The 72,089-nt window shown below is 34.5% G+C and overlaps 5 protein-coding genes and 1 long non-coding RNA gene across 6 annotated transcripts; 1 reads left to right on the top strand and 5 right to left on the bottom strand.

Annotated features, from left to right (window-relative positions):
* Window positions 1-9,897: 9,897 nt before the first annotated feature.
* On the bottom strand, window positions 9,898-10,287 carry LOC141700905 (uncharacterized). Its single transcript, XM_074504565.1, has one exon. The coding sequence runs from the start codon at window positions 10,285-10,287 to the stop codon at window positions 9,898-9,900; it is 390 nt and encodes a 129-aa protein (XP_074360666.1).
* Window positions 10,288-40,089: 29,802 nt separating this feature from the next.
* Window positions 40,090-41,600, top strand: LOC141700900 (uncharacterized). Its single transcript, XM_074504561.1, has 2 exons — window positions 40,090-40,245; window positions 40,516-41,600. Exons 1-2 carry the CDS (start codon window positions 40,130-40,132, stop codon window positions 41,486-41,488), a joined length of 1,089 nt encoding a protein of 362 aa, XP_074360662.1. The 5' UTR covers window positions 40,090-40,129; the 3' UTR covers window positions 41,489-41,600.
* Window positions 41,601-45,087: 3,487 nt separating this feature from the next.
* LOC141700906 (uncharacterized) lies at window positions 45,088-47,830 on the bottom strand. Its single transcript, XM_074504566.1, has 2 exons — window positions 45,956-47,830; window positions 45,088-45,638 (listed from the first exon to the last, which is right to left on the bottom strand). Exons 1-2 carry the CDS (start codon window positions 46,386-46,388, stop codon window positions 45,604-45,606), a joined length of 468 nt encoding a protein of 155 aa, XP_074360667.1. The 5' UTR covers window positions 46,389-47,830; the 3' UTR covers window positions 45,088-45,603.
* Window positions 46,408-46,852, bottom strand: LOC141700904 (uncharacterized). Its single transcript, XM_074504564.1, has 2 exons — window positions 46,742-46,852; window positions 46,408-46,647 (listed from the first exon to the last, which is right to left on the bottom strand). The coding sequence occupies exons 1-2, from the start codon at window positions 46,850-46,852 to the stop codon at window positions 46,408-46,410; spliced, it is 351 nt and encodes a 116-aa protein (XP_074360665.1).
* Window positions 47,831-52,744: 4,914 nt separating the features above from the next.
* Window positions 52,745-54,699, bottom strand: LOC141700901 (uncharacterized). Its single transcript, XR_012566585.1, has 2 exons — window positions 54,046-54,699; window positions 52,745-53,742 (listed from the first exon to the last, which is right to left on the bottom strand). It is a non-coding gene; the product is annotated as an uncharacterized LOC141700901 (long non-coding RNA).
* A 2,739-nt stretch (window positions 54,700-57,438) lies between these two features.
* On the bottom strand, window positions 57,439-59,592 carry LOC141700903 (uncharacterized). Its single transcript, XM_074504562.1, has 4 exons — window positions 59,162-59,592; window positions 58,708-58,891; window positions 58,098-58,316; window positions 57,439-57,738 (listed from the first exon to the last, which is right to left on the bottom strand). Exons 1-4 carry the CDS (start codon window positions 59,590-59,592, stop codon window positions 57,439-57,441), a joined length of 1,134 nt encoding a protein of 377 aa, XP_074360663.1.
* Between the last annotated feature and the right edge of the window lie 12,497 nt (window positions 59,593-72,089).

The following is a 72,089-nucleotide window of genomic DNA, read 5'->3' as shown; positions in this document are numbered from 1 at the left end:
AAGTTTCTGGAGGTGTTCAAGAAACTTTACATCAATATACCTTTCGCTGAGGCTCTGGGACAAATGCCTAGTTATGCGAAGTTTATGAAGACTATTCTTTCAAGGAAGGTGAAACTGGATGACCTTGAAACCGTTGCTCTCACGGAAGAATGCAGCGCTGTTCTGCAACAAAAGTTACCACCAAAACTGAAAGATCCAGGGAGCTTCACCATTCCTTGCACAATTGGCAATCTGACGTTTGACAAGTGCCTTTGTGATTTGGGAGCAAGCATTAATCTGATGCCGTTGTCGATCTTTAAAAAACTGGATCTGCCTGATCCAAAACCCACGTACATGTCACTACAATTGGCTGACCGTTCCATTACTTACCCAAGGGGCATAGTTGAGGATGTGCTCGTCAAAGTGGATAAGCTCTTCTTTCCAGCAGATTTTGTTATTCTGGATTTTGAGGAAGATAAGAAGATTCCCATAATTTTGGGGAGGCCTTTCTTGGCTACTGGCCGTACCTTGATAGATGTGCAAAAAGGGGAACTTACTATGCGGGTCCAAGATCAGGATGTGACCTTCAACGTATTCAAGGCAATGAAATTCCCTACAGAAGATGAGGAGTGCTTAAAAGTGGATGTGATTGATTCTGCGGTTACTTCGGAACTCGATCACATGCTAATGTCTGATGCATTGGAAAAGGCCTTAGTGGGGGATTTTGACAGCGATGATGAAGATAGCAACGAGCAATTACAATATCTGAACGCTTCTCCCTGGAAGCGAAAGCTGGACATACCATTTGAATTTCTTGGTACTTCTGACCTCAAGAACGCTGAAGGGAAGCTCAAACCATCAATAGAGGAAGCACCTACCTTGGAGCTCAAGCCATTACCTGAACACTTGACGTATGCTTTTTTAGGTGATTCATCTACGTTACCTGTTATTATTTCATCTGACCTTTCAGGTAGTGAGGAAGACAAGCTCTTAAGGATTTTGAGAGAATTCAAATCGGCTATTGGATGGACCATAACAGACATCAAGGGGATAAGTCCTTCATATTGTATGCATAAAATTCTGCTAGAGGAAGGTAGTAAGCCAACTGTGGAACAGCAGCGAAGACTGAATCCCATCATGAAGGAGGTGGTGAAGAAAGAAATTCTGAAATGGCTAGATGCATGCATCATTTATCCTATTTCTGACAGCTCGTGGGTGAGCCCCGTACAATGTGTACCTAAGAAGGGAGGTATCACTGTGGTCGCAAATGAAAAGAATGAGCTCATCCCTACTCGAACAGTTACAGGATGGAGAGTATGCATGGATTATAGAAAATTGAACAAAGCCACAAGGAAGGATCACTTCCCCCTTCCATTTATTGATCAGATGCTTGACAGATTGGCGGGTCATGAGTATTTTTGTCTTCTGGATGGTTATTCCGGGTATAATCAGATTTGTATTGCACCAGAGGATCAGAAAAAGACTACCTTCACTTGTCCATTTGGCACATTTGCTTTTCGCAGAGTTTCGTTTGGGTTATGTGGCGCACCGGCCACCTTTCAGAGATGTATGATGGCTATATTCTCTGACATGATTGGAAATAACGTCGAAGTGTTCATGGATGACTTCTCCGTCTTTGGACATTCATATGATGAATGTTTGAATAATCTGCGCGCCGTACTCAAAAGATGCGTGGAAACTAATTTGGAGCTTAATTGGGAGAAATGTCATTTTATGGTGCGTGAAGGCATTATCCTTGGGCATAAGGTCTCTAGCAAGGGTCTGGAGGTGGACAAGGCCAAGGTGGGAGTCATTGAAAATCTTCCCCCACCTAATTCTGTGAAAGGAATCCGTAGTTTTCTTGGTCATGCGGGTTTTTATCGGCGATTCATCAAGGACTTTTCAAAGATATCTAAGCCGTTGTGCAATTTGCTTGAGAAAGATGTGCCTTTCAAATTTGATGATGAATGTTTGGCAGCATTCGAGACTCTCAAGGAGAGTTTGATCACGGCACCAGTCATTACAGCACCAGATTGGACAGAACCATTTGAGATGATGTGTGATGCGAGTGATTATGCGGTAGGTGCAGTTCTGGGACAGCGCAAGAAAAATCTCTTCCATGTGGTCTACTATGCGAGTAAGACTTTAAATGGTGCCCAATTGAACTACACCACTACTGAGAAGGAGCTTTTGGCTATAGTCTTTGGCTTTAAGAAATTTCGATCTTATCTGCTTGGTACGAAAGTAACAGTATTCACTGATCATGCAGCTATTCGCTATCTGGTTTCTAAGAAGGATTCGAAGCCGAGACTCATTCGTTGGGTGCTTTTACTTCAGGAATTTGAGTTAGAGATCAAAGATAGAAAAGGTACTGAGAATCAAGTAGCTGACCATCTCTCTAGGTTGGAGAATCCCGATTCTACTTCACAAGATAGGACGTTAATCAATGAATCTTTTCCGGATGAGCAGTTGTTTGCAATTCAGGAGGAAGAACCATGGTTTGCAGATATTGTAAACTATCTCGTCAGCAATATAATGCCTCCTAATTTGACATCCGCTCAAAAGAAGAAGTTCCTGCATGAGGTGAAGTGGTATATGTGGGATGAACCATATTTGTTTAGACAGGGAGCTGACCAGATCATCAGTAGATGTATCCCGTTCTGTGAGACGGAGGGGATATTACGAGACTGCCATTCCACGGTTTATGGGGGACACTATGGAGGTGAGAAGACGGCAGCTCGTATTCTGCAAGCAGGTTTTTTCTGGCCTACTTTGTTCAAGGATGCTCATCAGTTTGTTTTAAGGTGTGATCGTTGCCAAAGAGTGGGAAATTTGTCAAGGAAGGATGAAATGCCATTAAATGTGATGCTTGAAGTCGAGGTCTTTGATGTATGGGGAATCGATTTCATGGGGCCTTTTATCTCGTCTTGCAATAATCAGTACATCTTGCTGGCAGTCGATTATGTCTCAAAATGGGTCGAAGTTAAAGCTTTACCGACAAATGATGCAAAGGCAGTACTAAATTTTCTTTATAAGCAAATTTTCATAAGGTTTGGAACACCTCGGGTAATCATAAGTGATGAAGGATCGTATTTTTGCAACCGTAAGTTCACTTCTATGATGCAGCGTTATAATGTGAATCATCGAGTAGCTACTGCCTATCATCCGCAAACAAATGGTCAAGCGGAAGTGTCTAACAGAGAGATAAAGCGCATTCTAGAGAAGGTTGTTTGTCCGTCAAGGAAGGATTGGTCTTTAAAGCTCGATGAAGCTGTTTGGCCTTACAGAACAGCATACAAAACTCCACTTGGGATGTCACCGTTCCAGTTGGTGTACGGTAAGGGATGTCATCTACCTGCGGAGCTTGAGCATTAGGCCTACTGGGCATTGAAGAAGTTGAACCTGGATTTAGATGCATCTGGTAAGAAAAGAATGCTTCAGCTTAATGAACTGGATGAATTTCGACTTCAAGCGTACGAAAATAACAAAATGTATAAGGAAAAGGTGAAGAGGTGGCACGATAGGAAGCTACATCCAAAGTTATTTGTACCAGGGCAACAAGTTCTCTTATTCAACTCTCGGCTCCGACTTTTTCCTGGGAAGTTGAAATCAAGGTGGTCTGGACCTTTTATTGTCAAAACTGTGTTTCCACATGGAGCGGTGGAAATTTTTGAGAATGATCTGGACCAAGCATTCAAGGTTAACGGTCAGCGGTTGAAGCACTACTATGGGGACATGGCAAACCGAGAAGTGGTTAGTGCCATTTTGTTGACTACTTGAGCAGGGTACGAAACGTCAAGCTAATGACGAAAAAGAAGCGCTGCGTGGGAGGAAACCCATAAATTATTGTTACAGGAACCCTTAGAAGTTAATAACCTATCCAAAAACACAAAAAAATCAGAAAACAGGGGCTGAAAAAAAAATTCCAGTGACCCCCTGCGCGCCCGCGCAGCTAAGCTGAGCGGCCGCGCAGCAAGCTGAGCGCCCGCGCAGCTATGCTGAGCGGCCGCGCAGGGGTCGAGGACCAGAAATTTTTTTACAGTTCAGAAAAAAAAAACAAACAAAAACAAACACAAAAACAGTTTTAGCCCATAAACCCACGATTTGTTCCCACTACCCCATCATTTTATCCCTTAATTCCCAAACCCTAATCTAATCCACACCCTATATATACATACACCTATCCTACATATCGCCCACAAAACTTCCTACACTTAAACCCTCTCAAAAACATCAAATATCAGTTCTTACACGCTTTTATTCACGAATCAATGGCACCCAAGAGAGCACGCACTATTGACAGCAGCAGCACAGTTCCTACTGCTGATTCATCGAGGGGTACTGCTGCAAGGCCTCGGTTAACTGACAGAGCCGCGGAGGAGGAGTACACTAGGCTGTTGGGTAAGCCGATTCTGAAGGAGAGGGGGTTTTTACCATCGGGGAGGGATGGTGAGTTGTTGCCCATGATTGCAGAGAAGGGGTGGATAGCTTTTTGTGAGTCACCCGAAGCAGTACCGATGAGCGTTGTTCGCGAGTTCTACGCGAACGCGAAGGCTGAAAAGAATGGGTTTTCTGTGGTCCGTGGGCTGACGGTTGATTATCATCCTGCGGCGATTCGCCGTGTGATTGGACAGCGAGAGAGGAAGCCCGAGGAGGAGAACTGGAATGAAAAGACTGCTGAGGATTTTGACTTGGATTTGATTTGTGCGACTCTCTGTCGACCGGGCACAGTTTGGACCCGCAGTACAGGCAATAATGAGTATCGTCACTTTCCGGCGATCGCCATGAACAGGTATGCCCGTGCATGGAATGCATTTATTTGTGCTAATATTTTGCCTTCTTCGCATGCACACGAGGTCACAGTTGAGAGAGCACAGCTGTTGTGGGGAATTCTGAATGAGGAGTACTATGTGGACCTTGGTGAGTTTATCTACCAAGGAATTCTGAAGTTTTTGAGGGGAGCAAAGCATATGAACATCCCTTATGCATCTAAGGTTACGAAGCTATGCCGAGCAGTGGGAGTGAACTGGCCGGCTCATGAGCAGTTGCAGTTGCCAGCCGCTCCGATTGATTCTGGCACTCTGAATGGGATGCAGGAGTGGACCGGTGGTGAGCCTGAGGAGCATGGGCTGGGTTATCGTCTTCCAGGAGGGCGTCCAGCACGAGGTGCTACTATGGCTAGGCCAGGGCGTGATGAGGCTGGTTCTTCGAGAGCTCAGGAGGGTGCTGGGATGGTTGATGCCCAGTATAGGAGGCTTTCACGGCGGATGGATGCCATGTATGAGACACAGAGCAGGTTTGCTCAGGAACTCACCCTTGCGTTAGGGACTGCTTTTCGAGGCCTTGGAGCTGATATCCAGTGGCCAGTTTTTGGTGAGGACTCTGCATACCCGCCGCCTGATACTCCACCCACTGAGGGTGATGATGATGATGACTCCGAGTAGGTATACCCTGTGTTCCTTTCTACTACTTTCACTGAGGACAGTGAAGATTTTTAGTTTGGGGTGGTAGTTAAGGAATATTGTGTGTGTGTCATTTAGTTGCATATTCATGATAGTTTAGTTCATATAGTTGCATAATTTATGCCATATAGTTTTTTTTTATGAATGTCATGTAGCTCATGCATTTACCATGATCCCTTTTGCAATGATTTATCGACTGAATTGTGATATTGATGTGAGTGTAGTGATAGCATTAAAGTGATATTAAGTTGTGTAGGTTGATATGCATGTTAGAAACACTTGTAAGTCCACTAAGTCTTAGAGAATGCGAAAGGGCTAGATTGTGTTATGATTTGGTTGTTTTCAAGGTCAATCTACTTATTATGCTTAGAATTCGATTATAGGTTCTTAGTGATAAAGACATGAAAAAGAAAAATTTTGGAGAAAAAAATATGGAAGTTGTTGCTAGTTGTGGCTAGGCGTCAAATGGCTAGTAGCCGGCTCGCGTATGTTGCGAGTAGTCTAGGGTTGAGCAAGATGGAGCGAAACGCACTTGCTCAGAAATTAGAAAAAAAAAATAAATAAAATAAAAATTTGGCATAATTGATCAAGAGTGGGCTCTTTGGTATTCGAGTTATTAAGTTCTTAGGGGACTTTGTGCCTAGCGACCTAAGGCTTTTAGAGTCTGGGATCCGCTAACCTAACGCTCGTTACATGGATACCATTGTATAAGTCTTTTGTGGACCTCACTCATTGCACGGTCAAATAAGCATTTGAGTTGTAAATAAAAAGCACGATTCCGTAGTAAGCTCCAGAGTTCTTGTAGTGTTGTATATCACTTTGTGCCTGGAATTTTTATTCTTTGTATAATCGTAGGATTGCCTTGAGGATAGTCTAGTCATAGTAATTGGTCTAGTTCCGAAGCATATCTGTTAAGTATTTGCACACACCACGTTTCTGACTGTATGTCCGTTTGCATGAGTTTATTGATCTTTAGTTGTCTAACTACATTCGTTGAGATGTGGCAATTTGGTTAATTAATTGTAGTAAGGGGGATCGCTGCATTTTCATATAGATTGCATTCATGCATATTTTTATTTGTTTTTGAGTCTGTGACGCTTGAGGGCAAGCATCGATTTAAGTTTGGGGGTGTGATAAGTGGCATTTTATACCACTTAAAACGTCTTAAAATGGCTTAAATTGGTGTCTTGAAATCAAGTATTTTGTGTATTTGATGTGTTTTTCTAGTGTTTATGCATTTCAGGATATTAGTTGCATTTCGGGGGAGGAATCATCAAGAATAAGCCTTGGCATGTGTTCACCATTGCGAGAGGAAAGGAACGGACAGATTACGGCGAAGAAACGGAGCAAACTTGGATTTTTTCCAGTAGAGGCCTGCGCGCCCGCGCAGCTGTGCTGAGCGGCCGCGCAGGGTCGGGAATTTTGCTGAATTATTTTAGACTTCTACTTCTGTTTGGCTTCCAACTTCTATGTAATCTGAGTTTTATGGGACTATTATATAAGTAGATTTGAGACGTTTTCACAGGGGGGATTAAGAAGGGGATTAAGAAGAAGAAGATTGTGTTTTACGCAAGAAGCGAAGGAGATAAGGAAGAAGACCGATTTAGCACACCGCAACGAAGGGGAAGCATATTTTATTGTGATTCTTGTTTCGTTGTAACGTTGGATGCTAGTTTTCTTGCTTTGACTTATTTACTCTTGTGACGTACTCTGTTTTAATATAATTAGTTTAGTTATTATTTTCTTGTGTTTGTTTATCATGATTTCATATGAACCCATGATGGCGATAAGTTCTATTATGGGCTAATCGTGATCATGGGGTTGCATCAGATTTATTATGGAATTCTTTAGTTAATTGTTTAATACTTTAGTGTGTGATGATTGCATGATATCTAGTATTGGTTGTGCGTATTCGTCTTATGTGTGTCGCGAACATATAAGATAGGGTGTTAATCTCTTGTGAAGCGACGGTGGATCTTGAGATTTAGAACTTGCCATGCTAGCATGGGTTCATGTACGTTGTGCATGATTAGTGGGTAACTCTAACAGTTTTATTTTCCCTATGTAATCAAAAAGGAATAACTTGTGCTTAAATCGTTGTGTTGTCAATTTCTGTAGACATATAGGAACTCAACATAATTGATGACTATTCAACTTCTATCTTAATTGTGGATGCTTGGTGGAATGGTATTAGTACAATGAAAGTTGGCTTTTATCAGTTTCGTGTTATTCGATTAATATCATCACTATCACATGCTAAAGGTAATAACAATGGCTATAGAAGGAAGTAATAATGAAGTTGTGATCTCATGAGTGTTTTATTATTGATAAATTGAAGTGTTAGTTAAGTGGTTAATTAAGTAGTTAATTATAGTTAATATTTAATCAACAATTTTAAGTGTTATTATCTTAACATTGAGAAGTAATCATACATTGGTGAGTGAGTTTAATTAGACAATAATTTAGTCTGAGTCTCTGAGGGAACGAACTAGAAAGTATTCTATATTACTTGCGAACGCGTATACTTGCGTGAATATTAGCGCGTGTTTTCGCCCTAACAGAACTACAATTCACAAATCACCTCATTGGTTGATGGAATTCAGAGATGATAAAGGAGTCAGAAGATTTTTCAGACTTGAAGACCAACTCAAGATTGCCAGCAATGAAACTCTCAAAGAAATGCAATCTAAGTTGGATATCAGTGATGAAGATGAAGCTGAATTCTTCAGACAACTCCAACTCCAAATTGAGGAAAATGACAAAGGGCTAGGAAAGAAAACCAGGGAACAAAGAAGAAAAAGATGATTTGCTCAGGCTAGAGGAGCACCCTTGGAAATACTGTAAATCTTCAATTACCTTCTAGTACATACACTTTTGCAGCACTTTTAAATTTCTACTTAGTTTCAGTTCATATATTTGTTAAGTGTTTTGTTATCATCAAGTTAACCTTGAATTTATGTCTACAATTCTTATAGACATAAATAGGGGGAGATTGTTAGGAATATATGTGCATTAGTTTGATGATATGTTTAACAAAACACTTAAGTAGAAATCTAGTGTTTGTAGCCTCAACGGATAAGACCATTTTGGCTATCCGTTGATGGTGTAGCTTTACTTAGAAATAAGTCTAGTGTTGTAGCACATTTCAGTCTCTGAATTTGAGATATAATTCTTAAATGTTGAGGGAAATTATAAGTCATGTTGACTACTAGAGGATATGCAGATAGGAAGGCCAATTGTAAATATTTCATGCCTTGTAATTTTGTATAAATGAAATGGTGTCAACGGATAACTTAAAGACCTTCAACGGATGAGAAACAAAGCTTCAACGGATGTCTCTAAAGCTTCAACGGATAACATCCTTCAACGGATGAGTGCATCAACGGATAGAGCTTCAACTGCTAACACATCAACGGATAAAGCCATCAACGGATGAAGGCTTCAACGGATGTTCTGTTAAATAGCAGTTGACAAGTGGTAGTTGTACCTACAAACAGAGGCACATGGGTTGACAGAGACAACTGAGATGTGGTAGCCTATTTCAGGAACATCAGAAAAAGCAGCCGTTCTACTCTAGTATAAAGAGGCAATAGTCAACAATACACTGGAGTAAAATGGAGAAGAAACAAGTGGAGAACTTATTTTATTATTGTACTTTTTATCTTTGTCTTCACTTGTAAACTTGGTAATATATAAACCAAGTAGCAGCTAGTAATTAGATATGAATTTTTCCAGAACTGTTTAGAAAAATCTTGAGAGAAAAATTATCTAGTTTGTACTAGGACGCAGCTGTGATCAACTTCTTGAATCACAGATTTTCTGAAATACCATCTCTGGTGGAACAACAATCCACCAGAAAAGTTTTTAAGGTCTGTTGTGTTCTTTACATTAGTGTTTGAATATATATATGTCTGTATTAGCTTAAAGCAATTCATACACTTGTTTATCTTAAACACATAGCCTTTGAAACTGCTCAAAACTTGAAAAAGTTTTGAGATTTACATTCAACCCCCCTTCTGTAAATCTCATTGTTAGTTCATTAGGAATAACACTGCCTTTGAGATTGAGATGCATTAGAATATCCTCTGAAATTGGATTTGCTGTCATATGACCTCTTTTCTACAGTAAAAGCCAATGATTCAGTCTGAGAGACACTTGACAATTCTCTGTGTTTTTCTTCTTGAGCAAACAGCCTAAAAGCATGTGAGATAGCTGGAATTGGCTCCATCATCAGTACATATTCCCTTGCAACACTAAAATTATCATTGAGCTTCATCATGAACTGTATTAATCTCTATTCTTCCTGCTTTTCAACAATTCTCTTAGTCAAATTACAAGTACATAGATTACAGGTACAGGTAGGCAAGGGACTAGTGTCATTGATAGCATCCCATACAGATTTGATTGCAGTAAAAAATTTAGATATACATTTAGAACCTTGACTCATTTCAGACAATTATTGTTCTAGAGAGTACAATTGTGGCATACTAGTATAACCAAAGCGTTCATCCAAGTCTAACCATATCTCTCTTGCAGACTTGAAGAAAAGCACACTTTTAGCAATAACATCATCTAGATTAAACAATAGCCAGGAGCAAACTAGATCATTACACCTATCCCAAGCTTTTCCTTCAAGTGTAGCATTATAAGGTTTAGTTAAAGATCCATCAACAAAACTTAATTTGTTTTTAGCAGAGAGACTTAGAATCATCGATCGCTTCCAATTAGCATATCCAGTGCCATTGAACTTAGTAGATACAAGCTGCGATGAACTTGCATATGAAGGATGTATGAAATATACGCTAGTAGGATCTTGATTAAGATGTAAATTTCTATTATTCGCCATTAACTCAGTAGATTAAACAATAAGCAAAGAGTACTAAAGAAGAAATTAGAACTCGAGAGATTTGGAGCAATTGCACCTGATAATAGAGAGCCGTGATGTATCATACGAAAACACCATTAGAGATCACAATCAACGAAGGAGACGGAGAATCTATACGAAGAAGATGCAATACGTTCGTAAAATCTCAAATCAACGAAGCAAGCTCTGATACCATGATAAACTTTATCATTTACACTTTTCAGAAACAAGTAACAATCAACAAACTAAGAAGAAGATGAACATGAACTCTATGTAACAAACTCCATTAATGAAAACTAATAGGTGTTCTGTACTTTACAACTAAAGAGGAAGAAGAAAGCTAAGCTTAGAGAGAAGAACAATTGAGAGAGGATGTAAGGTAGTTTTTTAGTTTAGTTTTAGAATTGTAAACAGTTTAATAATATCCGGGGTCTATAGATGATTAGAAGAAAACTCCTGAAGAATAAACATCTAAAATTAAGCTTCCTCGGTTAGTGGATATCTATGTGTGCAATCTGAGAATGCTTCTCTATTGTGCAGCTTTATAAAATGGAGACCTTCATCTTTACCTCTGAGTCTGTTAATGAGGGTCATCTAGACAAGCTTTGTGATCAGATCTCTGATGCAGTTCTTGATCAGTATAGGTATGTGGGGCTTGCAGGATCAACTCAACCTATTGATGTATGGATATCATCTCAATTTTTATTTCACATCTAAAATGAAAGATGCGGTACAGACTGCTCTCAAACAAATTGACATAATTCAATTTTGAAAGGACCGATGTAAGGTGGTGCAGCAAGTTGACCAAACATGAAAAGACGTTTTTTTATTAGGATGGGAATATATTTTTAAGGGTCGGGTTGATAATTTGTTGAAGTATTTCAGAATTCTGAGTGAAACATCATAATATTGTGAGGTTAAAGCTGCTACGAACAAGATGAAGAAGTAAAGAAGATGAACAAAATGTGCATTCCATAATTGAGTGGATTCAGTTACATTGCTTAATTACAAGAGAATGAAACTGCAGCCAATTTATATTTATATACAAGAGCTAAGTAAGAAAAGTTTGTTACAAAAAACTAATTAACTAAGAGCATCTCCAAGTACTCTTAGTACATTCTTTATAAATATAATAAACAATTATGTTTAGAACATCACAATAGCATCTCCAATGGTTGACACTCACTTCGCCACATAATCAAAAATATTATATTTTAAATTCTCTCTCTTCCATAGTTCCATGTTATTTTTAACACTCTTTTTTCAAAAAACACTCCAATAGTTGACATCTCAAGATGCCAAATTCACTAATCCAATAAAAAATACATAATAGAAATTTAGTAGAGAAATAATATTTTATGTACCACTGGGACCACGCTGTGATCATAAATCAAGTTGACACCCTACTTTACAGGATGCCAACTTTTGGCACCCAAAGTTGGCAGTTGGCACCCTATGCCAACTCATTTGGCACCCCATTGGCATCTCTCAACTCTACTAATAAGGGTGTCAAACAACATGGCATTGACATCCCTCAACTTTGCCATATAATCAAAATTATTATATTTTAAATTCTCTCTCTTCCATATCATTTTTATCACCCTTCTTTCAAAAAACACTTCAATGGTTAACACCCCAAGATGTCAACTTCACTAATTCAATAAAAATGCATAATATAATTATATTAGAGAAATGATATTTTATGTAACATTGGGACCACACTGGGACCATAAATGAAATTGACACCCTAAATTATGGGACACCAACTTTTGGCACCCCAAATTAACACCCCATGCCAACTCAGTTGACACCCCAATGGCATCTCTCAACTCCAATAGAATGCAACCAAGAGTGCCAAGCCACGTCATGCCACATGACGTTAGCACCCCTCTTGGCACCCTGTATTGGAGTTGCTCTAAGATTAACAATTACAATGACACTTTTTATCAATGCTCTTTATTATTATTTTACTATTAATTTTAATGTAGGAAAGAAAGAGAGTGAAAAGAGGATTAAAAATGAAGGGAAATATATATTTTATTCATAAAAATGAAATAAGGGATGTGATAGGGTTTCATAAATATAAGGGAGAAGAGGGGCATGTAAAATTTTTAAGGAATGAATAGCTAGTCTTTTGGAGTGATATTTATGTCAAATTACTTATATTTTTAATTGAATGGTTTGTTTAGCTAGTATCTTGGATATGCTCTAATGTTGACTAATCATTGACCTTCTAGAATAAGTTAAAAGAGAGATGCTAAATTTTCGAAAGCATTCCGAAAATGATTCCCGAATGACGAGGTGTCATCTATTATTGTTTAATATTCCTTCAGAAAATAGAACTCTTGTGCATATATATTATTTCTATGAATAAAAAGATGTCATGTGTCATTTATGAATAAATTTGAGATTCATTTCTCCGTAAGTAAGTTAAATGATGTGACAAACTCTAAGTCATGTGACCAATCCCAATGCCCTCAACTTACATTAAAATTAGCTAATCAACCACAAAATATTATAAAATGTCAATGCAGAGGAAAAATTTAAGTATATAATTTGGTAAAATATTACATGTTTGTTATCATATTTTACTATACCTAGCATGAAAACCCGTGCGAGACACGTGTCATGTTAAAGTATAACTTCTAAATTTTGGAAATATTGAAATTTGTGTGATGTTCATGATTTGTGATACTTCTGTTGTACTTTACCCAAATACTTAGCATTTATAAAATTTATCCTAATGTTCTTTACACTTAATTTATTGTTGTTGCACATTGGTGTACGAGATTTTATACAATGTTGATGAAAAATGTAAACCGACTTTTTTGTATTTTTGGCCAATGTTTGCGAGTATAAAAGTTAAACTGATAGTATATTAATTTAAATTATAAAACTATATATTAAGAAAATCCTTATGTACACAATTTCTAAATTCCGAGTTAATATATTTTCATCCCTGCATCGCGGTTCTGGTGTGAATTATATATCGATAAATGATGTGTGGTACATACCCATTAAGGTTGTTTCATACTATCACTAGATGTGTCCATCAAATTTTCTCTTTTGTACATGTGTTTATGTTTCCATGATGTTCTTCATCGCTTTAATAGTTGTTGGAAGGTGATTTATAATTTCACTAAAGGTGTGATATATTTTATAGTATAATCTAACTTGCTTGTTCTCGTAAAGGTGTATAAGTTTATAGTGGAAATTGTTTTTGATCCTACGAATTCCTTCCAACAAGTATGTTGATCTCCAAAATCAATTGAGGCTGCAATAAATGCTAGCAAATTGCTTGATGTTTTCTGCTACCACAAGTTGTAAGAGGTATCCACATATCCACGGTCCCAGATTAGGTAATGATCCTTTATATCACAACATTCAAAATATCATAATTATAAAATATGGCTCTTTATATCACTAAAAACGCATCTAAAAAATGTCACAAAAATGCATTATAACATTGCGCTTGCCAAATTTACAATATAAAGTGGTAAACTTTTTAAAAATATATATGTGAAAATGCGTGTTTAATTTGCATTCAGAAACGAATATTTTATATGCGTTTTTATAGAGCGAATCCCCAACCTCAGTATTCAGGAAAAATAAAAATGCAGGGTGGGTCAGACACACTACTTGCACGTGAAACTGTTCGCATGTGTACTTATTATTCATTGCACCAAGTGTTGTTTCAAAATAGCTATGTAAATGCATAATTTATTAACGTTTATGTGTGATATAAAGGGCTAATTATTTGACTTCTGTTCTTTTACGTCTTTTAACTCCAACTTGTGATATTAGACCCTTTTTTCTCTCAGCTTCAGAGTTTGAACAAAAGGATCGTTAATTAATAATCTTCGTTAGACTTCAAAAAAATTGAAAGAAAACCACCATCACCCCAATAAAATATTTCCTTTCCAAACGATATTGAATCTGATTATCATTATATTATGCTTGTAAAAAATTCCTTGCTAAAATTTGTCTTTCCCATGCTAACAGTTTGACACACATATTTCTATTAAACGCCAAACTTAAGAAAAAACACTAAATTACGAGGTACTGTAAATTTCATTGAACAAATTACATTTATAATCTCATCCTTGGTAATCTTTAATGTAGGCACATGCTATCTTCTAGAATCTAATAGAAAAATTGTGAATATTTGTTCAAATTTTTGTCACCCATTTTTCCAATCTATAGCACCAATGTGGTTGACTGACTTATTTTTCACGATTTTTTTGTTACGAAAAAACCAAATATCCCACAAAACTCTAGCAATCCTAGTAACCTCATTAGCGGTGTTGTTCATTGAATAAGTCACTCCAGAGCATTGTCCACACTACTCATTTCATACATATCACATGTATACTCTCAATATTTGCAAGAACATTCGTGTCCTTTACAGGATTCGGCGAATCAACCGTTATACGATATTAAAATTACAATATAGATAAGTTCTCTTTCTTGTTATTGTTTAATATTGTTGTTTCCGATTATAAAATTTGTCTGACCTTCGTGATTTTTTTATTGATCTTTGATTGTATGTTTTTAAATTGTAATTTGAAGTGAATACGATTGCCCTATTATTGCATGTTTTAAAGTTTTCCCAACACAAATTGGTCGTTGGGTCATGTTTTATATAAGACTGATTTACTACATCAGATGTATCATCATAATGATTAAAGTAATCCGTTTTTTTTGGGTCCTCTCCTTTTTTCCCTAGTATTCATAAATACCATTAATATTTTAATTGCACAACTAGGATCCAAATTTACTTTTTAGGACTCGATCTTTATCATATTGGTGGTTTTTTTTATCATTATGAGGATAAATCGTGTACTAGTGTTTATTATCTTTAAGAAAAGTATTTTATGTGTATATAACCTAGTAAATTTAATAATGTCAACATGGGTAGCGTTGGAGTAGCGTGGGGTGAGCGACCGCACAGAGATCTGAATAAATAAGACACCGCTACACATACTTATATATTACCGTTTCATATTGAAATTTAATAAAATAAAATTTAATTAGTCAAAAAATCAATTTTGACGAGCAATAATTTCACAAGAAAGGCATGTACTTGTTTTGATAGAAAATTGAAAGTGACCTTTTAAAACAACTTGATGTTAAAAGTGTGGTAGATGATTTTGTTTAAAAATATGCGAGAAGTAAAAAAATTTCAAAATGAATTTATTAAAATATATTATTGTTTACAATATATTTCCATTATTCATTTTATTTAAGACAAATTTACCTAAATTTTTATTGGAATATAAATTTAGGGCTATATTTTAATATTTCGTACATGGCCCCAAAAATCACTATCACGTCCTTGAATGTCAACAATTTTAAACACCTTTACACCAAAATAGATAATCCAATGTACCCCTCTAAACATCATCCCACTCTTTTTGTTTTCAGACAAAAACTTCATGTTATATATCATTGATGTCCTAAATTTTTTTGCTTGAAAGTCTTTTTTCCCTTGAACAATATTTGTCAAGTGTTACTTCCCCCCTTATCATAAAGTGCGCAATTTTGATGTCCCTCTTCTTCTTTTAGTGTAAGAATAAATGGTCTTTTTGTAATTTTATTTTTTCCTTCAATCTCCAAACATATACTTGGATCTCAACTGCCAATAGCATTTATTATTCCAGTCCTGATGATATGCCTTCTTTTCTTTCTACATTACATCACAAACATGTTTTACTTATATTGGGTTTTGTTGAGATGAAAGAAATGGAATGGAATGAGATATCACGTATAAAATGACTTAATTTTCAAATTTTTTATTTTTTGAACCATTCCATTTCCTAATCACTTAAACAATAATTAAAAACCCCCCAATTTGAGATGAAATGTTTCATTTCCTTACTATATCCATTTTCTTCACAATAGTTATCATAACAAATTTGCATTATCTCATTTTTTTAGATCTTCCCTTCAACCCCCATTATTTTCCTTTATGGTCTATTAGGGAACATGAATTTCATTTAAAATTCTAAATTTGATTAAATAACATGTTTTGATAAACAAAAAATTTGGATTTGGATTTAAATTTTATTTGAAATCCAACACATGTAATTATTAGTACAAATAAGAGAATTTAAAACGAGAACTCAAATTATTTTATTTGAAATGAAATATATATTTCCAGACACACTCTATATTTCATTCATTTTATTTCATTCCCTTCCATTTACCCCAACCAAAGACAACATTATCAGTGATATGACTTTTGGTTTTCTCTGCAATGTACCTAAAGGCTAATATGTATGTGTTTCTCGTGCAACGGTCACCGCCGATGAATTAATGCAACCTAACTTAGCTCCCCACCAAACGTTTTTGAAAGTATTGAGATATTTTTGGTTTACCTACATGAATAACAAAGATTACGATGAATATATTCCGCACATACTAAACTGCAAGCACAAAATCTGTAATTTGAACGTGTTGAATATCTGCAGGAAAAACAAATAAAATTAAGAAGTTTCATATTAGTCAAAGCACTGGTTGAAACTACATGTTTACCCTAAAATCTTACTATTATGCAGAACCTGACCGATTAGCCTAAAATCTTCTCTATTGTTTATGTAAATATTCAGTGTCAAGACACTAACCATGTTTATAATTACGCATAAAAGCAATATTATGATATAAGCTTAATTATTCTAAAATTAAAATATTATGATATTGTCTTTGAAGCCAATATCAAATTTTAAAACACTATATTTTATCGGTTCTTAAGATTTTGAGCATTTTTTTCCAGAAATAATTTTACACGTTCTTTGAGTTATTATTATTTAGAAATTGAGGTTTAATTTTTTTTTGTCAAGAATGACTTAGTCGTACATGAATTGTACCCTATTGAATATAGACGTCTTTCATTCAAGAAAATTTATTATCTAATCAAAATGCACGCATGTTGCCTCATGACACTTAGACAATAAGACTTTAATGTCTGAAAATAGAACAACTGTAATCAAAAAATAAAATGAAGTAATTAAATCGCCAATAAAATATAGATGATTATTTTTTAAAACAATATTATGAGATATTTAAAATATAAATCTAATCAAAGGTAACCCTTTTGATTAGATACATATTACATTATTAATAAAGTGAATATTTCATATTTAACAATAAAATTAAATATGAATTTTAATTAAGACTAATTAATCAACATAATCATGATTTAAAATCAATTAATCTAAACTTAATTTAAACAAGAAATTACAAGCATTAAGATAATCAATAGACTTATCAAAACTAATGTAAAAATTCAAAATTATTTGAACAAAAGTAACCAGATGTTAAAGAGGAGATAATTATCCTCTTGATCACAGGTTCGAATCCCACAGGAGGAGAATTCATGATTATGCCTTCTGAACCAGAGCTTGTCGCTTTAGTGTAATTTATCTTGATTTCGTGGTTTGCAAGCTATTGCGTGAGCCCGTGGGGTTTACCAGGTGCGCACCCGAAGGGTAGCGGCTGCGGGTTCCCTACGATAAAGAAAAAAAAAGAGTCACCAGATGTAACAAAAATTGTCATTTAACAACAACCATAACCAAAAAATATGGTTAAAACGCCACCTTACATAGCACTCCCTTCGATTACCACAAAAGTCACCGTATGTGACACAGATTCATAAATTACAAATTATCAAATAAACATTATATAAATTTATGATTATAATAATTAAAAAAAACTGGTATCAGATTTTTAAAAAAATCATATTAAACCCCACTCATAACATTAATTAACATAATTTGACTCAAATATTTATTGATACATAATTTATGAACTTACCTAATCTGAAAAAATAACTGACAACATAATGAATTGTTAAAAAAATGTTATCAATTAAAGAGCAATAATAAAATAAATCAACCTGCCAAAAATAAATAAATCGAACAGTTAAACTACTTTTTCAAATTTTAAAAATTAACTAACTTATATCTCCTACGATGCACGAGTTTCGTTATTATTTAAAAAATTTATGTATCCCTTCATATTATAATTTTCAAATATTTATATAAATATATTATAATAATTATAAATTTATAATAAAAATAATAGGATAACATGTAGTCGTAGTTTAGTAGGATAATTAGAATAGACTAATTTGCACTTTGCATCCCAAAACTTTGGCTGAATCTCACTTCAGGTTTAATATTTTAAACTAAAACAGTTTGCACCCCAAAGTTTAGAAAAGCCGTCAATAAGCATCCCTTTAACGTTTCTGACGTTAAGTCAGACGTTAATGTTATTGTCAGAGGGGTATTTCTGGTAATGTATATTTTCAAAAAATTTATGCAAACGTAAATTACAGTCTGCATCCGATATTTTATCTTTAATCTCATTTTAGGTCTATAACTTTAAACTATAACAGTTTACATCCCACAATTATTTTAAACAAATAATTAAATTTATCTAAAATAATTCAATTTTCTTTTTCCAAGTTTATATAATTTAAAATGAAATATAATAAGTCGAAGTATAATATTCTGTCTATCCCACCAAATTCTTTACATTGGAATATGAGGGCTCGACACGCATTTTAAAACTCTTATGAAATATAGTTGCCTCATTTTTTTAAATTATTTTCTTCTAAATAAAAATTTAATGTTAAATTTTTTATAAAAAAGAAAATTTTAAAAATCAATTATGGTACTATAATTTGTAGTAGCCTCAATTATGAGACGGATGGAGTATTATATTAAGAAAAAATAGTAAATAATTATTAGCTAAATAAAATAAGCGTAACGAGAATAATTAAAGATAGTCTGATCGTAATACTTGAAAATTAATTTAAACGAACAAGGTTATATAATATTATATGATATCTACTTGTACAATGCTTAAAATATATACTTAAATTCATAAATAACTTATACTTTTATAATTTGTAAATTTTATAAATAAAGTAATATCGTATTATAAAATTCTTAATTATCTTTCTCTCTATTTTCTTTCTGATTTCAGTTATATTATAATTGTGAAAACAACACTGAATTAATTATTATTTTATGAGTTTCGTGTAAGTCATAAAATTTTATAAATTGACTTTTAGAATTTAATATACAACAAATATAGTAAAGATTCCGCGTTAAAAAATTATATAAACTAGACCAAATTAACTAATGGTCCAGTTTTAAAATCCTAATATGAACATAAAAAATAATATAACTCGATTTATTTTTTGATAATTTGTAATTACCATTATTTTTTGATAACTGAATTACAAAACTTTAGGATGTAAAGTAAGATTTGAGGAAAATTCTAGGATGCAAACTGAAATATAAAAATATTACCAAAAATGCCCTTCTAACAATTAACGTTAACGTCTGATTTAACGGCAAAACTACCAAAGGGATGCAAAAAGTCACCGTTTTTTAAGTTTAGGATGCAAACTGTTAAGGTTAAAAGTAATAGTACCAAAGTGAGATTCAGCCAAAATTTTGGGATGCAAAGTGCTAATTAGTAATATGTCTAGTAATTTAAGAATTTAGTATTTTAGCGGATATATAACATTTTTTTTTAATAATAGGATAAGTTGTGGTCGTAATTTAGTAGTATATGTACTCCAAGTCAAGTAATTTAACAATTTAGCAATTTAGTTGATATATAACACTATTAATCTATAATACCTAATGACTACTCCCTAATTTACCCATTTAACAATTTGGGTAAAAAAATTTACCCATGACCCAAATCCTATACATTTTACTAGATTCATGGACTACCCATTTGAGTTCAATTGACCCATCTTAATCTATATGGTAATTATTTGAATTTCAAAAATAAATCTATCTATGGAAAATGATTTGAACAGATCAAATCAAGCATGATTTTCGTCAATTTGTTACATCATTTTCTCTCTCTTTTTGCAAATCATCCTGCCCCCCTCTCTCTCTCTCCCTCAGTCGATGGATTACAATGGAGTTACAGTACTGCTTCTGAACTTGAAAACGTTGCTTGGAGTTTACAATGCAGTCTCAACGTATTGCTTCTGAACCTTGGTTGCTCCATAACGTTTTTTATTAGATTGTTTAATGTTTTCCCTTGGTGTCTCCAGAACTGTGTGGTTAGATTGTTTGATGTTTTCATGATAGAAATGGTACATGACATTCTTCTCATTATGTTCAATTTCAGGATTCAAGCGTGTTCGTGGACGTAATATTGAGAAAACCTTGAATTCATCTGATGCCACCAGTGAACAAGGTTTTAATCCTCATGATGATGCAGCATGTAAACATTTCCATATTTATTTTTAACTGATTTGTTGATTTTGTCGAACCAGATACAAAACGTAGGGTTCGTGGGAGAAATGTCAATTCTATTCTTTCTGACAGGACTAATCTCCAGCCTACAGAGAATCACCAGTCCAAATCCGTCAACAATGATAGATGTACCCTATAAGTTATGTTGTTATGATTCCTTATAAGTTATGTTGTATACATTACTAAGTTTTTCTTTACTCTTTTGTTTAGTTATACCTGGATCTAATCCACCAAGTTTGCGTGAAGATGCATTATTACGAGCAGTTAGTGGCACGGAGAATCAGAAACCAGATATATTGTTTACCAAAGCCTCTTTCAGCCGATTAAATCCTAAGTAGAGCCAATGTATGTCGTGCACTTCAGATCATAAGAAACTCTATCCAAGGTTCACTCTATGATTTTCCTTATAGCTAATGCTGTATATTTGTTACTTAAATAGGTTCCAAACCTTCGCCTTTCAAGCAATATTTGAGGATGATGAAAGAAGCACATCTCAGCTGTGGTCCTCTACAAGCAATAGGGGTAACTTTACATTTGAAATAAACTGTACTGAACATCTATCGCAGAACAATCGTGTATATTATTACGCCTCATATTGTATAACTACTTTTGTATCAATCCTGACATGGATGCAGGTAATTCTTTCCACCATTCTCATCTAACACCTCTATCAAGAGTTGATAACTTTAACAATGAATCAGAAGAATCAGGTTAGTCCAGTCTGTGATGTTAGTGTTTATTTTTTAATGTAATATTAGTTTTTGTACCTATACGATATAGTTGACTTGAATCTGTGTAATTGAAATTAAGTAACATACAAGCACATACTTTGCCATATTATTTATGTTCAAATATGGAGTCAACCAATTTAATATTGAGAACTGTCTCAAAGCGCTTGGTAGAGTATATAGTTTTTGATTTATATGATACCCTGATTTGCAGGGTATTTAAGTGAAAATGCGGAAATTAGAAACAATTTACTACAAGATATTCCGGTTCAAATATGCAGTCAACCAATTTCTGGAGAAGACTGTATGCGTACGGTAAATTTAAGTAATCAGTCTCTGCGCAGTATTTACACTGCCACGCCTAGTAAGCTTCCTAAACTTGGTATTTGGAATGGCGATACTGAAAACTCACAATTCCTGTTCATCATGCATATTCAGGCGACAGTGATTACCACCCCATTGGTAATCACAGTTTATATATTGAACATTTGTTAATGTCAAATCTCAACGACGTTGTGATTGACACTGATTTCCAACCAAGTTTTGAACTTCTGGCTAACAACCGATGCGAGGTCAATACAGTTCCAATATCAAATCCCCAGCTCACCCAGCCTGGTAAGCAATAATGACTGAGTATCTACTGAGGAAATGTTATAGATTTTATTTGATAATATAAAATTCTTGATTAGAAATTAGATCAAAATAAGCAAGTGAGAGTGCGTGGAAAGAATTACAGTTCCAAGGATCATAATGTATTCCGATCTACACTGCCACAAAATACAAGTTTGAGGGAAACCATTTTACACACTCCTGGAAGAAACACGTCACCTTTGGATGATTCCCACATATCAGGCACGGCTTGATAATGAATCAAGTGAACACGAATTAGATACGTAAATTAAATGTTATTAACTGTCATAATTTTGTTTGTTTTTTTTTCTAGATGAAAACAAAGTTAGCGTGCCTGGCAAGAAACAGCTCGCCAAAAAAAAGTAATATTCTGTAGTGCAATGCCATCTTCTTATACAGGATTATTCGATAATTTGATATACACTCCCGCTGGGAACAAATCGCTTTCAGAATGTACTCAAACATCAGGTCAATGTTTGTAATAATTCTTAATTGAACAATAGATGTACATACTATCAAAATCATAACCTTCCACGAACTTTTACATAATTGAACTAATGTTCTATATCTCTAATTATTGATTTAGTAAAAGTTTTGTAGGTGTTCACATATGTGGAGAAACATGTGCAAATCCTAAAACTCTGTGTGCGCATAAACTACAATCCATAGAGTTTTCAGGTGCGGTTCATATATATGTGCGTACATTAATGTATATGTCACTTTTGTAAATGAAGCTCCATTAATGGAGTTTAAGATGCAAAAATGAAACATATCGTACAACAATCATGAAGAAGAAGAAGATATTCATTCAGTAAAAACAAGTTTATTTTACAATCTTATTCTCACTTTTGCTCTCTCTGACTGACTTATATACTTGATACAAGACTCATTATGAGCCATTAATCTGTAACTAACTTTTGCTGAGCTGTGTTGTGCTGGACCTGAGCTGGCATGTGCTGGACCTGAGCTGGCATATCAGAGTTTAGCATATCAGATTTTTTTTTGTTGTGTCTGAAGACTGCAGCTTTTGATGCATCAACTTTGGCTCTTTCTCTTTGCCTATATGATTAACAGTATACTATTAGATTGATAAGCATCCAATATGTTTAGTTCACAAGTTTACAAATAATGTATTTGTTACAGCATGTCAGATGAGAAAACAGGAAACTCCAGGAACATGTCAAAGTGATAAAAGTGTAGTCACTTTCTCATTGCATGCATCCAGAGTGCAGAAACGATCGCGGAAATCTCTTAACCCAGATGGATTACAAACTGGAGAACATCTAAGTAAAAAAGTTTGTGGTAGAATAAGTCCAGGTCCTTCGACGTTCGATACATCGTTCGTAAAAAGTAATTTTGAGCGAGGAGAAAGTTCAGGGTCTAAAAACTTATTATTTGACTTTAACAGTGTTGATGATTTTGACAGCAGTGACTGTTTATCCAATGGTATGAATTTAGATTTGACACACTACATACTAAGCTGTGAATTCTATATGTTTTTTGCATTGCTCATTCTCTGATGAATTGCAAATTTTTGTAGGTGACTGTGAGGATATTGATGTAGATTTATCTGACAATACTATGCCTAAGTGGAGTGAGTACCTTGATGTTGGTGCTCCTGATAAAATTTGTTCAAAATGTCAGGCGATCATGTGGAATCAAGAAAGGAACAATAAATCTACACCAAGACAACCTCCAACTTTTTCTCTTTATTGTAAAAATGGGCAGATAACTCTTGATAAAGAAAATCAACCTCGTGAACCTCTTGCTACACTCCTTAGTGGTGCATCCCATTTTAGGCATTTCAAGCAAAATATTAGAATGTACAACTGTATGTTTGCGATGTCTTCCACCGGAGGAAAAATTGATCATAGTATCAATCATGGCGGTGCTCCTTATTGTTTCAAGGTCAAAGGTGTAAATTACCACAGTATAGGAAGCTTTCTACCACCTGACGGTGCACTTACCATTTCTTTTGTGTTCTGTTTGAATTTGTTCTCATGACCATGTAGAGATGTGGATGTATCACCTAGGAATCTGCGTGAATCTACTGTATAAGAACATGGAATTTCAGTACTACTTTGTGATGACTCTCCACATTTTTCCTTTATCCATTCTTCAGAGTACTTTCTATTTCGCTGTGAAAGATTGAAACTGAGTCCATTAAATTTGTAATATAAAGCAATATAAATCATAAAAATAGATAAACATTTGAATATTACTTAAATTGTTCCTTAAGGCCAATAGAACGGACAAACAATTCAGATTGCCTATTTTCCATTGTAGCATACATCTCTGAGTAGAAAATCTTTGTTTTTTCCATGTCATTATTGAATTCTACGAACGCTATAGCCAAATTTTGCAACTCTTGCTCCGCTACATTCTTTATGCCTGACCATCTCTTCTCACTTCTTGAAGTCATTTTGTAATCTGTAATATACATCTAAATTTTAAAAACACCCAAAGGTATATATACATATGAGTATTGCTGGTAGTTTTTGGCAGTTCTTTTCTGATAAATTTAACAGTTACCATGATCTGTAATAACCGAATGGTAGTTAACAATTTGAATTTTTTTTCCTATTTTCAACTGTCATGTTACTCTTAATTTGTGATGTGTCCTTAAGGAATATGCTGATTAGGTCCTCATTATGAGAAGATACTTTTAAAAAGGTTTACAAAAAAACAATTTACATAAGTTGGTGCATACTGTGCATATTCACATACTCATTCTTTTCCTGTTCATATACTGTGCATATTCTTTTCCGGTCTTGAGACTAAGGTTAAAGCTTACTTTAATTCTTGTTCGAAGGCTAAAGAGTTCTACAGTAAGCAAGCTGTTAATCAAACATCTGGAATAGGTTTTGATTACAATGCTGCTATTGGAGAATTAGGTATAAACTCCCCTCCTCGTGTATGTGCTAAAGGTAGGGAAGTACCACATGTGCTTAAGGGTGTTGATGAACCCCTCTATAAAGGATCAATTGCTGAACCATTTGATGAGACCTCCTTTATTATTCAAGAAGAAATACGTGCTGAAGATCTTGCTAATGAGAAGGTTGTTTCCAAGTCAAGTGTGTCGAAAGTTCCAGTCAAAGTTGTGAAAGCAACTGAGACTAACTCAGACACACATGAGTTGGATAACAAAAATGCCATGTCTACCATGCATAATTTGCCTGTTGTTAATCCCTCTCATAAAGTATGTGGTGTTCCTAATTGTATGTCTTGTGCTTTTAATTTGATGTATGCTAATTTTAATGGTAAGCATTTTCTAGTGATAAGACTACTCCTCGTCAGCATGTGAATAATAGGAAGCATGATAGGTCTAAGACTGCTAGTCCTTCTAAGGCTAGAAAGGAGACATTTGTGCCTAAGCCTAAACAGAAATTTGTTAAGGCTGTTTACAAGGTCAAATGTCCAGTCATTGAGAAAGTTGAGAACATTAAAGTTAAGAATGTTGTTTTTCCTGATAAAGGTCAATTCCATAAGTATGCCGGACCCAACCAAGTTTGGGTTCCGAAGAAGGTTTAATTCATTTGTATTGCAGGGCATTAAATAGGTGGAACCGGCAGTGTGGATTCTTGACAGTGGATCGTCAAGATATATGACCGGAGATAGAGCCCTACTATCAAATGTGGTTGAGAAAGTTGGCCCAGTGGTTACCTTTGGAGATAACAGCAAAGGTTTAACTGAGGGATATGGCTGTTTGCAAGCTGGTAATGTTATCATTGAACTTGTAAATATTTTCTTTATTTTTGCTATATTTATATAAGTTTTTATTTGTATTTTCTGTAATTGTAAATATTGTTTGAGGTAGTACAGTTGTTAGGAGTTAACAATTGTATGATATATAAAATTGAATGTTGATATCTCTTTGATAGATATTTGGTATTTAATTCATTGATATTTTTTTAAAATTATATTAAAATCATATGCAACATAATTATTGGTGTCTAAAGTACTTGACATGTATCAGTCAATGATATATTGGTAATATTTTGTTGCAGATAATTGTGAGCTTTTGACATGAATGAGAATTACTTAGACTTTACCTTAAGTGATCATTGCTTTAACAAAAACTCATTCATATTGAAAGACAAATCTCTCCTTCTCTTCTTAATACTGCTAGGTCATCAGTCTGTGTCTTATCAAATCATTTATCTTTTAGGCATAAAAACAGACTTTTGCACTCGAACAGTTTTAAGAGAAAATCAAACTTCTTTCTACATTAGTGATTTCTTATTTCATTTTAAAATCTTTTGAAATCACTATTGTACATCATTTCTCTCAAATGATTAAATGTATGATTTTCATTCATTATAGATCTTAAGTACATTTTATCTCTATTGCCATATGTTCTGTGATACAGGTTCAGCCTCCAATGGATTTCTTTCATTGACAGTCATAAGGTTGAAAACCCACAACTTTTATCCCAGACTGTAAAGACAAACACAGAAACAGAACCAACCAACACTCTCTTACCACTAAAATGAAGTATGAATGAGCGTGAGGGAGATAGTGCCTTAGTGCACCACATAAGGAAGGTTCTGAAGTCAACCCAGCAGCTCTGTCTCTTACAAAGATGAGTAGTATTTAAACCGAGACAACTGCTAGCTCCCATACATCTTCTCAAAAAGATGTAATGGCTGAAAAGGCACAAAAACAGTTACTAGATTCATCCTCTCAACAGGGTGCGTCTATTGAAATTTGCCTGTCAGCCAGGGTATCCGATGTAGTCTCAACATCTCAAACATAAACAATTCTTGATGCACAAGGAAAGGTTACACACACAAAGGAGGAGTTGACGGAAACAAGAGTTTCGACCATTTTAAGGTCAGATTCGATTGTTCAAGGTTCTTTAGTGGACCAATTGCCTTTACAGATGTTAGGAGAGGATACTGATCCAAAAGCCATATGTCAGTGGTCAGTGTCTACCTCCCCAGGCTTAAATCCCCTGGATGCATCTGCGGATAGTGGATCTAACATAGGCGCAGATCGGCAACTTGTTGACAATGATTTAGATATTACCTGATGAGTCACAAGGAATTATCTTCACAGACATTAGAAGGGAACTTTGATCTTTATGCTAAATTCTTTGGATCATTGTTTACCTTCCCAGAGTTCAAATCTGGAACCCTAAAAGGGAAACTAGCAACTTGTTGATTATGACTCAGATTCATCTGACGAGTTTAATAAGGATGGAGATTTACGAACTCCCATTGCACGACCTGTGACCTCCTTAAGGATGGCTAAGGTGATTTTCCTTGCAGGTACAGCTGAATTTTGGAGCTATGAGAGGAGTGATACACTTGTGAGAATGAGTGTAAACACGAGTGGAGAGAAGAGTGAAACACATGTGAGGTACACTAAACAGAATCACACACTCACAGTGAGGAAGAAAGAGAAACTACTTGTTATTTATTTTCCAACCAAGTGGAATATGAGAAATCCTTCAGACAATGGCATACATTCATTTTCTAAGGAGGAGATAAAAGTTTTAGTAATAGTTTGGAGGATTTCTCAACTAAGGGGAAGAAACAGCAGGGAGGAAGAAAAAGGTAAAGCACATGTACACTACACTACACCATTGTTATTTGTAACTACGGATCCTATTATACGGGAGAGATGGTAAACACAAGGTGATTTCCTAGTAAGGGAAGAAACTATTTTCCAAAAGGGGAGTACCATTGGTTTTTATCTGCGGATCCTATTGTACGGGAGATGTGGTAAACGAAGGTGATCTCCTTTAAGCAGTTGATTCTCATAGGGGGGAAGCAAGAGATATATGCGCTTCTCAACAGGAAATGTGGTTGTACAAAAGAAGATGAAACTACTTGAAGATATGTTCAGTCTAGAGGAACATCTATTTGGAATCTGGAAAATGTTAAATATTATTCAGAAATTTTCTGCTATTTACTTTGCATTACTATTTATATCTTTTTCTTATTTGTTAGTTGAGTTATCCTCTAGGTATTTGTTGTTATTGTCTAACAAACAAATATGGGGAGATTGAAAGGCATATGACATAGCCTATTTGTTTATTCGAGTATTTAACTCAACTCAAATAAGAATGTAACAAGTAAATAGTGGATATATCGTCAAAGAGATCTCTCAAAGTAACATCTGTCAAAGGATTCAGAAACAAGGTTCATCTACAGACTTGAGGAATTACTTCACTGGAAGAAGTTCAAGAAATTGATCAAGCCTCAGTGATATAAATCAAGATTGTGGATTTAATCAAGTGACAGAGATCTTGTCAGGGTATCAGATAATTACAAGGATTTAATCTGAAGAAAATCAAGTTATCAAAGTTAAGACATGAAGAAACGTCACGAAAGTTAGTCACTCATGAACTAGACAGTACATCGAGTGTCAACATTGAAGTGGTGGAATTGATTCATAATTGACAGTGATTTTCAGAAGATTTTCAGAAGATTTTCAGAAGAATGGTTGATGTTGAAGAGTAGTATTAATTCTCTATTAATTAATTAAGTCATATAGTTTAATTAAGAAAATAAATTATATGTGCAAAAATTAATTTATTTATTAATTGAATTAATTGATTAATTAATTAATTCTGAATTAATATTATGAATTTTCAGAATTGATTTTGAATTTATATTCAATATTAATTCAGCATGACAATCAATTGAACTAGTATGACAATCTGGATTGTCATACCGAAAGTCATACTAGTACAACAGATTGTCATACCGAAAGTTCTACCAGCTATGAGATTGTCTTGCTAGTTCAACCGAAAGTCATGCCAATTCTCAGATAGTCATGCTAGTTCAAGTGGATTATGTTGATTGAATTATAAAAGACAGAAGCAGCAGATCATTCAATTACAATTTGGATACACAGAAAACACTCAAGAACAAAAGCACAGCAGCCGAAACAAACATTTCATCTCTTCACTGCTGCAATTCAAGATCATATATTTCTAGCAATTAAAGTTAAATCTAAACCACTAGAAATCATTCTCTTGTTCTTGTGTAACTATCTAGCGGATCAAAATCCCTAGAACTTAATCTCAAATTGCTTTTAGCATTTGATTCTTTTTATTGCAAAAATAGAAAAAGTTCATGTCGAATTTATTCTAAATTTGTGATAATTAATTTGAGATTAATCTCTTGTAATCGATACCGTTGTTGTAACACCTTTCAAGTTTAATAATAGTTTTATTAAACTTGAATTTTGTTTCAATTTTTTATTCCGCACTAAATTCGATTAAACGGTATAGTTTATATTCAACCCCCCCTTCTACAAACATATTGGGACCTAACAAGCACGTTCCGTCTCTTGGTCTAAGAGCGTAGGCAAAACCTATTTGAGCAATCAAACAAATCTATAATCATTAATTATGATGATCATATTTTAAAATTTTCTTAAATAAATTACACTAAACTTACGACATGTCCGTGCTTTATTGCTCCACTGTCCAGAATTTTAAAAAATGATCTTCTTCCTATTTTCTCTCCTGAATTACAATTCCAAGTAACTGTGTCAGTTTACCAAAATTTTTTTATCAAAATGACTCTGATCATATGCAGTCACTCATTAATAGGCAATTAAATTAGAAAATACATGCTTCCTTCCTAGATTGTATAGGTTGTTGTTTAAACACACAAATATGGACAATATTGGAAGATGTTTCCCTCAAATTGAAGGCAATAACATCTCCAGCAAAAAGCTCTGTATCCGAGACAAACGCTTCCCAACCACTTACAAAGTGACATGTATCACCATTCCATTGCAGCTGAATATCCCATTCTCTGACCCCAAAAGTTAACTGAATAGTCTTCATACCTTTCCATTTTTTACACAGCTCATCCAATACGGCCTGCATTTTAGAGGAAAGTTTAGATTTAATTATTTATAATACGGAGCACAAACAAAGAGAGATTACATATAGCCTTATATGTTTGGAAATTTGAGATTGTATACTCACCGATTTTCGCATAAATATTTCAGTCCCAATTCCTCTGACCTCAATCAAGTATTCCTCAGGATTGCTTCTTACAGCATTATGAGTGAATAGTCCTAAATATTTTTCAGTTTCTAACTGGTCTATACTATGAATAATTTCATGAAGTCTTGGATCATCCGAGTGCTCATTCATGAAATAATCAAGGGGGTCAATTGTTGGAGTAAAGCTTGCACTCGCCAAATTGTTGTAACAGTGAACGGTGAAGTTTCCATATCCATAATACTCAAATATCATAACAGAATATATTTTTAATTCATGAAACCTAAGAAATTCAACCATACCACATATTTTCTTCCTACGCCTATCGTACACTGCATTCCACAATACAGTCTTACACCTTAAGTGCAAAAAATGGTCAAGTTTGCGGCCAAATTTCTAAATGAAAGTATTTGGAAGTCTCTAACAAGATATAGCAAAATCTGTTAGACGGTTAAAATTACTCATGGATGGAATTTATCTAATTCAACTAATAATAGAAATACTGACAAATGTCCCTTCTTTATCGGTCTCCACATTTGCAGAAATAAAGGTCGTCAATGGTTTCCGACCTTGACCTGAAAGTAATGTACGACCCAACCTTCATTATCACTAAATATGATTACTGTTACTAAAAATATTATAATTGATTTCTGCTTACCCATGTCCCATTCAATGCCACAGGAAAGGAATTTTCTCTTTATTTTCTGTAAATCAGGGTAATATATCTTTAGTAGTAATTGATAATTGTGGGTAGCTAACATAACACATTAACCTAATACTACTCAATATCTAACTTCAAACAAATATTAGCCTAATAAGATTTGCGAGAAACATTAAATCATATTTTGTCCAATCAGAGAGGTTGAAACCCTATGTAATCTGGTTTCATCAATAATCCTTACGATGTCTTAACAAGTTACTCAGGATATATTATAGATCTTAAAATTAAGTCTGGGAAAGATCATGAAGTTGTCATCTAAACTTAGATCAGGTACATACTTGAACAATCCTAAAACAAGTTAAAATAATACATTCAACATAACTCAACTTTCAAGAATTCACCATATAAATATTTGTTAGCTTCTTCGACATGCATGTTACAGAGCACTTAGAGAATTTAAAGTCCTTTTCAATAACAAGCAGAGCTGTGTCAATTACAAACTTGCCATTATATAAACCCTAACTAAAACACAATTTTGAAATTGACACGGGGATATTTAACTTACCTCCATCTGCATCTGATCCATCTTTCTACTTTACGGTGAATGAGAGTTTCGAAACCACAGTCTACACAAATACAAGATGATTCTACCTAAGTAGTATTTTGTTCTCCCTTTAATAACCTTTAAAAACCAATTTAATAATACACTATAAATTATTATCATAGATTATTAATAATATTTTATAGTCCCGCTATTATTGGGTAAATTTAAATTTATTTAATAAATGTATAATTTCCGCATCATATATAAATACTAATTCCTAATTAATACTTTTATTTATTTAAAATATACATGTTTCATCTAATTGTTGACAAATACAAAGTTTCAGGTCTATAATTTATTAATAAAAAGAGGTTTTTAAAACAAAATTAGAGAAATAATACAATATAATATTTTACATCTAATCACGTCTAACCGTAAACTAATCAACAAAGTTTCATAAGACAAAGTTAACAAAATTAAACCACAAAATTTCGCGTAAAATGCAACACATTTAATAAAGTAAACTTTTATTCTAAAAAGAGGTACATTAATTTTTTTCTTCATTTGCTCAGTTACATTAAAGAAATTTATATAATTTAAAATATTTTTACATATTTAGAAAAAATATTTTTCCCCAAGATAAATGTTATTGACTAAATTCAGCCTTTTTCAAGAGTGAATAATTATGGTCAAAAGTTTTAACGTATGCACAAAAAATAATTTTACATGATATTTTATAAGTAAAATGTGGTTTTGGGAATACGTTTTATATTATATTATAAATATATTTTTGGATTACTTGTGGATAATATTTTAAATTAAATTAATTGTAAAACATGTATCCAAATAGAATATAAATGCCAATATTTAAATTTATTACTAGACATTTAATAAGTACATACAAAAGAATATATTTATACTTTTTTTCTCCAGACAAAAAAATTATATTACACACGTACGGAAGATGAAAGGTTCACAACCTTTTGTCCACAACAAGGATTTACGCATTCGTTTTCTCTAAATCTCAAAAGTACCAAGTTAACTACATCTTTTACCAAACTTTCTCAAATGGCTGATCAAACTATCTTCATTGTTTCACTAGAGCTGATCACTCTTCTTTTTTCTCACCTAATTTTTCAGATAGAAAGCTTTAGTTTGTTTGTGAAGTTTTTGTTAGTATGGGAGCATAAACAACCAGAGAAACATATCAAGTATGTCCTTGAAGCTCTTGATTGGGATAAGCTATATGACTTTCATCAGCATCAAATGAAAGTTACACGTGACCAGTTCTATGGCTTCGTTTCTTATTGTGTTAGACACAATGTTCATCAGGCAAGCTTCTTTAACTCATCTCTCAGACTGTTGAAAAGGCATAATGTTGATTCTAATCTTCAGGTTTTATCAAATCTATCTTCTACATATTTCCCATCCAGATTTCCTTACGTTTTCTTTAAGGCATTATATAGACCAGCTGAAATAGATAGTACCGCTACTGAAATGTATATGATGGTAACCAATATTGATATGGGAGGAAGAGTGAAAAAGATTATTACTTTGTTCTCAGACATGTACAATAACATTGCTGGAAATGATATCCTCCTCCCAGCAAACAAAATATGTCCAAATGCACGGAATAATAGATCATTAGACCTGCTAGATGGACCTCCGCTTCAGATAGACTTGTGGAATTTATTTTGCACTAGAGCAGTCCAAGGAAACTATCAGGAAGAAGGTGAACTATGGCCAGAGGGTTTGAAGATGGCATATCTTTGGGACTCAAAATGTCACAAATGCACTCTTCAACTGATGCTTTTCAAGATTTTACTTTATGCAATGAATTATTAAATTTACGCAATGTAATTGTGTTATCTTCAATTGAACCTATGTATCTAGAATTTTTATCTAACTATCTTTATCCCATATTTCTATAACCTTATATTGATTACAAGATTCTTGACGTATATGTTGTGCATACCATGTTTTTGGTTTACGAACACATTTCTAGCTTATAGTGGAAGTTTAAAGTGAATACATCTTTCACAAATGTGTCAATATTTGACAATGGAATCAATGTCTGCATTTTTTAAATGTTATCACTTGCATCAGCCTCAAATGCAAGTTGTGATTCACCTATTCTATTTTTTCGAGTCATACTGTGTTAGTCACAATATTCATCAGGACAGTTTTTATAAGTAATAGATGTGACTGTTTATCAAGTATAATGTGCAATTCCATCTTCATGTTTTCTGAAATGTATCTAATAAGAAGATCTTATAAATCACAAGATATTAATGGTCTTCATTTTCACCATATTGAGCATGTTTAGGCTATTTAGAGACTAGTTGTTTCATTATTATTCTTGATCAACATTTGCTTAAACTGACCAGCTGAAATAAATAACACCTCTAATGAAATGTATAGTACTGTCACCAATACTGATATAAGAGGAAGAGTGGAAGAGATGATTTCTCGGCTTTCAGATATGTATGCTAACATTTGTGGATATCATCTGCTAATACAAGAACCTACTATATGGACCAATGTTTAATATAGCCATCTGAAACTCCCTTTGTACTATAGCAGATCATGGACATTAGCATGAAGCTCATGAAATATGACAGGTTTGGATAATGGTACATCTCAGGAACTCAGATTGTCACAATTTTAGTGTTTGACTTATGCTCTTGAAGATTTAACGTCATTGCTATAAATTCTTATGTCAGAAAAATGAAGTTTTATTATCTTAGATATAACTTATGATCTCAGGTATCTATCTATCTATATGCTATATTTTATAAACTTCTTATAAGAAGATTGTTGACATGTATAATGTGCATAACATGTTTTGGTTATACAGCAAAATTGTAAGCTAATAATGGTAGATTAAATTTTCTAAATCTATTTCAAATGTAATCTTTCTCAAATGTAATTATTTTCTAATGTAATCTAGCTCAAATATAATCTTTTTCAGGCTGGTTATGCTATTGATGTGCTATTGATGCTATATATGTGAACATGTTATCAAGTACAAGGAGACGCCGAGTAATATTCAACACGTAATGTTGTCTTACTGTCAATAGAAAAATTACGTAATGTGCTATTAGCTCAAATTTAATAAATATATTTTCCTATTATATGTGAAAAGGATATTCGCGTAAAAAAAGACTTCAAAAGAGTAATGTTGTGTTAGTGTTAACTGAAAAATTATGTAAACATTTCTCTTTATATTATTTAAAAATTTAAAAAAAAAAAAAAATTAGCACGCGTAGCGCGGGCAAAAACCCCTATTTTACTTTTTAATAACTAAAATTAGGGAATAATCATTGAATCAAATTATACCACATTATGGTTATTATAATATAGTATTAATTAGTAGAGTAACTTGAGGAATTAGGAATTAATAGCTGTTAAAAAGGAAAAGGAAATGAAACTGATGCTCACCGGCATTAACTCACAAGAAATAATCACGATAACAAATAACGCAATAGTTAAGGCCAGAATCTTTGATAACATGATAACTCTATAACACAAGATAACTGAAAATATTCTAACAAGATATCAAGCATGAGCCTACTCAGCAGATTACATGACACATAAAGAGTAAAGAGTAAAACTACACATTTTGCACAAAGTTAGACACAAACGCATAAGGACACAAAGAGACATTATGCAGAGATTTACAAGTAAAACATAACGCTGAGCTTCTAAAAAAAGACTTAAACACAGTGAAACTTCGTCACTGCATCAAAAAGCTGCAGAATTATAAAAGCAGATCATTCAATAATTTATATATATCAAAATTTCTAAGTTTGACGAGTTTCAGCTTAGCCGTGGAGTCCATGCACATGGACCTTATCATTTCCAATGAGAATTTGATGGTGGTAACAATGCAATGAGCGTAACAAGAATTCCGGAATAGAAACTGTTTGACACACCTGAAAATTCTTGAATTGTTACTATGAAAACGTGTAGGAAACGTTGAAAAACACGTCAAGAATCAACACCAGAGCGCTTGGATCACCATTTCTGATATGGAATCACTGAGCTGACTCAGTGTGTTGAGTGCAGAATTGAGAAGTTTGGTTTGGTAGCACCGTTGATGCTGGGAGCTTGAAGCTTGGTTTGTCTGCACTAAAAAATTTAAAAACACATCAAGTATGGCAACAAATGATCCTAATTTGATAGCCCCGACCTCTACTGTCATGTAGTTCTCTTACAGGTAAACAATGCAATCCAAGTCGTAAACATAATCACAGTGTAAATCTAATGATCATGACACACTTCAGAGGTTTGCGGGTAGATTGATAGGAGAAGACGAGAAGATATGAGGTTTAATTATTGAGGATATTGTCTTGGTCACTAGTCTGTTCTATAATTATGAAATATCTATTTCAGCAATTTATGATTTCAAAATTAGTTAATTGCTTTTGCAAAGAGTTACAGAAATCACTTCAGATGCTTATCTTGGCTTTATAGAAGAATACATAGTGGGGATCGGGCCTTGAAAGGTATAGAGAGTAAACTATGTATAGATATAATGTGTTTGTATGAAATGGGAAAAGTAAGATAGAAAGAAAATGTTCTTATGCATTACTTATGAAACTGACTACATGAAAGATATAAAACAAAACAGACCCACGATTGTGGTTACATGAAAATAGCAACAACTTCACTGAACTCCTACTATTACTCAACTATCTAAATAACTCTTAGAAATACTATGAGACACATGGACCTAGTCTACAGTCTCTTATTCAAATACAGTAATACTAACGTTTAGATTATTTCCAACAAAAGGATGGTGGTTCCTGTATGAAATGTTGGTCTTTTTTCTTAACAAGCTTTACTGTGTATATATCAATGTTGAATGAGTGAGGTTCTGCAAACTCAAGATGGTATTAGAGCATTTCTGTTTTTGGATCTCGATTATCGTTGTTTCATTAATCTCTCTCGCTATTTCGCGGTTTATTTCAATCTCTTTGAACTCTGATTCGTTACTGGTTGGCGTATCTCTATCTTCGATCTATTTTTGTTTCTTTACATAAGTTTTGTGCTATATTGCATTTATGATGTTTTTAATAAGAAGAAGCATGACAATTCTTATAGGTGCATTAGTAGAAATATTACAATTCTACAAGCATAAAGGTTCTAAATATTGGTTGATTCGGTCGAGTGGTACTCCGATGTTGAAACCAGTACTCGAAAAATCAACTAATTTTGCAGAATTTGAAAATGCATCTGCGTAAAATCATTTTCAAGTTTCATTACCTTGGGGAGTAAAAAGAGAACAATTTATAAAAATTTCTTAAAAGTTCAACAGCTATGTAAAAAATGATGTGATCAAAAGTAAATAGATGCTTCAAGTTAAAACAATAGAGAAAAGAAAGTAAACATGATAATTTTAGTAGCGGTTACACTCTGTGCTTTCCTAGGTTTTGTGGCTTTAGCATGGACGGGTAAAATGTTGGTTTCGCTCGAATCGGGAGCTCACGCAGCAGGGAAGCATAGGAAAAACAATCGATAATCCTCGCAAGAACTCTTACACGAGAAATCTTTTTAATATATTGAATCCACGAGAGATCTTAAATCTACAAGAAAGATACGGAAAAAGCTCTCAAAGTTTTAATTTTAATAAAAGATTTTAAATATGCTACGTCATAAGTTTATTTGTATAGGGATTGAAAACCCTAAAATGAAATAAATTAAATCTTAATTAAAAATAAATAATAATTAAAAGTAGCATGATAATGCAGTTTTGAGCATGAGCATGCAATGTCTTTCATTTTGTCACCAAAAAGCTACTGTTGGTATCGTGATCATGTCATCATGCATCCTCAGTAGCGTGATCATGCAGTCATCAGCCGATCGGATCTTTATATGTTTTGGTCATGTCCGTTTCGATGAGACTAAGCAGCTAATTAATGGCGTGCTCATGATCTGCTTTGATGCCAATTGACGCGGCACGGAAGCGTAGAAGAAGCAAACGTCAATCCTTGCAAATTTCAATATCTTGAATCCACAAGGCAAATCTTAAATCCGCAAGGATTTTTTAAATTTTCAAGAAAGATAAGAGAAAAACTTTTAATTTTAATAAAAGATTTTTAATATGTTACATCATAAGATCGTTTATATAGGGATTAAAACCCTATAACAAAATAAAATAGATATTAATTAAAAACGGATAATAATTAAAAGCAGCGTGATCACGTAGCTTTGAGCATGAGTATGCAATGTCTTCCGTCTTTTCACCAAAAAGCTATTGTTATTTTGGCATGGCCAAGTAATCCAGTAGCGTGATCATGTCATCATGCATCCTCAGTAGCGTGATCATGCAGTACTTAGCGTGATCACGTCTTTGCTGTTTTCGCGTTCATTACTTAGCGTGATCACGTCTTTGCTGTTTTCTCGTTCATTACACCCTCGTTGTGCACTAAAAATCCTCGTTCCACCGCCATTCGTATTTTCTACAGAGCTTTCACTCCTGACACTGCCTGGACCATCTTCATCACCTTTACTTTCTGTTGGTAGCTTCATAAATCCGGCAATGCTCATTGTCTGTCAAAGGCAACAGAAAACCAGTCAGAATTTGTTTCCAATTAAGCAAGCAAAACACCCAAAATTAAGCTAGAACATACACAAACAATAATGGTGCACATAACATATTCAAGAAAAGCTTTACTATTAATCTTCCGTTAAGATTTGGATTTTTTTTAATTCACCCTTGATTGCATGCTAATTTTTTGTTATAGATAATACTCAAAGTAGATTACCTTGTAAACTTTCGTATCCTTGTCGATATTGACATCCTTCTTGGTAGTTCCATTCTTGGATTTCTACGAGATACAACACATGACATCAATTTTAGAGCGGCTATAGAATATAAATCAGCAGTAAAAGAAGAAACTTCATTAGTTGCTACCTGTTTTGTGTAAATATCGTCTTTTTTCTCTTTCAAGAGAACCTGCATATACTCTAAATCTTTGTCAAGTGCTCGTGCCGTGGAACGCTCAAACTTGCCGTCTCAGCCTTCTTCTGCTTCTCAATAGCCTTCTGCTCCTCGTACTCTTTTAATGTCTTCATCTGATGAGAGCAATGAATACATTGTTATACAAATTGATATTTGAAAACGGTATTCAAAAAATACAATGCAAGAGAACTTGGAAACGTTCAATTTTGATAAAGGTTCAAGAAACGGTTTGGGAATACGAATCAGGTCAAGTGATTGAGTTTAATACCGCCATTTCTCTCTTTATCTCCTCTTGTCTCTTTTCTTCTTGCTCTTTAGCTAATCTAGCTCTTTCACGTAACTCTTCCTTAGAAAGAACCTCAGTCTCAGTTGTGACAGACACTTTTCTGCAATTAAAAGCACATATAGCATTTACAAGATGTTATCACATAAGAAAGAAATTCAAAAAAAATGTCAGATAATATCTGCAGAGATAAATATGATGCTTCCCAACATTACAACATTACATAGGTTGACATAATTTAAATGCAGTGTATGTGCGCCTTTTACGAGGGCAGGAAAGCAGCATGATACGCAGGGTTAGTTCAAGCATTATAAAGATTCTACATATACTGCGGTCCTAAAAAATTGGTAAATTTAGTACTCAATGAACTCTTTCTAACACTAAGCCAACATGCTTCCCACCCTGATCTATTTTGAAACCGCTGTGCACTCACATGTATATATTTATACTTTTTGTGATGATAAATTTAGGTTAATGGCGATGCTGAAAATTAATAGATTCCCCTTTGCTCCACATCAAGACACAAATATACAGGATTTCTACAAACTAATAGATTCCCCTTTGCCCCACATCCAGACTCAGACACTAGTATACAGGGTTGCTTCACTTTGCTACTCCACTACAATGATTAGAGATAGCCCCAATGCTACTACTAATTTTCTTCCATCCCTAAATTGCTAAAACACAAAAATAATCTGTAACACATCTTCTAACACCATAAAGTTACTAATAACAGAGTTAATGGAGACAGCTTACCATTGACTATCGTTACCATGATGGTCAACTGCCTTGCTCTCTTGAGTACCACCATGTTCAGCCTTATGCTCTTGAGTATCACCAAGAGGAACCTTGTGCTATTGAGTATCACCATGAGAAGCCTTTACTTCCTCAGCAGCAACAGGACTGTTAACTGCTTCTTGCTTCTGATTACCTCTATGGAAGCTATCACCTCATCATTCTCAAACTCTTGATCAGGTCCAATTTCAGTCACCTTAGCACGTCTATTGTTATCCGGATGATGACCCCTCTTTCCCTTTTTCTCCTCCGCCTCTTCCTGTAAAAATCCACAAAATTAATACAAAGCACAACAAATTCAAACCCTCCAAATACAAAGCCCCACAAGGACTTTAGACCAAACAATACAAAAAAGTGCACAACTCGCAACCAGTGATCAAAATTTCAAAAACCAATCTGTAAATAGCTAAATAATGAACTAAAATCGGTCAATTACCATGCAATTAGTTAAAAACTCAAACTAACAATATCACAAATTAATGTCACTTCTACAAGACTATCAAATCAAACAACTCATATTTTCTCAACCAACTATAATTAAACTAAATCCACCACCCTGGTTCATAATTTTCGTAATTTTTGAGAACTCCACCCCTGCCTCTTCCAGCACCCTGATTCAAGTTTTCGTAATTCCTGCAAACACTACCCCTAAAAACTACACCATCCCTTCCTCGTCCACCACCATTAGTAATTTTTATGGAGTCTTCAGTCCTGTAGCTGCCGGGACCATCTTGATCACTATCTTTTAAATTATTTTCGATTATGATTATGGGCTTTTAAAGTTTTATATTTGTTTCGGGCTCAAATGTTATGAACAATATTGGGCTGGGCTATATATGTATCAAGTTTGTCAATCCAATACAGGAAAGAATTTGTCTATCATCTGTATATATATATATATAAATATAATCCACAATTTAGGGTCTGTATTAATATCGATCAATAGAATCCCATTGTCCTCATGGCATGCCAAGTAATCGAAGCAGGGAGACAGCAAATTGATGTGCTATATCATCACAACCTCAAACCCTACACCCACCTCAGCCTCTCTAAGTCTGCCTCGTCCTCAAAATTAAGGTCAGATGATTATTATGATGATGATGTATGTATTAGAAAAAATTTCTTTATGCTCGTGGATCAAATTGGTCCTCGTTTAGGTTATGTTTTGTATAAGATTGATTTACTACATTATCTGGTGCAAGAGCAAGATGATGATAATAATCTGGCTTGTTTGCGCCCTCTCCTTGTTTTCCCTTGTATTCATCAAAGCTACCGTCACTTTTTTAATTGCATAAAACTAGGATCCAAGTTTTATTTTATAGGACTCGGTCTTTTTCTTATTGGCAGTTTTGTTGATGATGAATCATATACTAGTGTTTATACTCTTGAAGAAAAGGATCTTGTGTCCATTCAACCTAGTGAAGACAATAATGTCAACAATTTCAAACATCTCTTCACCAAAATTAATAATCCAATGCACTCCCCTAAATCTCATCCCACTCTTTTTGTTGCCGATCAAAAACTCTATGTTATATCACATTATTGTCCTAAAAATTCTAGTTTTGAAGTCTTTACTCCCACGGACCAGACTTGGCAAGTGTTGCCTTCTCCCCCTTATTCTAAAGCTCGCAGCCTTGATGTCCCTCTTCTTGTTTTGGAGCAAGAGCATATGGTCTTCTTTTGTAATTTTCTTTTTTCCTTCAATCTCCAAACATATACTTGGATCCCAACTGCTGATAGCATTTATTATTCCAACTCGGATGATACCCCTTCTTTCCCCCCTACATTCTATCGCAAACGCGTTTCACTTATCGGTGATATGGCTTTTGGTTTCCTCTACAATGCACCTGAAGGCAATTATATTTGTGCTTCTCGCCCAACGACCATTGCCAAAGAACTAATGCAACCTAACTTAGCTCCCGACCAAGCTTTTTTGGAAGTATTAAGATCTTCCAGGTTTACCTACATGAATAACAAAGGTTATGATGACCTCTACTCCGACTACATTGTTGCTTTGCAGGACTTGGATGGTAAACAAATACTCTGTATTGTAACCTATGGTACCGATCTGGAACCGGCTCATGAGACTGGGTGTTATGAAACCAGCCATGTGGCCTTGACCTTTTTCGACATCCCCGGCGATTTCTACACTTCAAAAGATACCAGTCTTGACTCTTCCTATGCTTATGCAGATGACACAACTGAAGATGGCAGCGTGGCCAGGAGTTACTTTAATGCCAAGTTTCGGCACACTGCACATTTAGTCGTCTCTAATTCTCATTTTTCTACTCACGGCCGTCTCGAGGCGTGTTTCTTTTAGCTTGTTTTTTTCCCCTTGCTTGTGTGGTTTATATTCAGGTTTTAAGACTGTAAATGTGGTTTTGGTACTGAATATTGTGTGTATTCATTAAATTTTGTTAGTTTTGAATCAATTCTTATGCTTGCAAAAAAATGTGTATGTATGTGTTAAATTAGGATACAGCTAGTCTTAATGCTCTAGAATTATTGATCAAGTCGATAATTATTCCAAAATTAGGTGTCGTAGAATGTGCAATTTAGTTGTAAAGAACTGATTCGTTTAGAGGTAGTAACGATTTAATGCATATCAGTAAGGTTATATAATCATGTAGCGTGTTTGACAGTTGTAAAGAACTGATTATTACAGAATATAAATCATGTAGTTTGTAATCATGGATTGAAGGAGATGCTTAGAGACTGACTTGCTTTGGGATTATTACATTGAGTGAAGTAGAAGAGTGTGATACCATAGCCATTAATGCGAGAAATGGACTCAGATAGCCCACTGGTTCAGTGTAACTCCCTTTACTACAAACTTTAGTATGCTGCTCAGAGCAATCAAATAATTATTAGCCTCTGGTCAAGGAAGCACAAACAAATCAACATCACAACCGACATCAGTTTATTTCATGTCAACATCATTTTTGACTCCAGATATATGGCAGGACTGATGTTAATGTATGCAACTTTCACAGCCTGATATTTATAGTTACTGATTAATGTTACAATGTGGTACATGGATTATCCTGTTTCTGATTGTTTGGATTATCTTGTCGTACAATGTCGTAAATGGATATATTTAGTGGTGTTATTTTGTATGTTAGATGAAGTCAGCAATAGTAGTTTGTTTGTGTACATTAGATGATGCAGGCTCAGAAGCAATACAGAATATGACGCTTGTGAAGTTTATAGCATTAGATTATATGGACTTGTTGGAGACACAAACAATACTTAGAAGCAATTTTGTGTTCTGATATGCATGCAAAGTCGCACGACTAAACAATGCAGTGATAGAAACAGAGCTATTAACATGGGGCATGAATAAGTAATTAACAAATGTGAAAAGTAAAGATATAATCAACTAATATTGTATTAAATAAATAGCATAACTTGGTGTTTAGTTGTTCATCCAACACCTTAAGTTAGGTTTTAGAGTCAACTTAAGAGCTGCATGGTTTGTTATTAACTATAAAAACTAGTAAAGTTTCTTAAGTTTGCGTCGAATCAAGTATAAGCAAAGAATCAGTAAACTCCATTAATGAAAATCAACTTTACATCTACATTATTGATCTGATTACAAAGGTGAGAAAGAGAGAGTTGAGAGAGATTGCTCAGAGAGAGAGATGAGAGTAATGTGCTAGACTAGTCTTTATACAAACTAAAACAGAATCTTTTATGATAAGCTACTTTAGTTATGATAAGTTGACCATGTGATAAGCAGATTGTAAACAGCTATATAGTGCAATAGTCCCCCCTCAGATTGAATGTGGTTGAACGACATTCAATCTGGAAAGAAGTTTCCAATGAGCTTGTCGACCAAGACCTTTGGTGAAAATATCGGCTAACTGAAGAGAAGTAGGGATATAGGAAGGCTTAATCAGTTGAGCTTGAACTTGTTCCCTGACAAAATGACAATCTAAAGCAAAATGTTTGGTCTTCGGATGAAAAACGGGATCTGCTGCAATATCTAGTGCTGCTTGGTTATCTGTGTGAATGACAATAGGTAGTTTTTGAGGAATCTGTAATTCTGAGAGTAAAAGGTTCAGCCAAGATAATTCACACGCAGTATCTGCAATGGCACGCAGCTCAGCTTCTGCAGTATAACGATACACCACCTTTTGTTTGGATGAATGCCAGATGATCAAAGAAGAACCAAGCATCAAGCACATGCCTGTCACACTCTTGAGCATACTAGTTGAATCTAAATTTGAACCCCAATCGCTATCACAATAAGCCTCTAATTTGAGACTGGAGTCGGCTGAATAGAAAAGACCTTGAAAAGGAGTTCCTTTGAGATAACGGAGTACTCTCTGTACGGCTAGAATATGTGGTACACGAGGTGCCTGAAGAAATTGACTAAGATGATGTACCACATAGGCAATATTTGGTCGTGATACAGTCAAATACAATAGTTTACCAACAAACTTTCGATAAACAGAGGGGTCATCAAGCAAATCTCCATCAAAAGGAGAAAGTTTGACATTACTGTAAACAGGCAAGGAGAGTGGTTTGGAATCTTGAAGACCTGCTTCAAGATCTTCAAGAAGAAGATCGTAAACGAATTTATGCTGATGCAAATAGAGACCTTGATCTGTACGATGTATCTCGAGGCCAAGATAGTACTTGGCTAAGCCTAAATCTTTTATGGTGAATGTAGAATGGAGAACAGATTTGACATGAGTAATGAAAGAATTATCAGTTCCAGTTAAAAGTATGTCGTCTACATAAACCAGAGCAGTGACAAAAATATCCGAGTCTTTGTAAATGAATAAGGAATAGTCAGCAATACTCTGTGTAAAACCAAGTTCCAGCAATACAGAAGCCAATTTTTCAAACCACACTCGAGAAGCTTGTTTCAAACCGTAAATTGATTTGATCAATTTACAAACATAATCTGTACCATGTAAAGGATGGCCCGGAGGAATGGCCATGTACACTTCTTCAGTTAAATTGCCATGTAAAAATGCATTATTTATGTCAAGCTGATGAATATCCCATTTCTTAACGGCAGCTAAAGCCAAAAGGGTGCGTACAGTGGCCATTTTGGCAACAGGGGAGAAAGTGTGATGATAATCCTATCCTTCAATTTGTGGATAGCCTTTTGCTACCAAACGGGCTTTAAACTTATCAATTGAACCATCTGCCAGGTATTTGACACGATATACCCATTTACATCCGACTAATTTCTTGCCAGGAGGAAGTTTAACAACAGACCAAGTGTTGTTGGTTTGTAAGGCTAACAATTCTTTATCCATAGCATCTATCCAACGTTGGTCTTTAATGGCTTGATTATATGATAATGGTTCAGGAATAGCTGTAGATGGACGCACAGAACAGGCAAAAATAGAAGCTGGTGGAGAATAATGAGAAAAGTTGAATTTCTCATTGTTGATAGGACATGCCAGAAGTACAGAGTTGGAAGAATTATATTGGTTGGTTGGAATAACATAATCCTTCATCCAATTAGGTTTAATTTTGGGTCTAAGAGACACACGTGTAGGAACTGAAGTTGGTTGTAAAGAAATTATAGAATCTGAAAATGAAGGGGGAATATGGTCTGATGAAGTCACAGAGTCAGAAGGCGTATTAAGTGAAGAATTTGAAGTATTTGATTAAAATTTGTGTTATCAGTCAAATCATCTAAAGGACTATTGGCAGCAAAATATGAATCATCAGAAAATGTGGAAGTTGGAATAGTGAATATTGGAGGAGTGGAAAACAAAGGAGAATGAGCATAAGGAAAATTATTTTCATAAAAAAACACATGTCTGGAAACATGAAACTGGTGTTTAACAGGATCAAAAAGTTTGTAGCCTTTTTGAGTCATCGAATAACCAAGAAAAACAGTATTAATAGCTCGTGGTGCAAGCTTATCCGATTCATGAATGGACATATATGCTTGACAACCAAAAACTTTCAAGTGATTATAAGTTTTTGCCAACTTATGATGATTGTATAAAATGCCTTATGCATTTTATAATAGTAGAAAACTGAGTAAATACATAAGCAAAAAAATCTTTAAGGCATTGAGTGACATGCTGTTTGGTTGGTAACAAAATGGTCCAAAGGCCTCTAATACAATCATCCACAATTGTCAGAAAATATTTACAACCATTATAAGTGGGAGTCCTGTAAGGACCCTACAAATCACAGTGCACAAGTTCAAAAGGAACTGTTGCTTGAGACAAACTCACAGAGAAAGGGAGTTTACATTGTTTGGCTAAAGGACAAGTATTACAGGACAAGAGATGATAAAAACTAGATTTAGACAAGTCTATATCAACAATCTGATAAAGAACCTTTGTAGAAATGTGCCCTAATCTTCTATGCCAAAGAGATGAAAGTGGTAATGAAACAACAGTATAAGCTGAGATTGAAATAGGAGTATTGAACAGCTGGTAAAGTCCTCCCGTAAGTTTACCAAGAACCAATCCCTTCTTCTGGTATTGGTCCTGCACATAACATTCATCAGTTGTAAAATGAACAGATGATTTCAACTGAGAAGATAACTGACTGACTGAAAGAAGATTGAAGTGGAAAGAAGGAATATGGAATACATGTGTTAGAGAAATAGACAAAGGATAAAAGTGAACAGATCTAATGTGAGTGACATTGGCACTTTCACCATTAGGAAAGTTTACAGTTAAAGGGTTTGGTAACAAACTAATATCATGCATGGCATTTAGTTGGCAGCACATATGATTAGTAGCACCGGTGTCTATTATCCAAGAATCATTGGAAATCTGAGAAGATAGAGAATATATGGTACCTGCAATGTGAGTAGCCATACTGTATTGTGGCTGTGATGCAGTAAAAGATGTGCCAGGATAAGGAGAAGAGACTGGCGAAGGTCCCTTGTTTATGCACTGCATTAGGGTAGTAAGTTGAGTTTGCAGTTCCTCCATTCTGGTGGATAATTGTGCATTTTCAGAAGTAGCTTGAGAGTGAACAACAACATTAGCCTGAGCAGTAATGGCCTGAGTAGGTTTAGAAAACCTTGAATGTGCAGGTCTTCTTTTGCCTTTGTTATTTGGATGATAAGGATGATCCACATGGTAAGCAATCAACTTATAGCATCTATCCTTTGAATGTCCTTTGATATGGCAGTGTGCACACTCGTGAACAGGATGGGATTCTCTGTCACTAAAACGATTTGAAATATAGGAAGAAGTTGATGAAGTAGGCTTTGGCATGTTGACCATTAAAGCAACAGGTGAACTGCTAGAATAGTGTTGGACTTGTCTTTGCTTTTTCTTCTTGTTTGAGTAGCATGAATGCTTGATTTACTGTAGGCCATGGAGACATCATGAGTAATTGCCCTCTTGTAGCAGTATAACTAGAATGTAGTCCCATGAGAAATTGAATTAGCCTGGTTTTTTCAAGTTGATTTTCCCAATCCTTGACAGCACCACAAGAACACTTAATTGTAGGTTCCAAAGCCTTAATCTCGTCCCAAAAAACCTTTCAGTTTATGAAAGTAAAACTCAATAGAATCATTTCCTTGTTCCAGTTTGAACAGATCACGCTGAGTTTCATAAAACTTGTGGCCACTTACAGCAAAGAAACGTTCATTCAATTCATGCCAAACAGCGTATGCACTATCCATGTAGTTCATGTTGTTATTAATGTCATCAGAAACAGTATTGAGAATCCAAGTTATAACCATATCGTTCACTCGCTTCCAATGAGCAAACAGAGGTGATGATTCAGCTGGAGGAGAAAAGTTCCCATTAACAATAATAAGCTTGTTCTTGGCGTGCAATTTGTAAAGAACGTTTCCAGGAAGCAAAGTTTTCGGAACCAGTCAATTTCTTGGAAATCAAGATCATGCCAGGTTGATCGTTATTGTGAAGATATAAAGGATGAGTATTATTATCGATTATTTGCGGATATGTGTGCGTATTTTCATGATTTCTGGTGAAGAATCTGTGTTTGTGTGTGTGTTTGTTGCAGAACGACTTTGATTTGGAGTAGTCATGTTTATTAACAGTGCATTGGCATAAGATTGAGTAGAATTGTGAGACATTCAAGAGATATTCTCAAACAGATAAGAAAATTGATGAATAGATGCTTGAAAAAGCAGAAAAACACAGAGAAAACAGGTAGAAGATGATGATGAAACAAACAACACAAACAATCAAACACGTTGCGATCATGATTGCAATTCAATCATTACTAGTTCACGATCACGATTACGATGCAATGAAACAATCACTTGTATGTAACGATCAATCAACAAGTTGCAGAGATACAAAAAACGATGAAGATTATCGAAAGTAGAAGCAGAACAATAGCAGCTTACTCGTTGTTCAAGAAAGTGGCAAAAATAATGAAGATGCGGAAAATAAGCTCTGATACCATCTTAAGTTCGTGTCGAATCAAGTATAAGCAAAGAATCAATAAACTCCATTAATGAAAATCAACTTTACATCTACATTATTGATCTGATTACAAAGGTGAGAAAGAGAGAGTTGAGAGTAGAGGCGGCCAACGTGGGGGTTGGGCGGTTCGGGCCGGGTTGGAAGCGGGTTGGAACCGGAAAAATTGAACACTTAACCGGCATTGGGAGGCGAGCGAATCGGGCCGGGCTGGGTTGAGCTGACATACGGTAACCCGGATTCGGCTCGGTTCGCGGGCGGTTCGCGGGCGGTTCGCGGGCGGTTCGCTGGCGGGTTGAACACGCGGGCTGGCGGGTTGAGCAGCCTGTCCTTTTCCATGTGTTGTGTTTGTCAATTTGTGGATAGAATTGTCACATCTGTCAAGAACTAGTTATTTTATTGTTTTTATGCATCATAGCTATATTCATTTGAAAAAACTACCAAGTTCTTTGTAAATCAATTAATTTTATTATTTTAAATTTTTGGTTAAAAAGAGTACGGTACCTCTTATAAATTTTATTAATTTAAAAAAATTATAAATGATGTGAGAGGACTTCTCTCTAAAAAAACGGAACAAACCGCATCAAATATTAAAAAATTACAAATCAAATAATATAAAACTTTTAAAAAAATTACATTAAATATTTGTTCTAAAGTTGTTCGTTAGTTGAGGTTCCCGATTCGGATGAAGTATCCATTGTCATCCATGGCTCGTCGTCATCGTCGGAGTCTTCTTTTCTTCCTTGTTGTCTTTTATCGGCTTGATCCCAATCTTTTTTGCAAACTAAAATCTTTACAACGTCTGGCGCAAGACTGGATCGCTTCTCATCTAACACTCTTCTGCCTGCACTAAAAGCGGACTCGGACGCAATTGTAGAATCCGGTACAACTAAAATGTCCTTTGCAATTTTTGCTAAAACCGAAAATTGTAACTCATGATTCTTCCACCATGTTAGTATATCAAAATCATCATTTAACTCATAACTATATGAAAAAAATTTGCGAACCATACTAGTGGCAGAAGAAGGTACGGTAGATGACTCGGAAATTCTACATTTTTGTTTTTTGGTTAGTATAGATGAAATGGTACTCCGCTTTCGTGACTCGCCTTCGTAATAGAGTGAATATTCTCCAAATGTCGGTTTAGTGTTCCCGTGCCGGTACCTCGAGCGTAACTAAATGGTTGATGTGGTCTACCATTTTGTACACAAATCAAACAATGTACTTTAAATCTATTCGGATTATCCGGCACAACTTCTTTCGAAAAATATGTCCAAACGTGCGATGATTGTCTCGAACTCGTAGCACCTACAGAAATTTACAAAACAAATAAAATTAGTTAACGAATTTACAAATTACAAATCGAATAAAATTTAATATTTAAAGTCAAATTACAAATCGAATAAACTTTGTAAATTAATTTATAAAAATTGAATAAAAACAATCAACAATATATATAAACAATATACTATTATTAATATACATTCAAAAACCAAAAACACACAAAAATAAACAGGAAAATGAAATACCTTCTTGGGTATTAAACGTGGATCCGGGTCGAGGCGGTAGCATCGAAGTCGCCTGAGTTGAACCTTGAGAAGAAATACTCCCTCTGCCTTGTTCCATTTTTCTGAGTTAGTTGATTTGTGAATTGAATTGCTGTTAACCCGCCCAACTCGCAACTTGCTGTGAATCTGTGAATTTGTGAATTGAATTGCTGTGAATTAAATTGTTGTTGAAGCTCTGAAGTCGGAGAAGAAATGGAGAAATAAAGATTGGATTGAGACTTGAGATGAGAGAAACAGAGATTGAGATGGTGAATTTTGATTGTTGTTGTATGTATATATTTATAAGTTGGAGATTTTAGGACCGTTGGAGACTGGAGTGCAGAGTGTAACGTTGGCGGAGGAAATAAAAATTCGTATTCGGTTCGCTTCTTTCGGCGGGTTGTGCGGGTTTGAACCGGCCCGAATCGGGCCGAATATTTTACGGTTTCCGTACGAGCCGGTCCCGAATGTGCGGTTCGAACCCGCACGTTTGGCCACCTCTAGTTGAGAGAGATTGTTCAGAGAGAGAGAGATGAGAGTAATGTGCTAGACTAGTCTTTATACAAATTAAAACAGAATCTGTTATGATAATCTGTTATGATAAGCTACTTTAGTTATGATAAGTTGACCATGTGATAAGCAGATTGTAAACAGCTATAGTGCAATAAAGTTCAGTTTACTGTAGACCTATGTAAATACAAACTTTGTTTGTATATCACTTCTATAATTTAGTTTTCTTGATATTTTGATGAGATAATGGTTGGTTGAGTGTTCAATTTGTCTCTAGATTACTCTTTTTCATAATAGATAATGATTGTTGTAGAGGTTTAATTAATTGAGTTTAGAATTTTATATCCCGTCATTTTCAAATACATTGATTGATATGTCAAAATAATATAATTGTTTTTTCGAAAAAGTGCATAATATTATATTATAAATATGATCTTGATACAATAAGATTTTCTTAAAAACTTCACAAGCTAAAAGAATGAATGATTAATGATAAAAAAGAATTTAACTTAGCCAAACTTTAAAGTGATCTCAATCCAATTTTCATCTGATATTAATTCGAAACATATTTTATATTTTATACTAATTATATCTAAATACATAATAACGGAAAGTTGATCGGATTCTGAAACTATATTCAAATCCGAAATCGATTTAATTGAATTATCATAACAATTATTTTACTTTTACCATGTATAATTAAACTAATATAAACACATTTATATATCCTTAATTAACATAGGGCATGAATATTTACTTACAAATATAAAAATGTAGATACTAATCAATCTTGTATCGAAACCGTTGAATAACATAGATCCAAAAATAGAAGTCCAAATTTCATCTGTATAACAAATTTATCATAATTGTACGTCATGATATAGTGATGAATTTCAAAATTTGGTTAATCTAATGTTTAACTTTTCTAATAAACAAAAACAGAATCAAATTATAGACGAGATTGTTCAAACTTTTTATTTTAAGCATAATCGAGTATTCTCGGAAAACGTAAAAACTCTTGAATAAAAATAAATTACCAAAATATGTTTTACATTACCAAAATAAACTTTGTTTATTTTACTGACTTAGAATTCGTCCAATGCAAGGTTTTTTTTAATTATTAAAATTTTTAAATACAAATTGAATTACAATTTTTAGGATGCGAAATTTAATTATTTAAAATTTTTTATATAATATAATTTGATAATAATTTATCTATATGAACATATATTTCTAAAAAGATATAATGGTCCATATTAGATTGGAAAAAAATATAATAAGTCATATTAGATTGGCAGTACATAAATCATAATTATCAAAAATTTAGATAATATTCCTCTCAAGCATACTAGCATATATCCTAGGCGATGCAATATTTTTAAAATTTACCTTTTAAATTTTAAAATTTTTTAAAATATATTTCTAATATATATATATATATATATATCTGAGACTGTTACAATATTGTTTTTATCTTTGAAGATTTTTTTGTAATATTGTTGTAACAAATGTGCATATATTGAAAAATATACGGATGGAGATTTAAATTAAAACTATATATTGAAAAATATATAATCATATTTGATCTACTGTTGTATTATCTGAAATAACACCTAGAGGGGGGTGAATAGGTGTAAATAGCTACCAATGTCAGTTTTAAAACTTTTACCGGATATTTCAGCTTACTGTTTTACAATTATAACAGGAAATTATGAGAGCAGAAGCAAAATAGTAGAGTGCAGAAGAGGGGAGTGAATAGGTGTAAATAGCTACCAATGTCAGTTTTAAAACTTTTACCGGATATTTCAGCTTACTGTTTTACAATTATAATAGGATATTATGAGAGCAGAAGCAAAATAGTAGAGTGCAGAAAAGTAAATCAGATACAAGCGATTTTAGCCAGGTTCGACCCCTATATCTAATGGTCTACGTCCTGGTCCCTTACCAACTTGGTAAGAGAATATATTATTACTGAAAAATAAACAATTACAGAATAATAATATATCTCCCCTTTACCCAGTCACTGAAACAACTTGTTGTTATCCCCTTAACCTTGAGCAACTTGCAACTAGCTTCCTCACTGACTTCTTCAAGCAATCCGTTCCTTGAACCTCTGAATTTGTGAGCTTCCTCTCCTTAAATTCCTTTGTTCCTGAACCCTTTGCACTTGAGAACTAATGTAACTAATTACCTAGCTCTTCCCGTTCTAACCACTAAGAACCCTTGCTAGTTTCAGTGACTAATCACAATAATCTATTACAAGAATAATGATTACAACTCAAAAGTATTCTCTAAATAATATATAATAGCAGGGAACACTTAAGCTCAAATTTTAGAGAAAGATTAATGTTTTTCAAAGTGAGTTGCTAGCTTATATGAAAAATATATAAGTCATATATATATTGAAGGATATAATGGTTATAATTCTGAATTTCTCCATTAACGTTCTTGTGAACGTTGTTCTGAACGTTAAAGAGAAATCAGATGCAAAACTATAGGAGTTTCAGAGTGCTAAAACATTTAGAAAGCAGCTCCTATAATTTAGGGATAAGGTAGAAGTTGTTAAGAGATAAGACTTTGAATCCTTCTCAACTTCTTCCTATATTTTAGAAAAAAATTTATTAATTTTAAATAAGCTTAAACGTTTACTAAAATTATATACTAAACAGAGAATGTACAATATATAAGTCCTAACCCTTGTATAAATCTCGAGTTCAAAATCCGGGTAGAACACAGCTTCTGTTCAGACTCTATTCAGCTTGCTGTTATCACATAACAACTTGTTGTTATGCTGATAAATCTATCAACCTGCAAAACTAAGTTAGAACTACAATACGGCACGCTGTTATTAACATAATATATTAAAAACAAGCTATAATAATAAGATGACTTGCTATATTGTGTGATCATCAAAACTTGGGATTTACAATCTCCCCCATTTTGATGATTACACACAAATTTCAGGTGAGAAAAATACTCCCCCTGAATCTCATAACCAGAGGGATAAAAACTGAACTCCCCTGATTTATATAACCCCTGCAATCAAAGTTAGTAGCATTTGACCATCTAACAGGAATTATATAAAAAGTTTTAACTAAAAGATTTAACAGAGCAATACTCGAGTAAATAATAAACTTAGATAACCAACTTAAACTTCATAAATCCATAACAGTTTAATATTAAGCAAAAGCAGCTCAAACCAAAGTCACAAACCAAGTACTACTAGCTGTTATCACAGCAACAAACAGACCAAGTAAAACCACAAGTCAAGTCAAAGTTCACCACATAAACACATAATAACTTAAACTTCCAAAAGTTCCCAAGCAGTCATATCATCATCCTGAAATTAATCTCCCCCTTTATCACCAAAAAGGGAAGTATCATGATCATCATTGTGCTGGCCATCCGTATCCACAGGAGCATGTTGGACCGTGTCAGTGCCAGACCCATCAGCCGGAGCAGTAGAACAAGCAGCGGGGTTGGCAGCCTTAGAAACAGTAGTGCGAATACCATAAAACCGAGACATCATATCCTAATTAAGCCTTTTAATCTCATTGTTGACAACGCGAAGTTCAACAACCTCTATATCAATTCGAGCCATATCAGTTTTCATCACAACAACTTGAGGTCCAGAAGCATTTGGGACACCCCTGGTTCTGCAGTGGACGAAGCCGGATGACTAGAGATTGATGCCTGAACAGGAGGAGGGAGAGAAATCTTCTCAAGTGCGCCTTTAGCAGTAACTTGTAAGCTAGACTGGGTAAGGCTAATAGCATCGAAGAAATTTGATGCTTCCACTTTGTCTTTGGCGTCTAACTTTAGCCCAAAGTGCCTAAATATACGTGTCAGAAGCAACCCATACGAAAGAGCCCGGTTTTTCTTGTTAAGACAGTCCAACATATTCGATAAAATCAACCCAGAAACATCAAACTTTCGGCCTTTAAGCAGTAGAGAGACAATAATCATATATTTCCAAGTTAAGATCGAACGATTTCCAACACGCGGGCAAATATTTGTACGACACACTTTAAATAGCAAGTGTGTCATAGGATCAGGAGCAGCAGTCGTAGGCAAAGACAAGTCAGTATTATGTAAATCTCCCCTAACAAGACCCTGTTGATCTAATTCGGACAAATCATCAAACAGTTGGCATACACCTTTCTTAGTAATCGGAGCAATTAAATCATCAGAAAGTCCCTTGATTTTTAAAATGGCATTTAACACCCCAGAATTCAACCTTATGTTTTGATCCTTAACTCTACTCACACAATCACCTTCAGTATCCAAAAATAGATTACCATAGAATTCTTGTACCAAAGGTGGATATCAAACATCAGGCAAATTAATCAAGGGAAGCATGACCATAGATTCAAATATCTTCACAAACCCACATTCAGTAAATTCAGAGCCGATAACAGACTTACCGTAAATGATGCCACGATGACCGAGGTTGAAGCTTTGATAGCGAGTCTCCAGTCCCCGATTAATGAACTTGATAGATTGATGTGGAGAGATTATTTCGGGATAAATATGACTTTAAAAAAACTAACCCCCGATTTAAATAAATTTAGCATGATAATAGGAGAGATAAAAAAATCACATAACAAATCTATCCACATTAACTGATTTAAATAGATATAGGCGAAATTCAAATTTTAAACAACTAAGCAAAGTGCACAGATAAGCATAACATAATAATTATAGTACAAAGAATTAGGTGTACTGCCAAATACCATAGCGGACGAAACATTTTAAACAAAAATAGCTTGCTATCTTACGTAAAAAAAGTAAGCTACTTGCCAATACCAGCTTGTTGTTTAAGTAGTACACATACCCAATTCTCTGCGAATGATGAGAAATCGTTCTTCCGGCAGATGTTTGGTAAATATATCAGCAAGTTGATATTCTGTAGGAATATAAACAAGGTTAATTTTACCTTTAGCCACATTGTCTCGCAAGAAATGATGTCGAACGTCGATATGCTTTGTGCGAGAGTGAAGAACCGGATTTTCTGAGATATTTATTGTGCTAGTGTTGTCACAATAAATTGGAACTTTGTCACATTTGATTCCAAAATCCTTGAGAGTTTGCATCATCCATAGAATTTGAGAACAACAGCTCCCTGCAGCTAGATATTCGCCTTCGGTTGTAGTGAGAGCCACAGATGTTTGCTTCTTGCTTTGCCAACATACCAAGCTAGAACCAAGAAAATTGCAAACGCCACTTGTACTTTTTCTATCCGTTTGTGACCCTGCATAGTCTGCATCACTATACCCCACATGATCAAATGTATTCGAAATAGGATAGAATAAGCCAAGATTAATGGTACCACTTAAGTAACGAAAAATTCTTTTAATAGCATTTAAGTGGGACTCCGTAGGGTTATCTTGAAAGCGTGCACAAACACTAACACTATACATGATATCAGGTCTAGAGGCTGTGAGATATAATAAAGATCCAATCATACCTCGATATCGTGTTATATCGACACTTTTACCTGATTCATCTTAAAACAACTTGTTATTTTGAGGCATTGGAGTTGATTTTGGCTTGACACTTTCAAATCCAAATCTCTTCAGCAACTCTTTCACATATTTTGTTTGGTGCACATAGATAATATCAAAAGTTTTCTTGATTTGAAGACCCAAGAAATAGTTGAGCTCACCCATCATGCTCATGTCAAATTCGATATGCATACACTTAGAAAACCACTCACAAAGTTCATCATTAGTAGATCCAAAGATAATATCATCAAAATATATTTGGAATACTAAGATTTCACCATTAAGAGATTTTGTAAATAAAGTAGGATCAATTTTACCTCGTAGAAAACCATTCTTAAATAAGAACTTACTGAGTCTTTTATACCATGATCTAGGAGCTTGTTTCAGTCCGTAAAGAGCTTTCTTCAACTTGTAGACATAGTCCGAATATTGTTCATGTTCAAAGCCAGGAGGTTGTTTTACATAAACTTCCTCTTCCAGTAGGCCGTTTAGGAAAACCCTTTTGACATCCATCTGAAACAGCTTGATCTTTTTGTAGCATGCATAAGCCAAGAGCATTCTGATTGATTCCAAGTGAGCAACCGGAGCATATGTTTGATCAAAATCGATGCCTTCTTGCTGGTTGTATCCTTGAGCCACAAGTCTTGCCTTGTTGCGAGTGATAGTACCTTCTTCATCAAGCTTGTTCTGCCAATAACTGATGCATTCTCTGGACGCTTGACCAATTCCCAAACATCACATCTTTCAAATTGGTTGAGTTCTTCTTGCATAGCCATGATCCAATTTTCATCTTTAAGAGCTTTTTTGACAGATTTCGGTTCTTCTTGAGCTAGAAAGGCAGCATAAGCACAGAAGTTTTCCTTTCCTTTTCTGGTCTTTATTCGTTCAGAAATATCACCAATCACCAACTCGGGAGGATGGTTCTTGACGGTCCTTGTAGCCTTGGGCAGATTTTGTTGAGATATTTCTTCGTGAGATGCTCGAATCCACTTTATAGGTGGTGGTTGTTGTCCATCATAGATATATTGCTTCTTTGTCTCCTTTGGAACATATGATCCATCAAGATTTATTTTAGATAGCATGTCAGAGAGATTTTGCACTGTAGAGGAGATTTCAGCTTGCTGAGATTCTGTTCCACCTTGTTGAGATGAAGATCCAGCTTGTTGTAATGTTATTCCGGTAGGCTGAGATGATGTTTTAGCTTATTGTGATGGAGTGACCGTTTGTGGAGATGGAGTTTCAGCTTGCTTAGATGCTGGAGTAGCAGCTTCATCTGACTTCTTCTCACTTGGATGAGGTTGAGAGTATGGATCAGTACATGCATCATCTTCCTCATCTCTTGGCAGATCATTGTTAGGTTCTTTGAACACAATATCAATAGATTTTTCAACAATACGCTTATCTAAATTATAATATCTATATGAACGACTTGTTGAAGAGTAACCAAGAAAGATAGCTTCAAAAGATTTAGCATCAAATTTACCATCTCTATCAATCTTTTTAAGAACAAAACATTTAGAACCAAAAACTTTAAAGTACCTGATATTAGGAGTCTTATTTCTCAGCAGCTCATATGGAGTCTTGTTCAAGATAGGCCTGATAATCACCATGTTCAAAACATAGCAGGTTGTATTGACTGCTTCTACCCAGAAACTTCTTGGCAACTTGCTTTCTTGCAATAACGTCCTTGTTTCCTGAAGTGACCTATTTTTGCGCTCTACGAATCCATTTTGTTGAGGTGTCCTTGGTGCTGAGAATTGATGAGTTATTCCTCTTTCTTCACAATATGTAATGAAGTCATTTTGGAATTCACCTCCATGATCACTCCTTATACCTATAAGCTTGGTTTTCAACTTGTTCTCAAGAAGTTTTATTAGCTTTTCAAATTCCTCAAATGCACAATCTTTAGTACGAAGAAATAAAACCCATGAATATCGAGAATAATCATCAATAATAACAAAATAATATTGCTTACCTCCTATGCTTTTATAAGCTTCAGGACCAAACAAGTCTAAGTGTAAGAGTTCTAGAGGTTGAGTTGTTGATACCATGTTCTTAGCCGTATGAGTGCTTCGGATTTGTTTTCCTAGCTGACATGCTGAACACACCTCGGTTTTGACATACTTTAATTAGGGCAGACCCCTTACTAGCTCCTTGCTTGACAACTTCTTAAGAAAGCCCATGTGAGCATGACCCAATCTTCTATGCCAAATGGTTGGATCAACATCCACAGCAGGTTATTTTCTGCAACTCAAAGTCTAAGATATATATATATATATATTTCCTTTTCTTCTAGCAACTAGAGGAATCTGGTTAGTACCAAACACATTTATCCTTAGAGAATTCAACTTTATGACCATCATCATGTAATTGACTTACACTAAGCAAATTATATTTCAAGCCTTTAACAAATCTAACATTAGAAATAGAGGCAGTATCATTACCAACTTTACCTTTACCTAGAATAGGGAGAGTCTTACTATCACCAATAGTTACTCCTCCTCCTCTTTTCAACTTGAGACTCTTAAACTGAGTTTTGTCTCCACACATATGCCTTGTACAGCCACTATCAATGATCCATTGTGTAGACTTGATCTTAGCAGCAAGACACATCTGCAAAATAAAGAAAACAAAACTTAACCCTTTGGTACACAAATTGGTTTGGGTCCACTTTGGTTAGAAGCAAGAACATATAAAACATTTAAATCAGTTTTCTTGATCCACTTTTAGACCACAGTAGGATATGTATGCTGCTGAGTTCTATAGCTTCTGTTTGGACTATTCTGGTAAGCTGTTTTCTTTTTCCAGTAGGTTGTTTTCCCTTCTGATCTTTTCTGGAAGTATTGTCTTTGAGGCTTGACACTGCAATTCTGAGCTAGATGTCCTTTTCCTCCACATTTAGCACATTACTTCCAGGGCATAGCATATTTGTATGGTTTGCCACGCCTTCCTTCATATTTGAGAGCATTTGCCTTCTTGTTGAAGTTGAGACCAACTCCTTCTTTATCCAATGGAACCTTGATGCTCTTCATCATAAATTTCAGACCTTCTTCTCCTTGAACAAAATTTCCCATTCCTTTTCGGAGCTTTAAGACTTCTATTTCAAGAGTTTTGATCTTTTCAGCTTGCTGTCTTGTTGTGACAATGGGCTGTGATGTACTTGTAGCAAGCTGAGATGTACTGGCAGCAGGCTGGGATGTATGCAATTTTGTAGATTCCTTTATTTTGAATGTCTCTAGGCATGCATCTATGGATTCTATTTCTTGCTTCAGCTGGGAGATCTCTTCTTTTTTAACTTCATTCCTTCTTATCATAATTTTATGAAAACCTTCGGCTTGTTCGAGTTTTTCTTGAAATTCCTGGATTTTAGCTTGAGTAGGCTCTTTGGTGTCGAAGAATGTATATATCCTTTGTATAAGTTCTTGTACCATGTTTTTTGAGATAGTTATTCTTCTCAATCAGCTTGCTGTTTTCTGCCTTAAGAGAATTATATTCCTCATTTGGAATATGATCTTGTTCGTGCATGGTTAGTTGTTCTAATACAAAATTATCATTAGATAGATCAAATCTAAATGAGCTAACCTCACTGTAGTCATCCTCGGATTCACTCTCTACCAGAACTTCATCCGTTAGTCCTCGAACAGTGTCATCCTCCATGCCAACAAGTGCAAAATTGATCATTTCCTCTTCAGAGTCATCACTAGAGGCAGATTCTTCTTCATCATCAATCCAAGTCAGAAGTGCTTTGGATTTCTTCCTCTTGTCTCTGGAAACAGCAGGCTATTTTGACTTTAGCTTGTAGCAGTCTTTCTTGAAATGACCAGGCTTTCCACATTCAAAGCAATTCCGATCCTTTGATTCCTTGGAGGGCTTCCTGCTACTGAAGTATTTAGCCTTATCATTGTCTTTCTCCCTTTTTAGCTGATTATGTTTTCTAATCATCCGTTGAATCTTCTTGGAAAGAAGTGCAAGATCTTCGTCTGATTCCTCATCTGATTCTGGCTTGCTCTTTTCAGCAGCAAGAGCTAAATTCTACATTTTTTCAACTGGAGCAATATTCTTCTTGGCATTTATCTTTGTCTCGAATTGCTCCAACTCAGCAAAGATAGATAGATGATCCATAGTATCAATATTGAGAGTAGCTTCCAAGGCTGTTACTTTGTCTTGATATTCGAATGGAACAGAAGTGAGAATATTCATGTTGAGTTCTGACTGAGGAATCGTCTTTCCAAGTCTTTCTAGGTTATCGATGATGACTTGAAACCTAGCTTGAGCTTCTCGGATGGTTTCTCCCTTTTGCAAACTGAAGCCACCTAGTTCTTTCATTAGTTGGCCCAATTTGAGTTTCCTTAGACCCTTTGAACCTTCATGATAAGTTTCCAAAACTTCCCATATCTCCTTTACAGATTTAAGAGATGACACATTGTCATATTCATATTGGTTAAGACCATTGATGGTCATATCCATTTGCAACCATCTTTGTTAGCTCGTCGGAAGTGAGTTCATCAACATCTTTGACTTCGCCATCTTTATCAAGGAATTGATATGGACCTCTTTCAACAACTCTTTACATGAGAGGGTCTCTGGAAAGATGAGCTTCCATTTGTCCTTTCCACCAATTGTAATTGTCCGAACCGGTGAGGAGAGGAGCTCTAAAGTCTGATTTTCCCTGAAATTGGTCATCCATTGGATCTAGACTCCCCTGTTACAGAAATGTTAGTAAACGCAGCTCTGATACCAAATGAAATAACACCTAGAGGGGGGTGAATAGGTGTAAATAGCTATCAATGTTAGTTTTAAACTTTTACCGGATATTTCAGCTTAATGTTTTACAATTATAGCAGGCTATTTGAGAGCAGAAGCAAAACAGTAGAGTGCAGAAAAGTAAATCAGACACAAGCGATTTTAGCCAGGTTCGACCCCTATATCTAATGGTTTACGTCCTGGTCCCTTACCAACTTGGTAAGAGAATATATTATTACTGAAAAATAAACAATTACAGAATAATAATATATCTCCCCTTTACCCAGTCACTGAAACAGCTTGTTGTTATCCCCTTATGAGCAACTTGCAACTAGCTTCCTCACTGACTTCTCCAAGCAATCCGTTCCTTGAACCTCTGAATTCGTGAGCTTCCTCTCCTTGAATTCCTTTGTTCCTGAACCCTTTGCACTTGAGAACCAATGTAACTAATTACCTAGTTCTTCCTGTTCTAACCACTAAGAACCCTTGCTAGTTTCAGTGACTAATAACAATAATCTATTACAAGAATAATGATTACAACTCAAAAGTATTCTCTAAATAATATATAATAGCAGCGAACACTTAAGCTCAAATTTTAGAGAAAGATTAATGCTTTGCAAAGTGAGTTGATAGCTTATATGAAAAATATATGAGCCATATATATATTGAAGGATATAACGGCTATAATTCTGAATTTCTCCATTAACGTTCTTGTGAACGTTGTTCTGAACGTTAAAGAGAAATCAGATGCAAAACTATAGGAGTTTCAGAGTTGAAAAATGTTTAGAAAGCAGAACCTATAATTTAGGGATAAGGTAGAAGTTGTTAAGAGATAAGACTTTGAATCCTTCTCAACTTCTTACTATATTTTAGAAAACATTTTATTAATTTTAAATGAGCTTAAACGTTTACTAAAATTATATACTAAACAGAGAATGTACAATATATAAGTCCTAACCCTTGTATAAATCTCGAGTTCAAAATCCGGGTAGAACACAGCTTCTGTTCAGACTCTGTTCAGCTTGCTGTTATCACATAACAGCTTGCTGTAATGCTAATAAATCTATCAACCTGCAAAACTAAGTTAGAACCACAATACGACTGGCTGTTATTAACAGAACATATTAAAAGCAAGCTTTAATAATAATATGGCTTGCTATACTGTGTGATCATCAAAACTTGGGATTTACATTATTTTATTTTAGCCCAAAATTTATTACATCGACTAAAGTCAACTAATTATGTTTAGTTTAATTTTAATTTATTTTGACATGACCAATTGTATAATTTTATTTTAGTCAAGATAAATAATTTATATTATTTTGTCCTATTTCAACATTATACCGATTGACGAATTATCTCCATTTTTTTTAAAAGTATTATAAATAATATAGATACAAAAGCAGTACAGTGTATTATAGAAACCAAGTAATATATAAACTCAAATACAGTACCGATTATCAAATTTCAATAATCCGATATCCAATGCGCGGATCTTTTATTTTTTATTTAACAAATGTTTATTAATTTGAATAAGTTAAGAACTCAAATTAAAGTTCAAACCACAAAAAAAAATTATTTAATTTCATTTGATTTTAATTCAACTCTATCTTGAGTTGTGTAAATCATATTTTGACGATTTTATAGTCCATGCGAAACTCAAAAAATAATATTTGATTCAATAATGATTTTAAAAAAAATAAAATAAATTATCCTAAATTTGAAGGAAAAATTACGTATTCTGTATTATTATCTATTCGGTATATGATACATACTTATTTTTTCTTTCAAATTATTGAAAGTGTAGGAGATTCTATTCAATTTATAATATCTACTTATCATTAGTTATAAAATATTCTTTTATTTTAGAGACAATGGCTATGATATATTTTGTTAAAGATCTAAAAGTATATATTAAATTTGGTTGTACAGGGACTATAACTATAAAAATATAAGATCATAACTATGAAAAACATTGATAAAATTTCCCTTATGCATATTATATAATAAGGATATATTTGATTTCAATATTTATAAAAAAAACTATTAAAACAAGTATTAGTTAAAAGAAGAATTGTTAAAATTTAATATAAACTATAAATCTATATTGTATTATTATAAATGAGATATGGTTTTGTTTGATCACTTGGTGAATACCTTCCTAAAAAATATATTAGCACCTTCCAAAAAATATTTAAACAAATATTAATTAATTGTAAAAAAATATAATAAGGATATATTTGATTTCAATATTTATAAAAAAAACTTTTAAAACAAATATTAGTTAAAAGAAGAATTGTTAAAATTTAATATAAACTATAAATCTATATTGTATTATTATAAACGAGACATGGTTTCATTTGATTACTTGGTTAATACCTTCCTAAAAAATATATTAACACCTTCCAAAAAACATTTAAACAAATATTATTTAATTGAAAAAAAAATAAATCATTTATCTAATATAGTGTTACAGAAATCGATAATCGGGAAAGATCAGTAGCATAACCTTATAAGGATTAATCGGCAAATCGGGAATTAATCAGAATGATTAATCGGAACAAAAATCAGATGTATTTTAATAATATTTAATATTTATATATAATTTAATGAATATTAGATATTATTTCAAATTCAAAACATTTTTTAATTATTTAAATAAACAATTTTGAATATAAATTTATGCAAATCGGACTCTTGTAACTTCATATTATAAGATTCTATTATTATAATTGATATATATTATTCTTTTTAAAAATTACACACGATGATTTGAATATATGATGTAGCAAGAGACGTGCACATCAAACTCAATACAAGGTGTGTCTTTTTTTAATTAGAAAACAATTATTTTGGGTTCTGGGCATCGTCTTCTCCTTCGTTTCTCTCCTTTTATTTACATATGTAGACATATGTTCGTACTTTCTATTTTCTCATTTTCTACTCTTCCATTTCCAAGCTTTTAGTAGAAAATTTATTCATCAATCGACCCGATTTCTGCCGACGTTGACCCGATTTTTGCCGATTTTAACTCAATTGACCGGAAAATGTTTTTTACAGCAATTTTACCATTTCAGATCTGTCAGTCTCCGATCCCCGATTACCGGGCCGATTTATCGGCAATTTATCCGATTTTTTGAACTATGACCTAATATAACTACAAACTTTATAAATTATTATCCAACTTAATTTTTAATCGCACTCAACTTATTTCTTTATTAGTAGGAACCAAACACTTCCAAAATTAATTTTATTATTTCAAATTATAATACAACAAAATATTTAATAAATCAAGAAAAAGAAAATAATATTCAAAAAAATAATTGCAAATCATCCGGATACACTGATATTCATGACTCCCACTTTATTATAAGCTATGGACTCGCTATATAGGCCGTGGAAGAAGGACTCTTTAAAATTTTAACAATCTAAATTTTAAATAATTCAATAATATAATATACACAAAATAATAAGTAAATATGTTAACTTCATTAATCTCAATATATATAACTATTATTTTTTATAATTTAGTTTTACAAAATAATAAAATTATAAATATTATAATTAGTCCGTACATGCCACGGGTTATAGGATAGTTTAAGAATAATTCTTTTTTTTTCAAAAAAAACAAACTTCCATTAAAAAGAAGCATCATACATCAATGTCTCCAACAAAACACTCGGAGAAGACCAGAAAACGCTTTGGCAATCTAGCGAACAGGGAAGCCTAGCTATCAAATGAGCGGCATTGTTCGCATGACTTTTGAAAGAGATGTGTCCTAAGTCCAATCATGTATGATGATTTAGGAATAACTTTTATGTAATCTGACTTGTATAATAAAAGACTTGTTTTGGTTTTATTGCGGGCTTTATCTATTTAAGTGTTTAAATAAGATATACCATAGTTTAGAGTTATACTTTTTATCTATTTAACTGGTAATTAGTAATCCGCAAAGATCGGTACATACCATGCTTGCTTCATTATGAAGGATGTCTGTTCTCATAGACATTTGTGTGGTGACACTATAATAATAATATTTTATGGAAAATTTTCAGCTAAAAATTTTGCCTATAAATATACTATTATAAACCCTATTTGTCTAAACTAAAAATAATTAACCCTAATTCTAAAGTAGAACAAGAGGGAGGCAACTAATTCTCTCAACCTCTTTCTCCTCCATCACATTGTACTCTTGGTGGATACCGGTGGAGTGCTTTACACTTGAAGAGCAGCTGCTAGGGATTTCCGTTCATCGTTCTTGGATCACTATTAAAGACCTCCATATTTCCATTAACGTAAAGCTTCTTAAGGTAAACATACTGAACTACGAATTAAATATTATTTTTCGCATGGATCCTGCGGAGGGTTTCGTTTTTTTTAAGATTTAAATTTACGTTTTCGTTGCGTTTATGTGCTAAAAACCCTTCACCTTTTAGAAAAAACAATAGACAGATTTGCTCTACACTCAAGAATGTCACAATATTCATCTAAAATAAAACCCACTTCTAGCAGATTGTCATGAGGTCGATTGATCGCAAGAACATAAAGCAGAGAATCATATTCAACCTTTACTTGATGAAAAATTGAGGTCTTGCAACCAACGTAAACCTTCTCTAATAGCCATAACTTCCGCTTAAAAAACTGAGCAAGACAACCTAATAGCCTTAACCATGCCTGCTACAAAACTTCCCGCATTATCACGAATGATTAAGCCTATGGAGAAATTAGTAGAACCCACAGAAATGGCTGCATATGTATTCAACTTGTAAAACCCAGCTGGAGGAGGCTCCCACTTAGGAGAAGAAAGAACTCGACTGTAACTAGTACTAGTAGAGACATAGATATTATTCGCCCTTGCCAGCTTCCAATCAACAAAGAATCTAGTACCCCATTCCATTGCCACTCTGCTATTGACTTGCTTACCTTCCCAGACCTTTTTATTTCGAAAAAGCCAGATGCTCCACAAAACTCTAGCAATCACAACCAACTCATCCTCTCTGTTGTTTGCAGCTTGTCGAGTAACCATTCAGGAGCGTTTCCACCATACTCATATCGAACTGAAGCCCAACATATTGCCAACAACTAGCAGCAAAAATACAATCAAAAAATAGATGAAGTTTATGTTCGATATCTAAGTTACACATTGGACAAATAATGGGAAGATACACTTCTCCTGCACTCAATCTTCGTTTCATAGGGATAGTGTTTCGACAGAAGCGCCATAAAAACGTTTTGGCCTTATGTGGAATATCCAAACTCCACAACCTACTCCAACGATCACCTTGAGGAATATTCGAAGTTGATACAAAATTATCACACCAGAATTGGTAACCAGCTTTAACCGAGTATTGACCATTAGATGAGTTGGACCAAACTATGTGATCTCTAGTAGCACCATGAGGGATACAAGTTACTTTAATCAGACGAGCATCCTCCTCAGAAAATAGCTGAATAATTTTCTCAACATTCCAGGACTTAGAGTTATCTTCCATCAAACTAGCCACCTTGATATTATCTTGCCGATAGTCGACAGATTGGTCAATACAGAAACCATCCTTATTTTTCTGCCAAGGGTCATGAACTGCATCAATATCCAAACCATCACCAATTACCCACCCGTACCCTTTAAATAACACATCTTTTGCAGTCATCATGCCATCCCAAATAAAGCTAGCACCCTGATGGTCTTAGCTTGCAAAAAATGAGAATGCGAAAAATACCTAGCTTTATACAAGCGAGCTATTATAGATTGAGGATTCTTCATGATATTCCGGCATTGTTTCCTAACCAAAGCAATATTAAACCCATATAAATTACGAAATCTCATCCCCCTTTTGTGCTTCAACATACTCATCTCGTTCCAGCCAAGCCAATTAATCCCTTTACTGTTCCCAGATTTCGAATTCCACCAGTATGTATTCAAGATTCTTTCAATCTCCTTACAAAGTGACTTAGGAAGGAGAAAATAAGACATGCAATAAGCCAGAATCAATTGAGCTCCATTTTTAATAAGAATCGTTTTACCTGCTTAAGATATACTCTTCGATTTCCACCCTTGAACTTTCCTCCAAACTTTATCTTTGACGAATTCAAACACTTTCTTTTTTGATCGACCAACTAACGAAGGCAAGCCAAGATATTTGTTGTTTCTAAGATCATTAGATACCCCCAATATGTCATAGATTTCCATGCAGTCACGTTCATTTACATTGGACCTAAAAAAGATTAAATTTCTGGAAATTTACTGACTGGCCTGATAGAGATGCATAAATATTGAGGAGATTTTTTATGGTAACAACTTCCACTCTATCATCTTTGAAGAATAAAAAACTATCATCCGCAAACAGAAGATGCGTGACAGTAGGGGCCATATTACAAATCTGAGAACCATGAATAGAACCCTCCACCGCTGACTGATGAATAGCAGATGATAAACCTTCGACGCACAAGAGGAATAAGTAGGGGGATAAGGGGTCCCCTTGACGTAAACTCCTTGATGGTTGTAACGGACCAATAGGAGTGCCATTCAGACAAAATTCATATGAAACAGTGCTCACACATAGCATCATCCAGTTCACCCATTTACTCTGGAAACCCATGTCTACCATTCTCGCTTTCAAATAATCATATTCAACTCTATCATAAGCTTTACTTATGTCAAGTTTCAAGGCCACTTCACCATCAACCCTTCTTCTCTTCGTGTTCATATGATGAATAATCTCGAATGCAACTAAAACGTTATCCGATATACTCCTGCCAGGGACGAAAGCTGACTGATTCTCCGAAATTACATGAGGTAAAAACTTTTTCAACCGCTTAGCTAGCACCTTTGCTACAATTTTATAGAGCACGTTGCATAGTGCAATAGGTCTCAAATATTTCATATAACTAGCATGTTCTTTCTTCGAAATAATAACCACGTTGGTATCATTTAAATTTTCCGGAAAAGAACATCTATTTAACCATTGCTTACAACATGAAAAAACTTCACGACCTACAAAAGGCCAGAATTGCTGGAAAAAGGCTAGATTCAAGCCATCAGGTCCGCTAGCTTTATCTGGGTGCATCTGTCAAACTGCTATCGTAAATTCCTCAAACGTAATGTCCTCCACCAGCCTTGCATTTTGACTATCTGTGACCTGATTATCCACCATAATGTTCAAACTCGGACCAGGTGCACGAGAACTTTTAAAAATTTCACTGAAGTAGTCAGCAACAATTCGACACATCCCATCATGATCGTGAATTTGATTCCCTTGATTATCCTCCAGAAAAGTGATATGATTTGTTCTTCTTCTCGTTGAAGCAAAAGCATGAAAAAGTTTGGTATTGGCATCACCCTCTGCTAACCAAATTTTTTTTGCCCTTTGTTTCCAGTAAGTTTTTTCATGCAACAAGAGTTTTTATAATCTGTCTTTCTCAAAGAAGTAGAGTTCTACTCCAATAGTATCAACATGATTCACCAATTTAGCTACCACCTCCTTCTATTTCCTTATTTATCTCGAAATTTGTGGAAAAAATTTCAACCCCAACGTGCCATAAAACCTGAAATAGAGATTAGCTTCAGAACAATATTTATAGCCGGTAAATCAGTCAAAAATTCATAACATCCTGACGAAACAAGGGTTCACGCAACTAGGTATTCTCAGGCCTGAATCGAAAAGCTTTACGAGAGAAAGAAGTGCTAAATAAATCAAGAAATATAGGATCATGGTCGGAAGCAACTACTTGATGAACTGATAACTTACATAGAGGGAAACGATCCCACCATGATTGACTTGCAAAATATATGTCCAACCTTTCTTTCACCCACCCTGGTTTACCTTTACTCTTTTCCCAAGTAAACTTTCCTCCACTAAGGTCTAACTCAGCAAGATGGATGTCCTCAATAGCAGACTTAAACCCTTCAAGCATCCATCTAGGGCGGGGTGTACCACGCACTTGTCCGAGTCATACAAAAGATCATTAAAATTTCCCATGATACACCATGAAAGAGATGAATTATTAGCTAACATAAGAATAAAATTCCACGAACTTTGCCTTCCAGTACTTTCTGGCATTTCGTAGAAGAAGGACAGTCTCGAAACCGCCACATTATTATTCAAAAAAACAATATCTACATGATTTTGAGAGTAACTACTGATTTCACAATTCGCATTATTCCTCCAAAAGACACATAAACCTCCACTCCGACCAATGCAATCAACAGCAAAATATTGAGCAAATCCCAGCTTGATACGTATTTGTTCAACTTTATCACTCTTCGATATAGTTTCAGACAGAAAAAGAATATCAGGGCGAAGTGATTTTACCAAATCACCTAGAACTCAAACTGTTCGAGGGTCCCCAACCCTAGACAGTTCCAGCTCAAAGCATTCATTGATGCTAGCTAGCTTGTAGAGTAAGCGTAGCCAATAAATCTGGTGGAGAAACTGCACAATCAGTATGAGAAATTACGGTCTCTGTTTGTAACAACCCATTGTTACCTTCGATATCCATGTGTTCACTAACCTCAGGCCCACGACGTCTTTTTCGGTCATCTATATTGATCCCAAATAATTCCTCTGTAGTTGGCCCATTAGCCGATTTGAAAATATAATTTTCCCCCAAGTGATGTGGCACGTCCTGATTTGATTGAGATCCTACCAAAATAGCCATATTGTTATTTCCCACCCTTGCATCTGCTAGTGTTTATGCCCTAGAGCCAACATTATGATATTTTAGTTTAAGACATTTGGATTATTAATATTTATGTTCTATCGATTATTCTTTTTATAATTTATTAATTCTTAATTTACTGCGATACAAATGTTAGATTAATAAATGTCCTTGGAATATGATATGAAATTTATACCTCTAAGTACGTGACTTAGAAATGAGATTATGAGAATAGTATCAATATTCCTAAAGGTCCTTAGTCAAGTATTATTATTATGGGACAATAATAATAATACATTAAGACTGGTGTATTTGTTGACTGATGATCACATCTCATTGATCATAGATATAGTGATATTAAAATCAAAAACACAGGCAATTGTAAATGTACATGGTACTGGACAGACCCAATGTGAGATTCTACATGTATGTTGTGTCATAAGTAATTCTCACAGTGATAATGATGTAATGGTCCTTAGACCTGAAGTCATTATATTTCTATACGAGAATTAATATACATTGATTCCATTAAAAGTTATCCTTGACCGGGTACTGATAAAAGTAGACATTGGGTATATTATGAATCGTATGAGAAATATGAATGATCTAGATGAGATTTAAGGAGTGATATTATTGGCTTCTTGTGTGAGCTAGACTATGAAATGCGTGGTCACGCTCAAATATTGATTTGATATGATAGTCTACTCATTGATCAAGGAAAGTTGGATTAAACTATGACGAGGATGACACATTACATGCCTCTAGTTTAATCTAAAATATTTGGTTAAAGAGATTATATTACACTGTATATTATTCACGAAAGGTTTAATCGATCACTGATTCAATTATTATTACTTGGGTAGCAATGATGTATTACTAGATGCCGCTCATTGTTTACGATTTTAAATTAGATTTAAAATTCGTTGTCAACTTAATAATAACCTAAAGGGTCACACACAAAGAATGCTTGAAGGATTATTTAATTTAAATTGGATTTAAATTAAATTAAAGTAGTTCGAATTATTTATAATATTAATTAAATATGACTTAATTAATTACATAAATAATGATACTCGAATTTACTAATATCAATTATGAAGTTCAGTTGTTAAATAATTAAGTGTGACTTAATTATTATACAAATAGGAATTTCGAATTAATAATAAATTCTAATTTGTTAAGAGTTATTGTTATTCCTAGTGGACTAACAATGAGATTTACAGAAGGGGGGTTGAATGTAAATCTCAAAACTTTTTCAAGTTTTGAGCAGTTTATGAAAGTTGTGTGTTCAAGAAGAACAAGTGTGTGAATTGCTTTAAGCTAATACAGACAGATATATATTCAAGCACAAATGTAAAGAACACAACAGACCTTAAAAACTTTTGTGGTGGATTTGTTGTTCCACCAGAGATGGTATTTTTAGAAAATCTGTGATTAAACAATGTTGATCACAGCTGCATCCTAGTACAAACTAGATGAATTTTCTCTCAATATTTTTCTAAACAGCTCTGGAAAATCTCTCTTCTAATTACTAGCTTCTACTTGGTTTATATATTACCAAGTGTACAAGTGAAGAACAATATAAAATACAGTAATAAAATAAGATCTTCACTTGCTTCTTTTCCTGTTCACTCCAGTACTTTGTTGACTATTGCATCTTTGTACTAAAGAAGAACGGCTGCTTTTTCTGTTGTTCCTGAAATTCGGCTACCACATCTCAGCTGTCTCTATCAACTCATGTGCCTCTGTTTGTAGGTACAACTACCCTTTATCAACGGCTAATCATCAGAACATCCGTTGAAGCTTTCATCCGTTGATGCACTCATCCGTTGAAGGATGTTATCCGTTGAAGCTTTCATCCGTTGATGCACTCATCCGTTGAAGGATGTTATCCGTTGATGACTTTATCCGTTGAAGCTTTGGAGACATCCGTTGAAGCTTAGCTTCTCATCCGTTGAAGGTCTTTAAGTCATCCGTTGATACTACTTCACTTATACAAGATTACAAGGCATGAAGTATTTACAATTGGCCTTCCTATCTGCATATCATCTAGTAGTCAACATGACTCGTAGTTTCTCTCAACTTCCAAGAATTACATTTTAAATACAGAGACTGAAATATGCTACAACACTAGACTTATTTCTAAGTAAAGCTACACCATCAACGGATAGCCAAAGTGGTCTTATCCGTTGAGGCTACATACACTAAATTTCTACTTAAGTATTTTGTTAAACATATCATCAAACTAATGCACATACATTCCTAACAATCTCCCCCTATTTATGTCTATAAGAATTGTAGGCATAAATTCAGGGTTAACTTGATGATAACAAAACACTTAACAGATATATGAATTGAAACTAAGTAGAAATTTAAAAATGCTGCAAAAGTGTATGTACTAAGAGGTAATTGAAGATTTACAGTGTTTCCAAGGACACTCCTTTAGTCTGAGCAAATCATCTTTTTCTTCTTTGTTCCCTGGTTTTCTTTCCTAGCCTTTTGTCATTTTCCTCAATTTGGAGTTGGAGTTGTCTGAAGAATTCAGCTTCATCTTCAACACTGACATCCAACTTAGATTGCATTTCTTTGAGAGTTTCATTGCTGGCAATCTTGAGTTGGTCTTCAAGTCTGAAAAATCTTCTGACTCCTTTATCATCTCTAAATTTCATCAACCAATGAGGTGATTTGTGAATTTTCATTTCCCTTTCTTGAATGAGTAAAGTCCTTGGTAAAGCATTGGGCTCCCTCCAAGTTTTCCTTATATTGGCTATCTTGTTGAGAATTTCAGTCTTGGCAGTTCTGGTAAAGCCAGAATCCTTTTGTATAGCTGAATAGACTGTAATCAAGGTAGAGTAGCCTTCATGCAGAATCCTGTGGAGAGGCCATGTTCTTTCCCCAGCTCCTTTATATCTGAACACTAATCTCTCTGGTAGCTGTCTATAGGCAGCTATTCCCCTTACATCCTCCAGCTCATCCAGATAGAGTTCAATGTCTGAAATTTCTTTTATGTCACAGATGTGAACATAATCATCTTTAGAAATGGGTGACTTAGGCTTAGGTTTTTGTTTTTGAGTGAATTTCTTAGAGGTTATGGGAGGTGTAGATTTTGGTTTTCTTTTCTGTTTCTTTGGTAGTGGAAGAGTGGTTAGAAAGGTAGGCAATTTGATAGTGTCCCAATCAATAGGTTCCTCTTTTGGAATGATTGGTTCACCATGGATGTTTATTGTGGGATCAGCAACAAGGGGTTCAGGTATGGAAGGTAGTGGTTTAGATATAGATTTGGTTACTTCAGTGTTATCTCCACTCCTTCTATGTGCCTTGGCCTTTCTTCTGTTTCCCTTCTGCCATTCCTCTCTTTCTTCCACACTCTCACCAAATATACTCCCTAAAACCTCATCTAGGTTTGTAGTCTTGTCTTCACCCCTGACTTCAATCCCTTTTTCTTTTTCAACTTGACTTGACTTTAGCTGTTGTTCAAGCTTTGCTTGTGCTCTTTTGTCAGCCTTTAATTGCTTGTCTTCTTCCTTCTTGGCTATTGAGAATTTGGGATGTCCTTGCATCAC

This window comes from Apium graveolens, unplaced genomic scaffold (genome assembly GCF_009905375.1).
Source record: "Apium graveolens cultivar Ventura unplaced genomic scaffold, ASM990537v1 ctg3074, whole genome shotgun sequence".
NCBI lineage: Eukaryota > Viridiplantae > Streptophyta > Magnoliopsida > Apiales > Apiaceae > Apium > Apium graveolens.
This window is presented reverse-complemented; position numbering and strand designations above follow the sequence as displayed.

Bases quoted from the DNA above. Each gene is read 5' to 3' on its own strand.
- LOC141700900 (XM_074504561.1), top strand. From the start codon at position 40,130: ATGGCATGCCAAGTAATCGAAGCAGGGAGACAGCAAATTGATGTGCTA. The intron at 40,246-40,515 runs GTCAGATGATTA...TCTTATTGGCAG, and splicing joins GCCTCGTCCTCAAAATTAAG to TTTTGTTGATGATGAATCAT.
- LOC141700906 (XM_074504566.1), bottom strand. From the start codon at position 46,388: ATGGTCAACATGCCAAAGCCTACTTCATCAACTTCTTCCTATATTTCA. The intron at 45,639-45,955 runs GTACCATATATT...TGTTATGTGCAG, and splicing joins TATGGCTACTCACATTGCAG to GACCAATACCAGAAGAAGGG.
- LOC141700903 (XM_074504562.1), bottom strand. From the start codon at position 59,592: ATGGATATGACCATCAATGGTCTTAACCAATATGAATATGACAATGTG. The intron at 58,892-59,161 runs GTAGAATTTAGC...TGCTGTTTCCAG, and splicing joins ATTGCTCCAGTTGAAAAAAT to AGACAAGAGGAAGAAATCCA. The intron at 58,317-58,707 runs GTTAGCTCATTT...CATACATCCCAG, and splicing joins CCGAGGATGACTACAGTGAG to CCTGCTGCCAGTACATCTCA.
- LOC141700904 (XM_074504564.1), bottom strand. From the start codon at position 46,852: ATGGTTATAACTTGGATTCTCAATACTGTTTCTGATGACATTAATAAC. The intron at 46,648-46,741 runs GTAAGTGGCCAC...ATAAACTGAAAG, and splicing joins TGAATGAACGTTTCTTTGCT to GTTTTTTGGGACGAGATTAA.
- LOC141700905 (XM_074504565.1), bottom strand. From the start codon at position 10,287: ATGGCGAATAATAGAAATTTACATCTTAATCAAGATCCTACTAGCGTA.